Here is a 72,089-nt window from a genome sequence, read left to right as displayed (position 1 = left end):
TCTTGTTTGAAGTTTATAAATGTGAACTAATTAGCTTGTAGGTGCCTAAATTCTGCTCCTGTCTCACAATGCTTCCTTACTGATATTGAACAAGCTAACAAACCAGCCAAAGAGTGCTAATGACGAATGATCACCATCATTACAATTGATATTGACTTTTACAAATCAGCAGCCTCACTATCCCTGCTATGAAACTGACCTAAGAACTTTACCTCATAGCTATATGCATGTCTTTTAACCACAGTAACTCTTTCATTTTTCTTTTATTAATACATCTTAGATGTAGTTAATAAGGATTGGCTGTAAGCATGTATTTTGGTGAGATCTGAAATATTCATTGATCTGGTGGGCAATGTGTCCAGACTTTTGGGATTGGTAGAACTTTAGATATGGTGAGTAAGATTTGTAGTAATCCCGCACTGTCCTGGACTTGGCTTTGTGGATGGGAGCCAGTAGTTGCGATGTTTAAAGGAGACTGTATTTTGTCTTGTTGATAACCAGTGTGATAATACAGAGGCTGTTTTGTTACTGGAATTTAAGTACAAAGTAAACCAGCAGTTTGAGGGATTGTCTGCCCTATTGATTGCAGTTTTTCGTGAGTATTCATTGTCAGTGTGGCTGCTCCAGGCACCACAGTCACATATAGGAGTTCATAAACATGAGATTTTTCATGGGAAAATATTGGTTTATATCATTATTTTTCAGTGGAGCACCCTGAATGCTCCCTAAGGGCACAAATGAACAACCCAAGAACACACTAGGAGTGACCTCCCAGAAGACAGCACTCTTAGAAACTGTGAGAATGTTAAGGAAGTCAAAGAATGAGTTCATATGGATGTCTAAACTGCCAGAATTCTGCAGAGTATTTAACAAAACTCTGGGCTACCAAACCTACACAGTTGGTTCATAGTCAGGATTTATCAGTGATTCATACGGATACATTTTTCACAGTAGTTTTCTTGTTTTTATGCTTAAAGGCCTTGTAAGTTGTGAAAGCTGTTTGGTTTTTGTTTTTGTTTTTAAATCCCCATGATATAATATTGAGGGATAATAATGTGTTTTTGTTTTGTTTCATTTCAAATTGAAAACTTTTTCACCACTGAATGCAATAGATTAACTGAACACTGTCCATGATTTGTTTGCTGTTTTTTTTTCTGATTTTTTTCCCCACACTCTAGAACTTTACAAAACTTCTCCAATAGAAGAATAGAAGAAAAAAGGAAAGAAATGAAAATGAGAAAAAGGAGAAAAGGGTCAGGAAATGGGGAGAAACAAAAACTCAAAAAAGCAAAAACTGAATGTTGTGGTCTGTGAAACCCCAAAATGAATCAAAGTTTTCTATTAAAAGTGAAAAACATCATTTAATTTCATTCTGAAAATTTTCCATGAAAAATTGAAACATTTCACATTAAGTTTATTTGTTTAAAATTTCTCACAAATAAAATTGGGGAGTTTAACTAGCTCTGATCTTCTGTCACTTTTAAAACTTTCTTATATACATTTTATAATCCACCTGTCCCCAAATAACAGATTTTTTTATTTGTTTGTTTGTTTGTTTTCCTTTTTAATAGAATAAAAGAATATCAGGGTTGGACGGGACCTCAGGAGGTCATCTAGTCCAACCTCATGCTCAAAGCAGGACCAATTCTTAACTAAATCATCCCAGCCCGGGCTTTGTCAAGCCTGACCTTAAAAACCTCTAAGGAAGGAGATTCCACTACCTCCCTAGGGAACCCATTCCAGTGCTTCACCACCCTCCCAGTGAAGAAGTATTTCCTAATATCCAACCTAAACCTCCCCCACTGCAACTTGAGACCATTACTCCTTGTTCTGTCATCTGCTGCCACTGAGAACAGTCTAGATCCATCTTCTTTGGAACCCCTTTTCAGGTAGTTGAAAGCAGCTATCAAATCCCCCCTCATTCTTCTCTTCTGCAGACTAAACAATCCCAGTTCCCTCAGCCTCTCCTCATAAGTCATGTGCTTCAGCCCCCTAATCATTTTTGTTGCCCTCTGTTGGACTCTTTTCAATTTTTCCACATCCATCTTGTAGTGTGGGGCCCAAAACTGGACCCAGTGCCCCAGATGAGGCTTCACCATTGTTGAATAGAGGGGAATGATCACATCCCTCGATTTGCTGGCAATGGCCCTACTTATACAGCCCAAAATGCCATTATCCTTGTTGGCAACAAGGGCACACTATTGACTCATATCCAGGTTCTTATCCACTGTAACCCCTAGGTCCTTTTCTGCAGAACTGCTGCCTAGCTGCTCGGTCTCTAGTCTATAGCAGTGCATGGGATTTTTCCATCCTAAGTGCAAAACTCTGCACTTCTCGTTGTTGAACCTCATCAGATTTCTTTTGGCCTAATCCTCTAATTTGTCTAAGTCCCTCTGTATCCTATTCCTACCCTCCAGAATATCTACCACTTCTCCCAGTTTGGTTTTCTTCCCCCTTAAAGCTCCAAAAACAACTGCCAACTACTAGGAGAGTAATGCTATTAATTCTGTAAATTATGCAACTCCTCACTTGAAGCAACACCAGTTAAACATGAATTATGCACAAGCCCCTTTTTTTGGTCTCTCTCTTCTTTTCACTAACTGACCCCCAGCTGTCTACCCATCCCATGTACACATAGTACCCTAGTATATTTTGCATCAAGATATACTTTCTGATATATTGCTTAGTGAAGAGAGAGAAACAATAACGGGAAACTGGGAAATGGCAGAGGTGCTTAATGACTTCTTTGTTTCGGTCTTCACCAAGAAGTTTGATGGTGACAGGACACATAACATAGGGAATTCTAGTGGAAATGAGGTAGGTTTAGAAGTTAAAATAAAAAAAAGAACAAGTTAAAAATTACTTAGAAATGTTAGGTTTCAGAGTAGCAGCCGTGTTAGTCTGTATCCGCAAAAAAACAGGAGTACTTGTGGCATACAGAGAACATGATACAATTAACTCAGGCTTAAACAGAGACTGGGAATGGTTGGGTCATTACACTAATTGACTCTATTTCCCTATGTTAAGTTCTCCTCACACCTTCTATGGGTCATCTTAATTATCACTTCAAAAGTTTTTTTTTCTCCTGCTGATGATAGCTCATCTCAATTTATTAGACTCTTCCTATTGGTATGCATACTTCCACCTTTTCATGTTCTCTGTATGTATAAATATCTCCTGTCTGTGTGTTCCATTCTATGCATCAGAAGAAGTGAGCTGTAGCTCATGAAAGCTCATGCTGAAATAAATTTGTTAGTCTCTAAGGTGCCACAAGTACTCCTGTTCTTTTTTTAGAAAAGTTAGATGTCTGCAAGTCACCGGGACCTGATGAAATGCAAGAAGTAACTTCTAAAAATCCAAAATCTACAGTAAATATAAGAAACTTATTTTAAAAATCACTTCCCCAGATTATAAATTACATTCACACACAGCAAGTTAGTGTACTCACCTCAGAATTCTCTCTGCAGACACAAATAAGCCCGCCAAAATCCGTTGGACTGTAAAAGCAGGTGAGGGCAAAGAGCAAATGTTTAAACAAGCACTCAAGAAACATGAGAAGGGCCTGGAAGAAAATGAAAGAAAAATGCTGTGTGTGTGCGCACATGTGCGTGTTCGTCTATCTGTCTCCTACCCCATCCAGGTAGGAGTTTTATTTCCAGAATCCACCGGCCCCAAGATCTTTACATTGGCTTTCCAAAAAGAAGAACAAGTTAAAATTACTTTAAAAAGTTAGATGTCTACAAGTCACCAGGGCCTGATGAAATGCATCCTAGAATACTCAAAGAGCTGTTAGAGGAGGTATCTGAGCCTTTAGCTATCATCTTTAAAAAGTCTTGGAAGTCAGGAGAGATACCAGAAGACTGGAAAAGGGCAAATATAGTGCCCATCTATAAAAAAGGGAAATAAAAACAACCCAGGAAACTACAGACCAGTCAGTTTAGCTTCTGTGCCAAGGAAGATAATGGAGCAATTAATTAAGGAATTCATCTGCAATCATCTGGAAGATAATAAGGTGATAGGTAATAGCCAGCATGGATTTGTAAAGAACAAATCATGTCCAACCAATCTGATAGCTTTCTTTGATAGGATATCAAGCCTTGTGGATAAGGGAGAAGCGGTGGATGTGGTATACCTAGATTTTAGTAAAGCGTTTGATATGGTTTCACATGACCTTCTTATCAATAAACTAGGGAAATACAACCTAGATGGGGCTACTATAAGATGGGTGCATAATTGGCTTGAAAAACATCTTCAGATAGTAGCTATTAATGGTTCACAATCATGCTGGAAGGGCATAGCAAGTGGGGTTCCACAGGGGTCTCTATTTTGGCATAGAGAGTGTGATTATTAAGTTTCCCGATGATATGAAGCTGAAGGGGTTGCAAGTGCTTTGGAGGATAGGACTATAATTCAAAATGATCTGGACAAACTAGAGAAATCATCTGAGGTAAATAGGATGAAGTTTAATTAGGAAAAATGTAAAGTACTCCACTTGGGAAGGAACAATACAGAATGAGAAGTGATTGTATAGGAAGGAATAGTGCAGAAAGGGATCTAGGGGTTATAGTGGACCACAAGCTAAATATGAGTCAACAGTGTGACACTGTTGCAAAAAACAAACAAACATGATTCTGGGATGCATTAACAGGAGTGTTGTGAGCAAGACACAAGAGGTCATTCTACTGCTCTACTCTGCATTGATTAGGCCTGAATTGGAGGCACCACATTTCAAGAAAGATGTGGAAAAATTGGAGAAGGTCCAGAGAAGATCAACAAAAATGATAAAAGGCCTAGAAAACATGGGCTATGAGGGAAGACTGAAAGAATTGGGCTTGTTTAGTTTAGAAAAGAGAAGACTGAGGTGGGACATAACAGTTTTCAAGTATCTAAAAGGGTGTTTCAAGGAGAAGAGAGAGAAATTGTTCTCCTTGGCCTCTGATGATAGGACAAGAAGCAATGGACTTAAATTGCAGCAAGGGAGGTTTAGGTTGAACATTAGGAAAAACTTCCTAACTGTCAGGATGGTGAAACACTGGAATAAATTGCCAAGGGCGGTTGTAGAATCCCCATCACTGAGAGCAGGTTGGACAGACATCTATCAGGGATGATCTAGATGGTGCTTGGTCCTGCCGTGAGGGCAGGGGACTGGACTTGCTGATCTCTCAAGGTCTCTTCCAGTTCTTGTTTTTCTATGATTTCTATGATCTGATACGCAAACTATTGTGAAAAATAAATGTATGTTTGTATTCGAAAGCTCTAAAGACACGTCTAGTTCTCTCATCTCCACAGCTCTGTCAGAGCAAATTTCTGCCTTAAAGCTCTAATAAGAAAAGATGAGAGTTTTTGGTTACAACTTGCCTCTTTGGGTAAAATAAATAAATAAAATAAAATACACCCAAAATGAAGTGCTTGCCTCTCCTTAGCATTACAACACTGAACCCTACATTATGTGACAAGGAAATTACTGTCTATTGCTTTCTTCTACACACTCAGCAAGATCCAGTTAATACAGATCAATCTTAGTCCAATCTCTGTATTTGCATAAAACTCCTTCTGATCATATGCCACTGTTTTATGAATGCATTGCATTTTTCCCCCATCTTCAGTTATAAAATCATTCCTGTGATGCATCTAAACTTTAACTCCAGTCACTCCAATTACTCCAGAAACAAGAAGTAACTTTAAAAAATCCCAAATCTACAGTAAATATAAGAAACTTATTTTAGAAATCACTTCCCTGGATTATAAATTACATTCACACACAGCAAGTTAGTGTACTCACCTCAGAATTCTCTCTGCAGACACAAATAAGCCCGCCAAAATCCGTTGGACTGTAAAAGCAGGTGAGGGCAAAGAGCAAATGTATAAACAAGCACTCAGGAAACGTGGGAGGGGCCTGGAGGAGAATGAAAGAAAAATGCTGTGTGGGGGGAGGGTGGGTGTGGGTGTGTGGTTTGTATCCTACCCCATCCAGGTAGGCATTTTATTCCCAGAATCCACAGGCCCCAAGATCTCTACTTTGGTGTACGTGACTACAGGAAGTGCAGGGCAATGATGAATTGTCTCAGTGCACAATCTCCCCCATAAGGATAAAGTCTAATGAGCCCTTGAAGTGGCTACGCCTTGGCTTTCCAACCATGGAAATATCCCAGCATAGACGGGCACTTTCACAGAGCTCAGGGCAGATGTTGAAGTGGCAGTATCCCTCTGTATGAACAGTTCAGCCTGGAATCCACAATGCTAGTCTGCATCACTCAGGAGCCTGTGTTGTGTCTCCCTGTAACGGGGCTGGGCTTATCAATTAAGTTCCCAGGTAACACTTTGCCCTGTCCCTAGCATCCATTTCTGCTGGTTGGTCCATTCAAATAGCAGATACTAACTCAGACCTCCAGGCAAGTCACCTTTGAAGTCCACCCCTTTCCCAGCTGACGGATTCCAACAAAATATAGAAGTCTAACGCCCCCGCCCCCCAAATGCCTCCAGCCCACTCCAGGCCTCCATAAGCCTTGCACCCTTTGCTCAGGGCTTCCAGTGCCTTTATCCTCCCTATCTTTGGGGGGTCTCAGGGCCATGCCACCCTCTTGGGTGACTGGTAGAGGATCCTGCATCCTCCCTCTCCATCAAGTTCCAAACCAGGGCCCCACAAGCGGCAGTGAGATCAAGGAGAGCCCCAAGGCTGCCTCCTGATCCACTTCTTGCCACTTACTTTCCCAGTCCAGAGTGCAGTGGAAGTGTCACAAACAATCCAGCAGAAGATGGAAGGAAGGGTTCCCTAATCCTTAAAGACAAGCTAGTCACTCCTCTGGGGCCTGATGTAGCTGCTGTTTTCCTCTTCCTTCCTCTCAGCGCAGACTCCTATTATACACTTACTCAGGAGTTCTCAGGATAAGTTTGTCCTATCCTCTCCGCTGCCTTCTCCTAACCCCCCCACTCCCCACCACTCAGCTGTCTCTTTTTTCAAACTCCTCCTCCACTTACAACTGGTTCTGTTGGTGTGATGGAGCAGGGCCACCCAAGTCCAGAAGTGCTCCTTAATCCATCTGTCCTAGTGTGGGGTTTCTATACCTCCATCACACTCCTCTTCAGTAGCATGGAATGGGAGGAATGCGGGAATTTTGATCATTGTTCACTCTTACTGGAGTGTCTAGTTGAAATTTCATGAGTTTTCCAGACGCATAATGGTGGTACTCAAAATGTGTGTCTCCCAGCTCCACATCCTGCAGGCTGACACCCTGTAACATGCACCTCTGCAAATTCATATATTTCAAGGCCAGAAGACACTGTTGAGATCATCTAGTCTGACCTGCATAACAGGACAGAGAACTTCTCCCAGTCATTTCTGCATTAAGCTCATAACTTCTGGTTGAACTGTAGCATCTCTTTGAAAAAGACATGCAGTCCTATTTCACTGATAGCAAATTCACCACATCCCTAGGTAATTCTGTGGTAATTCACCACATCCCTAGGCCATCACTTAATCTGTCTACATCAGTAATACAAGTTTATATCTTATATTTCTAACTTCAGATATAAGAATGATACATGCATACAAATATGTGACACGAGACCTTTTGCATAAAGCACATTCCAACTATGTTATTTCATAAGCATATTTTCATAAATCGTATGGAGTGCAACATCACACCCTCCTCCTGAACTTACTGCCAAGTCTTGGACACTGTCCATGGTGGAGGCAGTACATGTAAAATTCCTCTTTGTCTCTGGTTATATGCCCTCCCAGTCAGGGCCGGTGCAAGGATGTTTCGCGCCCTAGGCGAAACTTCCACCTTGTGCCCCCCCCCGCGCCCCCGCCCTGAGGCCCCCCCATGGCAGCTCCCCCCCTCAGCCCTGAGTTGCCCTGAGGCACCCCGCCCGCCCCAGCTCACCCCTGCTCCGCGCATGAGCACCCGTCGCTGCTTCACTGCTGGAAGCCTGAGAGGCTGACAAGATTTCCCGACTGAAGGAGGCTGACAAGATCTGACCCTGGAAGTTGCACCCTTCATGTCCTGCTGGTGTTTTGAAAGCCACTTTCCCAGCTCCTGATCAGTGATGGACTATTTATTTCCTTCAGTGACAACTATTCAAATACCCCACCTGGTTACTGATAATGAGAATTCTGTGTCAGACACATTTTAAGAGGCAATTAATCATTACATAGGAACGGAGAAAATCACTAGCACCAAAAGAGATGGGTTTGAGTTCTGGAAAACACACCGTACAATGAGTGACTTCAGGAGCTCAATCTATTTCGCTTTATGAAAATAGGGTTAAGAAGTTACTTGACCATGATCCATAAGTATCTAAGTAATACAGGGAGATTTGTGATAGCAAAAGCCTTTTTAGTATTCAAAGGCAGAACAGTATCCAGCAGCTGGATGTTGAACATAGAAAATTCAAACTAGAAATAAGATGTGAATCTGTAACTGTGAAGGTGACTAATCACTGGAACTAGGGGCTGTGGTGGATTCTCCATCACTTGACATTTTTATGTCAGAATTTGGCATCTGTGTAAAAAGTGATGCACAAGATATTGGGCCTGGGTTACACAGGGTGTCAGACTCAATGGTCTGGCCTTAACAGCTATGGGCCTCTGTATTTTGTTTTATTGTTCTGAATAGGAGTTTTCATTTCAGAAAATGAAAGTCGAACCTTTTCTATTCTCAGACAGTGAGAGCTATTTTGCCCTGTTCTTCCCGACATGCAGAGGCTCATCTAACACAGCATAGCCAAGCAGACATTATTCAGAGATTCCAAGGTCAGAAGGGGCCAGTGTGGTCATCTAGACTGACCCACAGAATGACACAGTCCATAAAACTTCCCCCAAATCCATCTATCTAGCAATCAGCAGAGTATAGCCACTAGATTGGGTTCTGAAATGTGACTAAGCAGAGTAAAGTTCTATTCCTGAGCTGGGTGACTGTTGGAGAGTTTGTTCCTTCCTTATTCCCCAGCTTGCCCATCTGCAAAATGGGAATAATGATACTGACCTCCTTTATACAGCACTTTTAGATCTGTGGGTGGAAAAGTGCTGTGTACATATGTGTATCTGTCAGTCTAGGCTTTTATACTGCACTTCTTATTATAATCTTCCATTTCCCCCATCAGGCTATGCCTTAACTGAACCACATGCATCCTGCAAGGATCCTCTCTGTTCCTATGAACATCCAGGTCACCAACAAAGGGAAATATACCAGCCAGATTGATGTCTCAGACCGGCATGGAGAAGGCTACATTGAACTGGACATGACAGGTCAGTGAAACAGTTCTTGGTTTACACCAAGGTAATCATGAATCTTCTACTGTCTGGAAAAGGGAGACTAAGAGAGGCCAAATCCATCCTAGGGCCAATTCCAGTGAAGTCAATAGGATTGTAACAGAGGTGATTTGATCACTGGGTGTCCCAGTGATTAAAGCAATGGGATTATTTACTGAGTCAAATCCCCATGGGAAATGCAACTGGCAGGTCTGAGCCAGAAAACATGAATAAATGTGTCACTCCGTCCTGAGGGCCTGTTCTACAGCTGGGGCCTGAATCAAGTGAAATCTGGCAGGCGATTCCACCTCAAATGACTCTGTCTCTGAAAGAAACCCCACACAGAGCTGCCTGATGGGGGTTAGTTTGTCCCAGCCTGTTTGAGTGGGCCCCTGTCACGATGCGGTTCTGGCGGTACCAGGGCTGGCTCTAGGTTTTTTGCTGCCCCAAGCAAAAAAAAATTTGGCTGCCCCCCTTCCCAGCCCTGGGCTCCCCCCGTACCCTCCTGCTGCCCCAGTCCTGGGCTCTCCCCCCACCCACACACACACCCTGCCACCCCAGCGCTGGGCTTCCCCCTTTCCTCCCCACCAGTGCCTTCCCTCCACCCTGCTGCTGCCCTAGCCCTGGGCTCCCCACACCAGTGCCCCCCCCACACACCTCCTGCTGCCCCAGCCCTGGGTCACTGGTATCTCGCTCCCAGGGCGGGTCATTCAGCCGGAATTTTGGATGTGCACAAAACACAGACAGGATTGGTTCCCATATGGTTACAGAGCTGCAGTAAAGTGGAACAATTTTCAGCTTGTGTGATTGGAGATATCTGGATGCATATTATAAGACTGTCCTCCATAAATGAGGAAAGGTTGAGGTGCCTTTATTATTCTTTTGTTCCACTCTTTCTTTCTATGGGGAATTTACCAATGCAATATCACTGTCTTCCTTTCAAACAAACAAAAAGGCAATGGCTGTTGAAAATAGCAATTCCAGTCCTAATAAGCATTTCTTGCTCAATTTTATCCTACTTTTTCTACAGCAAGTTACAGTGGATCAGTATATTTGATTTGGGAGAAATGAAGTAAAAGCTGCCCAAACCGAACTTGAGCACTCCTGAATTTTGAGGTATTCAAATCTGGAAGGCAAGTGCAGGGGATGGGAGAGGGCTGTGGGCTCCATGGGGGAGCATGGCAGCAACTGTCTGGAGCTGCACGGAGCCAGACACGCTGATCTGAGTGGCACAGTAAGCGGTTTTGGGGTTGGAGAAGGGGTAGGAGGTTCCGGGGGGCAGTCAAGGGACAAGGAGCAGGGGGGGTTGGATGGGGCAGAGGTTCGGAGAGGCAGTCAGGGGACAGGCAGCAATTGGATAGGCATGGGAGTCCAGGAGGTTTATCAGGGGACAGGTAGGGGTGGGGTCCTGGGGGGAAGTTGGGTGGGGTCTCAGGAGGGGGCAGTTGGGGACAAGGAGAAGGGAAGCTTAGATAGGGGCTAGGGTCCCAAGGGGCAGTTAGGGGCAGGGGTCTCGGGAGGGGGTAATCGGGGGACAAGGACCAGTGGTGCTTAGATAGGGGGTGGGGGTCCTTGGGGGCAGTTGGAACAGGGGTCTGGGGAGAGGGCAATCAGCGGCCAGGGGCTGGGATTCAAAGGGCTCTGGGCTCCCCGTGGCTGCCGGCAGCGCAGAGCCCTCTGACTCCCGGCCGCGGCTGAGATTTAAAGGTCTGTGGGCTCCCCGCGGTTGGAGGCAGCCCAGAGCCCTCTGACTCCCGGCCGTGGCTGGGATTTAAAAGGCTCTGGGCTCCCCACGGTTGCAGGCAGCCCAGAGCCCTCTGATTCCCGGCCGCGGCTGAGATTTAAAGGGCTCTGTGCTCCCCACCGCAGCGGGCAGCGCAGAGCCCTGTGATTCCCGGCCGCGGATGGGATTTAAAGGACTCTGGGCTCCCCACGGCTGCCGGCAGGATTTGCACCAGCGTGCCGCGGGGGGAGCTTTGGTGGTCGCCAGTCCGCGGCTCTGGTGGACCTCCCGCAGGCATGCCTGTGGGAGGTCCACCGGGGCCGCCTGCCGCCCTCCCGCGGGATGCCGCCCTAAGCACGCGCTTGGCACGCTGGGGCCTGGAGCCGGCCCTGGCCGGTACCCAACTGAGAGGGCTAATTCAGGACCAATTGCTTAAACAGGGCAGTGCCCCCAATTTTTTTTTAAGTGTTCAGCAGCCGCTGCGCTGGGAGGGAGAGGAAGTCTGAGCCAGCCAAAGTTAAACAACCAGCAGGCAAAGTGACCCAAGATCAACCTTTGAAGACATATTACAGAAGTGCTGAAATGGTCAGCGGGGCCATTTCTTGTAGATTGTTATCAAAGCCATGTAAGCAGACTAAATCCTTTGAAATGCAAACCTATATTGTCAGAGAATTAGAAGTTAATACTAATTGTATTTGTTTGTGTTTCTCTATATCTCTTGGGAGTTTAACAATGTTATCTCATTAGTGTGTAGATGCTAAGCATTGGTTCCTGTCTGTAATATTTAATTACTATATTCTATTGATTCAGAGATTAAGAGGGAATATTAGCAATTAGGTGGAACTTGGGTGTAACAATATTATTGCCTTTATTTCTCCTTGAAGTTTATAGTAAACTATCTGTGCATCTTTGAATGGTAAATTGCCTTATGCTAATGGATGCAACTAATGACTTGTGTATACATAGGAAATAGAATATTGCTTCAAAAGCCACAATGTGTATTACTTATTTTTCCTCCAAGGGATATCTGCTGTTACCTGCTGTCAAGAGGCTATCCTAATTTGCGAGAGAGCTAAAAAAGAATGTCAGGACTTGATCCTTTTTTCATCTCAGATCTGCTTAAGCTTCACCAGGGGAATGTTAAGTCACAAGACTGGGGTCTCCAGGTACCCTGGACTGTCCCTGCAAATTCTTATGGAAGGATTCAAACAAACACTGCACATGAACTGCCCATTGGACTATAACCAGTGGAATTGATTTTGTTAATACTTTCTAGAAATTAGCAATTTAACCATCTCTGTTATGAAACTGACCTAAGAACTTTCTCCATATCTGTGTGTATAACAATCTTTTAACCACAATACTCTCTCTTCTGTTTTAAAGTAAATCTTAGTTTAGTTTATAAGTTTATAAGCGTGTATTTGGGTAAGATTGGAAATATTTATGGATCTGGTGGGTGATGTGTCTGATCTCTTGGAACTGGCAGAACTTTATATGTGGTGAACAAGATTTAAAGTAATTCTCATCATATTTGATTTGGCTTTCTAGGAGAAAGCCCAGGAAATCTGTGCCATTGTAGGCGTGTCATCATACCATCCCCTCCATAAACTTATCAAGCTCAATCTTCCAGATATAGTTATGGATGCACGTGTTAATAATTACAGCAATTCGAATAATGTGTTGTATGTTAAAGGACTGGCAAAGGAAACAGAAAAGGAAAGTAATATTGGAACATGCCACCTTATTCCATCAAGTATAATAAGCAACACTCTCAAAATATTTCCAAAAGTTTTGAAGGGAACAATTAAATACCAATAACCTAAATTAAAAAGAGCACCTAAAAATGCACATGCAAAGATAGCAAAAGAGCAAAGGTTATTTTTAATGGATTGTATTCTGCTCGAGGACATAGGTAAGAGGAAGTTAATGAGTACAAAAAATACACAAAACGTGATGGTATATGTACCTATGTTGGGAAAAACAGAAAGAAGGTGACATGAAGACATGAAATGAAAATAGTGTGGCTAGCTAAAAATATGTCCATAGAAGCCTGGGAATGTGTATTGTACGGGTTACGCTGACTGGAGGGAAGCTAATGAAAACATGATGTGAAAAGTTATAAGAAACCAAGTTAGAGAAATACCAGTTGGGAAACTGAAGGAACCAGGCCTGAGACTGAGAGGATCATTATGAAGTGCAGGTGATTTTCCTAGTACCACAGAACTTGGTAATTTGGGCTCATACCACTTGTCTGTTTACTGTCTGGCATAAATATATGTTCAGCAACTAAATATGTGGAGATATACCTATTTCATAGAGCTAGAAGGGACCTTGAAAGGTCATTGACTCCAGGCCCCTGCCCTCACTAGGAGGACCAAGTACTGTCCCTGACAGTTGTTTATTTTCCCCCTCAAAAACTGAACTCACAACCCTGGATTTAGTAGGCTAATGCTCAAACCACTGAGCTGTCCCTCTTCCCAAGAACAAGTGACAATAATTCTGTCTGAAAATGTATCAATAAAGGCAAAAATTGATTAAGCCTAAATTGGGTGTGCTTGTAACTCCGTTTCAACACCAGCCTCTGATGCTGTTGATTCGAACACACTTTCTGCTCATCAAGGTAATCATGTTATACCTAAAGGTTACTTCTGTTCAGAGTCTGATTCAAGCAAAAATGTTTTCAAGTTGCAATGAATGAATATTTGCATAATTAAGGGACATATTCCTTCTTCCCTTCCTGCTCTCCAACATCAATTCCCCATTGCTAGAAAGAAAAAAGCATTATTTATGAGGTTTGATACTTCCCTCACTGACACCCATGTAAATCAGGAATAACTCCACTGAAGTCAGTAGGGTAATACCGGCATAAAATGGACAAAAACAGGAGAAGACTCAGACTGATCTTTCTCTTTGGTTTTCGTTTGTACTTTTTACAGCCAGGAGAGGATTCATCTTCCACAGTTGTTGAAATATTCCCCAGAGCTGCAGAAGAGCTCTGTGTAAGCTCAAAAGCTCGTTTCTCTCACCAACAGAAGTCGGTCCAGTAAAAGATATTACCTCACCCACCTTGTCTCTCTAGTATCCGGCAACCTACATGGCTACAATTCCATTGCATACAACACTTAAACAATACACAGTGAATTTGTCTTAAAAATACAGGACAGATTCTGGAGACATTTATTGTGCCAACCCTCCAAGCATAGAGTGCGCGCATAATTTAGTATCTGGTTTACGTATAACAATCCCAGGTGGATGAATAAAGTCATTCAATTATCAGTGTTAAGCTCTTTCAAAACACTCCTTTGATTAGAAACAGCCACCCTTCTTCACACTGCCTAGTCTATACAGTTGAGAGAAAAGTCTTAAATTCTGTGGAATGGAAACACAACACACTTGAAAAGAAAAAATGCTATTACCTACCAATGGCAGTAATTCTTCATAATGCAAATTTAGACCTGGAAAGATCCATTTTTCATTTCCAAATTAAGACAGACAGATGGGATTGTTGCTTAATTTGATTTCATACCTAGACAACAGGATCCCGTGATACACCCATCACACCCTATGTACATCATGTGGCTTTGGGGAACATTTGAGCCTTTTGGGAGATCAGTTATAGCAGGCTAGAAAGTTTACTCTCATATTCTCATATGCATATAGTTATCTATTAACCAGAAACCAGCAAATCTGAAAATAATTTTCCATGAAGAAGATGCAGGTAGACTTGATGTATGAATCTGTAACATGCTAGGGTGGGTTAAAATTGGGATCTGCTTTTACACACAAACGTAAATCCAAATACTGATTATAAATTATAGTGATAAATAAAGAACAGTTAAGATGCTATTATTATATTGTTATTTTTAAGACTGTCATGGTGGTTCTTTATTTAATCCCTTGTTTGTTGGTTGGGTTGTTTGTTTGTTTTTGCCTTTCTCTGCAGGATGGATTATCTGCTGGCATCATTTGGGCACCTCGCCTCATCAATTCCCTGCCATTGTAGGAGCCTTAGGCACTGTTGGCCCCTCAATTTCTTCTTGTCTCGCCAGAGACACACAATAGTTTAGTCTCCTGAGGACTGAAATGCTTTAGTCTAAACAAAGTTATTGGGCTGAACACAGAAGTAACTGCGTGAAATGTGATGGCCTCTGTCACAGGAGACCAGGCTAGATGATCTAATGATTCCTTCTGGCATTAAGCTCTATGCAACTATGAAATCTACCAAAAGAGCCAGGGTCCCCTGTATTTAGTGTATTGTCTCTAAAATTACAGCCCACAAACTGTGTGTAAAGACGAGATTTTCTGAGGATTTTCAAGTAGATATATTAATTCAATTAAGTGGAACTTAATTAAACATGAACCTTTGGAGATTTGGTGTATTTATTTTTAGATGATAATGTTTATGGAGCCTTTCTCGGCAGAGAACCATAGTCCCCAAAGTGACAAAATGTAAAATGTTGGCTAGGCTACTAATGATTGCTATATCTTAACAATCTGATTATATCCAGCTAGATGAATAGCATGGGTCATTCTGAAGCTATGTCTTTGTTATGTCAGAAGGAACTCAACCAGTCGTTTTTGTTCTTCTCAAGTTAATATACATGCATGCAATTGGTTGCATACTTGCAGCCAGAGAAGAGTGACTGTGCTGGAGGGCCTGCAGGAAAAAAAATTTACATTCCTCATTGTGAAAAAAACCCTTTGAATTTTTTGGTTTCAAATCAGGAAGAGATATTCATCAGAGCAGGGAACTGAACAGAAGTCTCACACCATATCTAGCAGGCTGCAAAGGCCTCTGTGTGACTTTCTCTAATTCTCCTGTTGGCACTGTTCCGCTGTGTATAAATAACGAATTATTGATCAGGGCCAGAAAGAGGCTGATTGTATTGCCTAGTGGTTAGGGTACTCACCTGGGAGGTTGGGAGACCTGGGTTCAAATCCCTGCTTCAATGAACGTTTAATCATGAATACAATGTGGAAGAGCCGGAGGAAAATGCACCTCAGAATACTCAATCACCTGGTAGTTAGGACACTCACATAGGAGAGCTGAGCTCAAGTCCCAGGTAGAGCAAGGACTTGAACCTGGTTCTTCCATATCAGGTGAACCTGGGACATTTGCTACAATGGGGTTGGCCTACAGGGCCGGCTTTAGGAAGTGCAGGGCCCAATTCAAACAGTTTCAACGAGGCCCCGGCAGGGATGACTTAAAAAAAAAACAAAAAAACCCAAACACGTGGGGCTTGTACTCACTGAGCGGTGCTCTGAGTCTTTGGCGGCGGGTCCTTCACTTGCTCCAGGTCTTCGGCGGCACTGAAGAACCTGCCGCCGAAGACCCGGAGCACCACCGGGTGAGTAAAAATTAAAAAGGGACCTCTAGCCAGGGAAGGGATTCTCACTGGGCGTGGGGCCCTCTTAGGCGAGGGGCCTGATTTGGGGGAATTGGTGGAATAGGCCTAAAGCCGTCTCTGTTGGCCTATCTCTGGTTCTAAGCATAAATTCCACCCTTGACTGTCAAAACTGGCACTCACAGGGCAGTGGTGCTACCACTGCTGGAATACTGTACCCAGTTCCAGTGCCTGCAATTCAAGAAGGATGTTGATACATTGGAGAGGGTTCAGAGAAAAGCCACAAGAACGATGAAAGAAATAGAAAGCCTGCCTTATTGCGATACACTCAAGCTGCTCAATCTATTTAGTTTATCAAGAGAAGGTTAACAGGTGACTTGACTATAATCTATAATTACCTCCACAAAGAACAATGTTTTAATAATGAGCTTTTCACTCTCGCCATAACATGGAAGGCGTAACATGACCCAATAGCTGGAAGTTGAAACTATACAAATTCAGACTAGAGTGAAAGAGTAAATTTTTAACAGTGAAGAAAATTATCCATTGGAAGAATTTACCAAGGATCATGGTGGATCCTCCATCACTGATCATTATAAAATCAAGATTGACTGTTTTTCTAAAAGATCTGCTCTAGGAATTATTTTAGGGACATTCTATGGCCTGTACTATAGAAGAGGTCAGGCTGGCTCTCCAATGTGGAAATTTGGTGCCATAAGTCTTTGGTGCATTCCCTCCCCAGTCAGCCCTTAGCTCCTGGGGAGTCAGGAGATGCCTGGCTCCTGTCCCCACCTCCATGGGCCTGGTTGCCAGAGCAACACAATATGACAGGGTCTCCCTTAGATACAAGAGCTTTCTGTGGATAGCTGTATCTGATCGCACTGGGGAAAGCTGGGAAAAGATTGGATGGAGTAGAAAAGGGACCTGGGCCCTGCTCCTGCTGTGGGATAATCTCCCAAATGTGAGGCGATTCATAGAGATTTCACCACCTCCCTAGGTAACCCATTCCAGTGCTTCATCACCCTCCTAGTGAAAAAGTTTTTCCTAATATCCAACCTAAACCTCCCCCACTTCAACTTGAGACCATTGCTCCTTGTTCTGTCATCTGCTACCACTAGATCCATCCTTCTTTGAATCCCCTTTCAGGTAGTTGAAAGCAGCTATCAAATCCCCCCTCATTCTTCTCTTCTGCAGACTAAACAATCCCAGTTCCCTCAGCTTCTCTTCATAAGTCATGTGCTCCAACCCTTCTAATCATTTTTATTGCCCTCTGCTGCACACTGTCCAATTTTTCCACATCTTTCTTGCAGTATGGGGTCCAAAACTGGACACAGTACTCCAGATGAGGTCTCTCCAATGTTGAATAGAGGAGAATGATCACATCCCTCGATCTGCTGGCAATGCCCCTACTTATACAGCCCAAAATGCCGTTAGTCTTCTTGGCAACAAGGGCACACTGTTGACTCATATCCAGCTTCTCATTCATTGTAACCGCCAGATCCTTTTCTGCAGAACTGCTTCCTAGCCATTCAGTCCCTGGTCTGTAGCAGTGCATGGGATTCTTCCATCGTAAGTGCAGGATTCTGCACTTGTCCTTGTTGAACCTTATGAGATTTCTTTTGGCTCAATCCTCTAACTTGTCGAGGTCCCTATGTATCCTATCCCTACCCTCCAGCATATCTACCATTCCTCCCAGTCTAGTGTCATCTACACACTTGCTGAGGATGCAATCCACGCCGTCCTCCAGATCATTAATGAAGATATTGAACAAAACTGGCCCCAGGACCAACCCTTGGGGCACTCCGCTTGATACCGGCTGCCATCTAGACATGGAGACATTGATCACTACTCACTGAGCCCCACAATCTAGCCAGCTTTCTATCCACCTTACAGTCCATTCATCCAGCCTATACTTCTTTAACTTGCTGGCAAGAATACTGTGGGAGACCGTGTCATAAACAGATAGTTAAGGGTTAATGCCTCTTTTACCTGTAAAGGGTTAAGAAGTTCACCTAGCCTAGCTGACACCTGAGCAGAGGAACCAATGGGGGAACAAGATGTTTCAAAAGGAAGGAGGGAAGTTTCCTTTGTTTAGTCAGTTTTCAGTTTCAGCCGGAGTGAAAAAGATCAAGGAACCAGCCTCTTATCAGAGTAGTAAGTTTTAGAAAGGAATAAATAGGTTTATGTTTATTTCTTTGTAACCTGTCTTGTGCAATTAGAGGAAGAATCAAATTGGGTATTTGGGTATTTTTTTGGTGTAACTAAGGTTTTGCCCAGGGGAACATCCTCTGTGTTTGGAATCTGTTGCCTGTGAGAGTAGCTGGTATGCTAATCTCTCCCAGAGGGTTTTCTTTTACTTTTCTTTTCTTTAATTAAAAGCCTTCTTTTTAAAAACCTGAGTGATTTTTCCTTGTTTTAAGATCCAAGGGGATTGGATCTGGACTCACCAGGAATTGGTGGGGGGAAAGGAGAGGGGATGGTTACATTCTCTTTGTTTTAAGATCCAAGGGGTTTGAATCAGTATCCACCAGGGAATTGGTGGAGGAGTCTCTCAAGGGTACCCAGGGAAGGGAGTGCTTGGGGTTGGTGCTCCTTAGAGGTGGAGATGATGGGAGGGAGGTGGGGTGGGGAACTCCCTGACATCAGCAGGCCAGGGGCATAGCCAGCAGGAGGGTCCGGAGAGCAGAGGGCCAGGGACTCCAAGGCAGAGGGCAGGAGCAGTGCAGCAGCAGAGCAGCTGGGCAAGAGCCACTTAAACACAAATTGCCGGATGTCCGCGGCTCTGCTAATCAAAATCTGCGGGACTTGATTGACTCTTGTGTGGCCATGCAGGCATGCAGCTTAGCGGGAACACTGATTATAACTCTCTGAAAATGACTAATAAAAACATCCATTTTAGCACAAACAGAGGCTGAGAGGAGTTAATACAACACTGATCTTGATTTGTTTGTAGAAATCATCAGATATCTTTTGGAAAACATCCTCCCACTGTTTGAACAAAGGTTTGACATGATGAAGCAGAGGCAGAGCGGTGCTGGGATGGAGCATTCCACCCAGCAGAGACAGGCGCTGCGATTCTGTGACATCTTTTGTGAAAGTGATGAAGAATTTAGGGATGAGGAAGATCATAATTACCTCCAAGGCTGCAGCTGCTAACTCTGCCTTTCGGAGGAAAAAATCCACCCTGTGAATCTGGGAGCCAGCCCCATGTAGATGGGATTAAGTCGAGAAAAAAAGAGGATAATCTGGGAGCAAATGAGAGCAAATGCACAGAAAACCTTAGGAGTCTCTGAACAAATAATGGGGGAAAGTGAAGACATCCCTAGCCTGCTTTAAACTGGGCCAGAATTCCTAGTACATTCAGGCTGCTTCACACTGCACCTGTGTCCCAAAGCAGCCATAATTAACTAGCCAGGTAAGCTGAGTGCACAGCTGTTTTCATCACAGAATGGTGAAAAGCAGCCAAACAGTACTGGTGAATCTGGCCCGTGGTACTGCAGAAAAACATGGCATGATTGTGGGTTTTCCCTAGTTTTGGGAGGTGTTTTATGGGAGCCCTTTACATTATTGAGTTGTGTTTGGGATCTTTTAGAAGTTAATTTCTTTGTACCTTGCTTGTGAAAAGAAACAAGCCCACTACCTTAGACCCAATGAGTTTGTACAAGAGGCACTAAGGGCTGGTCTACACTGGAAATTTACATTGGCAAAGCTGTGTCTCTCAAGGGGTGTGAAAATCCACACCCTCGGGAGGCATGGCTATACTGTGCTAACCACCCTTAGTGTAGCCAGTGCTATGTCAATGGAAGAATTATTCCGTCAACCTAGCTACCGCCTCTTGGGGAGGTGCATTATCTACTATGCCACTGGGAGAACCCCTCCTGTCAGCAAGGTAGACTCTGTAGCACTACAGATGCACTGTTTCCCAATGTAGACATGCCCTGAAGATGTGAATTAAAAGTGGATTAGCTAAACTGCATTAAACCCCTGCGTGGACACTCTCGTTAAGGGTAGGTCAACATTTAAAACACCGACAGGTGGGAGCTATGTCAGTGGGAGAAGCTCTCCCATCGACGTAACACTGTTTATAAATGGGGTGTTAAGGTCATTATAACTACATGGCTCCAGGATATGGAATTTTCACACCTGAGCAACATAGCTGGACAGACATAGGTCTGTTGTGTAGACCAGACCTCAGAGTTAAATCAGTTTAGCTTAATTCACTTTGAGTGAATTCCCAGAATAATTCTATCTTGGTGGGAAGTGTCAGGAAGATTGGATAACTTTATCAGGGAGGTGGATGTGTAAAAATTGTGTCTATAGTGGAAATCTATCTTCAGTCTAAATTTTGTTCCAGTAACTGCAACTTTGTAATACAGCATGATATCATCCGAAAATATGGTTATTAGTGAGATATTCATGTTATCTCTCTTTTATTATAGAGGAAAATGCTGAAATTAGCAATGAGATTCTTGTTATTTTGCCGCCGAGGTGAAGCTGCCAATAAGGAAAGTGTTAGAGAGGATGGATGGTGTTTTCTTGTTTTTAACATCTGCATCAAATTCCCCAAAAACACTATGCTAGTCAAATATTGTATTGGAGAAAAGTCGCAAGCAAAAAACAAATAAGAAATGAAAACATTTTATTGCAAAACATGTAATGAAGACAGCATGACAATGTACATTTAAAAAAAAAAACAGATTTTTTTCATCAAAATACATTCATGAAAATCTTGATTTCAGTTACATCCATATAAAATCAGCATCAGAGTCATGTTATATTTATTCCTCTTTAATTGAACAAATTCTCATTGTTGTTTCTTTGTGTGAATTTTTAAAGAATGGATAAACCTTTCCTGAGAATGAACAATCATTAAATGTGAACAACACAGACATGTCAGTTACATTGAAAAAAGTCACCTGCCCCTCTTGGTAACTAAGGTAAACTCCAATTTTCTTGGGCTTTCTCTGCACTATGACCCGGGTCCATGGGTCTGTTTTTGCCCAATAATCTCTCCCACTCAGACCCAGAGCCCAGAATCCCTCTTTAGGAGACAAAGAAAGTTTTCCTTTTCTCTGTATTGACTTTCTGGCCACTCCCAGGTCCCAGTCATTGCTGCTCACAACCTCCACCTCCCAGTAGTGCTTTCCAGAGGAGAATCCTTCAGCGCCCAAGACACAGACGGTCGAATCGAATCTCCCTGGATTTGGTGGAACTTTTTGAGGTTGGGCTTCATGTGTAAAACTCTTCTCATCCCCAGAAATAGAGAGGTTGGGGTGGGCCGTGACTCCATGAAGAGTGATGTCATCTACAGGAAGAGAGTTTTCTTTTTGAGAACCACTCCTATAATGCCAGTATACACTGGAATAGGAGGGAAATATACACTATGAGCCTTTTCCTGCCGCCTCTCCTCATGCAAAGCTCCCATTAATTTCAATGGGAGTTTTGCCTGTGTACGGACTGCAGCACTTGATCAATGCTGCACACTTGCCAATTCAACGTTACATTGAACTCTGTTGGAAATGAGACTTGTGTGATATTTGCACAAAAATAAAAGTGATCCAGAATTGTTTATCACATTATTACTCAAATTGAGCCAGATTCTGAGCTCAGTTATACAGGTGTGAATCCAAAGTAACTTCACTTAAGCTAATGGCCAGCAAAGTGCACCTTCACCATTGTAACTGAGAGCTGAATCAGGCCACTATGTGTCCAGAATTATGGGATGTTTTGTGTGGGACAAATGGCAAAAAATGTTTCCTATGAGAGCTAACTATGATGAGAAAGTTAATCATAAAACACAGAATTGGATTATGAAGATCTGAAACACTGGTCATGTCAACAAACCCCTATTACTATCATTGTAAATAAATAGGATGCACATAAATAATAAAACATTATAATTATTAATTAAACTAAAGTTTTACGTAATAATTAGACCTGGAATCAGGTCCCCTAGGTTCTGTTCCCAGCTCTGCTGCTGTGTGACATTGGTCAGGTTACATAAGCTCTCTGATAGTTGGTTTACTCCTCAGTAAGCTCAATATGGTGCCAACCTAACCAGGGGTATGGCTACACTTGCAAATTTGCAGCGCTGCAGCAGGGTGTGAAAAAACACCCTCTGCAGCGCTGCAAATTGCGGCGCTACAAAGCGCCAGTGTAGTCAAAGCGTGGCTCCCAGCGCTGTCCGTTATTCCCCACAGGGAGCTGGAGTACGGACAGCGCTAATGTAGCCATAGCCCAGGTGTTTTATAACTGTTTGTAAAGAGCTCTGAGATGGTCAGCAGAAAACTGCTGTAACAAGCAAATTATTATCTGCACTATCTTCACTGTCAGCTCACCATCACTGTGTCCTTCCTCACCTCAGCATCATTTTAATTTTCTCCCTCTATAATTATTATAATCAGCAACAGAACAGTCAGTCTCCGTTATCATCAGAGCCAATGATCCCACCACTGTCTTCATCATGGTGCCCTCATAAACTTCATTGCCTCGCTCCTGACCATGCCTGTACCCTGCAGTCCCCTTTGTGGTCCCACCACCACTGCATTATGATTCTCATCGCAGTCCCCATTCCTGTCACCACATTATCTGTGCCTTCACAGTGGCTGAAATCTCAAAGTTCCTTCTTAGGCACTTTTGAAAACCCCATTCCAACTAAACACTGAGGCCCAGCTCCTCAAAGGTATTTAGGTGCCTAACTCCCGTTGGGATCATTACTGTGGAGGAGCTGGGCTGAAATGACTTGGGAGTGCAGATCTGTTAGAGGGTAGCTGGCCCTCTGAAGGGGTCAGGGGCCCAGCCTTCCGCTGACAGCTCCACAAGGGGACAGGAGGAAGCTCAAGTTCACCTCAGAGTAGTTACCTCACTCAGTAACTGGGGGAAGGGAATTACACAGGAAAGAATCGGGTATTGATAAAAGGTTAAGGGCCTCACTGAGAGGGGGAGCTCGTGGGGAGAAAGGCTGTAGCCAGAGAGAGGCAGAGGGATTGCAGAGAGAGGATCCCTCCAGCACACTGGGGAGAAGCTGCCTAAGAAGCTAACATGCCAAAGAGAGAGAAGCAGAGCAAGAGGCTGAGGAAGCCTCCAGAGCAGGAGCAGTAGGAGGCAGCTCAGGGAGCCGCAAGGGAGAGACAGGAACTGGTTCTGGCTGTTCCAAACAAAGACCCTGAGATGGAACCCAGTGGAGTGGATGGGCCCGGGTTCCCCTACCTACTCCAGCCAAGGAGTTTTTGAGAAGAAAGCTCCAAAACATGGAGATCTAGGGTTCTCTACCCCACTAGAGTCAAGGAACTTCCAATTCCCCATGATCCTGAAGGGGACTGAGACTATTAAGGACCCAGCGAAAGGGCAAGACAATGAACTTGACAAATACAGAAATGAGGGTGGAGGCATAAGGGGGATGGAGTCAGGTGGTGTATCTCTCCATCCTGCCGCAGTGGGGTGCTATCAGATATAGGCCCCATTTACAAGGCCCCATTGAATTGCAATGAGATTTGTGCTCTGAAATCACTTACATGTTTTGGAATATCACACCATCAGTCATCACTCAGGGAAATTTCTCACTGGGGCTGATTCTGAACTGACTTGTAATTCAGGAGTAACTGCATGCAAATCAGTGGAGTTACAATGGTGTGAAATTGATGTAAATAAAGTCAGAATCAGGCCTTGAAATTAGTTTAGGAGCTGGGAAGGACCTTAGGAGCTGTGTCTCTGATAAGAACAGGTGGTGTTTCTAGTTTGATTATAGTATCAAACCAGCTGATTTCTTTAGTAATGGAATAGATTTTAATGTATTGAGGTTCTCACGCTGCATCTATCACCGTAGTATCAGAACCTCTATCCATGTGCTGTGTATTCTCTTACCTGAATTGTTCCGAGCCCATCTCCATTCTGAAATGAAAGTAAGAAAACAACAGATATTGAATTAAGAGAGGAATTGACTGCATATTTCTTCCCTCCAGCAACAGGGAAGTTCCAGACTAAGGACAAGGGAGGATGCCAGAAGCATTAGGGGATGATTCCTTTTGCTAGAGTTAATATAGAAAAAAATGGAACTTGAATGGCCATTCTCTCTCTCTCTCTCTCTCTCTCACACACACACACAAGGGCTGTTCTGAGCTAAGATTAGAAACCAGGGCAGGGGTCATGATCTGTCTGAGATCTGCTCTGTCTTGAACCTCCAGTCAATGGGTCACCTCCCCATGTTACCTGCTCTCATTGGCTTTGATCTACCTCCCTCTTACATGTTCCCCTCTCACTCGAACAAAAAATGAACCTTCCCGTCTACACACACAGTGTTTCCAACCACCAGAGGCTGTATTCCCAGCATCCCAGCTCCTACTAGGCAGGACACAGAAGGACAATTCCCTTCAATGTGGGTCTACATTGCAGCTGGGAGGTGTAATACCCAGCATGAGTAGACATATATGTGCCAGCTCTGTTTGAGCTAGTGCACTAACAATGGCAGAGTGATCAGGCTGGCTAAGGTTAACCACATGAATACAATTCCACCTGACCCCTGGGTACATGTTCAGGCATCTAGTCTGAGCTGTTACTTGTCTCACTGCACTTACACAACTGTCTTTAGCATTCTAGCTCGAGCAGAGCTGGCATGTGTCTGTCTCCTTGCACTGGGAATTACATACACCAGCTTCTGTGTAGATGAACTCTAAATCAGTGGCACTACAGCTGTGGCTAATGATGTGTTTTGGACCCCATATGTGGCTGTCAAGGAGAGAGTGGATCTGAACCACCCTCAGGCTGAGACAGACAACAGGGATCAGGCCACATCTCCCGTGCTGCCGGGTATGTGTGAGCAGTGTGGGGAGCTGCAATGTGTCTGCCTGGAGCTGCTGTATTCCATGCTATGGATGAGGAAGAACATGGACTGTCAGGATCCCCTTCTCCATCAGGAGCAGCCAGGGAGATGGAGGAGACACAGGAGAAATGGCCCCTCTCTCCAAATATCCAAGTAATAGGAGTGGGGACACCAGCAAGGGTGTGCATAGGTCTTCACTCACCTAATTCCTTCTTCATTTCATCTGGAAAAAAACAACAAAAACAATTATTACAGCCTTTTAAACTCTTGTTCAGTGTTTCCCTTGGTACCATGCATCAAAGATTCCCAGTAAATGAATTAAATTGTTCAAAACCCATGATGACTTAAATTTAAAAAAAAGCTAGAGAGACTGATAGCCAGACAGCTGGAAGAATTTACTGTGCTGATGGTTTACGGTTTGGATGATTAATCTCACAGATATTTATGTGGAATGTGGAAAAGTGTGGAGTTCAAGGGGCTTTGAGATTCAGGTAAGGGACTGCAGCTCTGCAGAGCTGGCTGAGCCCTTCTTCCACAGAGGGAGAGAGGACTCTCGAGTGCTCTGCAGAGGATATGGGTGCCCCATTTTTTTTCATAGAATCATAGAATATCAGGGTTGGAAGGGACCCAGGAGGTCATCTAGTCCAATCCCCTGCTCAAAGCAGGACCAATCCCCAACTACATAATCCCAGCCAGGGCTTTGTCAAGCCTGACCTTAAAAACCTCTAAGGAAGGAGATTCCACCACCTCCCTAGTAACCCATTCCAGTGCTTCACCACCCTCCTAGTGAAATAGTTTTTCCTAATGACTGGAAAAAGGCTAATGTAGTGCCCATCTTTAAAAAAGGGAAGAAGGAAGATCCAGGGAACTACAGGCCAGTCAGTCTCACCTCAGTCCCTGGAAAAATCATGGAACAGGTCCTCAAGGAATCAATCCTGAACCACTTAAAGGAGGGAAAAGTGATCAGGAACGGTCAGCATGGATTCACCAAGGGCAAGTCATGCCTGACTAACCTAATTGCCTTCTATGATGAGATAACCGGCTCTGTGGATGAGGGGAAAGCAGTGGATGTGCTATTTCTGGACTTTAGCAAAGCTTTTGATACAGTCTCCCACAGTATTCTTGCCAGCAAGTTAAAGAAGTATGGGCTGGATGAATGGACGGTAAGGTGGATAGAAAACTGGCTAGATGGTCGGGCTCAACGGGTAGTGAGCAATGGTTCCATGTCTAGTTGGCAGCCGGTATCAAGTGGGGTGCCCCAAGGGTCGGTGCTGGGGCTGGTTTTATTCAATATCTTCATTAACGATCTGGAGGATGGTGTGGACTGCACCCTTAGCAAGTTTGCAGATGACACTAAACTTGGAGGAGTGGTTGATACGCTGGAGGGTAGGGATAGGATACAGAGGGACCTAGACAAATTAGAGGATTGGGCCAAAAGAAATATGATGAGGTTCAACAAGGACAAGTGCAGAGTCCTGCACTTAGGACGGCAGAATCCCATGCACTGCTACAGACTAGGGACCGAATGGCTGGGCAGCAGTTCTGCAGAAAAGGACCTAGGGGTTACGGTGGACGAAAAGCTGAATATGAGTCAACAGTGTGCCCTTGTTGCCAAGAAGGCTAATGGCATTTTGGGTTGTATAAGTAGGGGCATTTCCAGCAGATGGAGGGAAGTGATCATTCCCCTCTATTCAGCACTGGTGAGGCCTCATCTGGAGTATTGTGTCCAGTTTTGGGCCCCACACTACCGGAAGGATGTGGATAAATTGGAGAGGGTCCAGCGGAGGGCAACAAAAATGATTAGGGGGCTGGAACACATGACTTATGAGGAGAGGCTGAGGGAACTGGGATTGTTTAGCCTGCAGAAGAGAAGAATGAGGGGGGATTTGATAGCTGCTTTCAACTACCTGAAAGGGGGTTCCAAAGAGGATGGATCTAGACTGTTCTCAGTGGTAGAAGATGACAGAACAAGGAGTAATGGTCTCAAGTTGCAGAGGGGGAGGTTTAGGTTGGATATTAGGAAAAACTTTTTCACTAGTAGGGTGGTGAAGAACTGGAATGGGTTACCTAGGGAGGTGGTGGAATCTCCTTCCTTAGAGGTTTTTAAGGTCAGGCTTGACAAAGCCCTGGCTGGGGTGATTTAGTTGGGTTTGGTCCTGCTTTGAGCAGGGGGTTGGACTGGATGACCTCCTGAGGTCCCTTCCAACCCTGAGATTCTATGATTCTATGATTAATATCCAACCTAAACCTCTCCCTATCCCTGTGCTGAAGATATTCTCTGTTTTATCACCAGTACCAAGAGTGTTGATGGCATCCACGTTGGCCCCAATGCTGAAGAAGCTGAAGGGCCTGGAATAGCAGATGGTATCGATAGTCCTGCTGACTCCTGAGGTGGTGCTGAGGGTGGCATGACAAACAAAACAAGTCTATTGCTGCCACACCTGTGTCTGTAGGCACTGGATCCAGAGTCAACAGTATGGTACAGGAAAAATCCTGTCCCAGTACAACCCTGGTTACCATCTGGACATCTCAAGGCTGTCTTTGAGGAGGAAGATGATGAATCCTTCCTTTCCCCAATCTGTCTCATGGGTTCTCTTTCAAGGTGGTTCCCGACACATAGAGCCAACTTCCCTCTTTGAGGGAGAATCAGAATCCCAGGGTTTGTCCTCTGCCACTTCATGGGTGGAAGGCAGCTGAGGGTGGTTAGACCCACAGGCGGTGGAGAGTATTGATACCGACACAGGCCATATGGCTTGCTCCACCAACTGCTGCTTCAGATAAAGTTTACCTGGCATCTGTGTTCTCTTTTTAAAAGAGCAACAACTCTCTGAAATGTGACCCACTCCTGGGGGGAGCAAACAGCAAGTATGTGAGTCACTGATGTGGACAGAGACCTCACATGACGCAATGCTAGAGCCTGGAGAACCCTGCATAACCCTTGTTGCTGGGCAACACAAAACATTAAAAATGACTAACTATGAAAACTACACGAAATGTAATTAGATTGGAGGTTCTACCACGGACAACTATTAAAAACTATTTTCAAAGTGAAAAGCTTTGAAAGCTCTGCATCACACCAAACAGTGTGATGCAGAGCGAAAAAACAGAGAAAATGTGCATGGGGAACTCCAACTAAGACCCCTGGCATCAAGAAGGAACTGAGGGGGGTTGGAGCAGTGCCAGCCTTATATAGCCTCTAGAGAGACTAAAAGGAGGTGTTGAGCACATGCGCTGCCCTGACAGGTTCTGTTGCTAAAGGAAAAATCTCCAGCCCCAGTGCACTGACCACAAACACACCTGAGTGGAATAGACATCTGCAACCACCCCAAACAGAACTAATAGTTACAAAACTAAAGATTCTGTGAACAGGATTGTGTTTTATTCGGATTCTCTCTTTTGGTGAAGGAGAAAAGGTGCATTATCCTCACACATATCCAGCCCAGTCCCCGGCTCACTCTTTCTCTACATAAAGTTCCATGAATCTGATGAAGGAGCTTTGAACACCAAAAAAAGAGGCAACAGAAGAGCAGAATGTGTTAAGCCTTCCTTCCATGTAGGGGGATGGAGTCACATCTTCCCCTGCACACACACACACACTTTGGTTTCTGGCACAGCAGACCCTGTCAGACACTCTTAGGAGGGAAAGGGTCTGAAAATGTTGCACAAAAGAAATTGCACCAGTTTCCATGCTATAGCATTTGAGAGACCGCCTGCCAGTGGAAAATACTCTACAGCCCTGAATCTCAACTGCAAAATTTATCCATCTTCCTCTCACTGCAAAAGCAGAAAGATCCTGATCCCACAAGCACTGAAGCTTTGAGCAGGGGTTTCGACTAGATGACCTCCTGAGATCTTTTCCAATCCTGATCTTGTATGATTCATGACAAGCACCTTTTGACTTCAATGGGAGCAAGATTAAGTCCAGACTGTTTATTGAAAACACCACTCTGCAGCTCATCATCATCTTCATCATATATGAACCTGTGCATTTCCTTAGTTATTAAAGAGAAAATCAAACCAGCCAACCAAAACTAATAACCAAATAAAACAAGATGTCATAGCTGGAGAGAAAGACAAAGCAACTTCAATATGTTTACTATTAGAAATTACAATGTGTTCAGAACCCATGGAGATGAGCACAGAATAAATAACAGAGAAATCAGAGTAGGTGGAAAAATGTTCTGACCCAGTTTCATCTAATAGAAATGAACAAGTGTTGAACCAGATTTCATTCACAAGGCCTCGTAATGACAGTTCACTTAAAATTTGTATTGATTTCAATGGAAAGTTAGAGTTATGGAAACAGACATCACACACTGAGGTACAGATATAAAAAATGGCCCTATAAGAAAGAGGCTGAGAACATGGTTTAGTTAGAGCTGGGCAGAAACCAGAATTTCCATTTTATGGGACATTCCATTATTGTAAAATTAGCTTTTTCTTCTAAAAAGAACGAAAAGAAAGAATTTTGAAATTTCCTCCAAAATGTTCAGGTCAACTAAAACATTCTGTTTTGATAAAATTGAAACATTTTGTTCCCTTTTTGAAATGAAAAACATAAAAAAATCCATTTCAATGCAGTCAAAAAGGAAAGTTTTTAGCTCACTGAAATGCTTCGTTTTTATTTTCACCCAAACAATTTTCTTTTTTTGAAACACACATGTTCCAATGGAAAGTTTTTAACAGCTCTTGGTCTAGAATGAATACACTGGACTGGAAGCCAGAATATCTGGGTTGTATTTCCTCCTCTATCAAACATTCCTGTGTGACTATGAACACTTCTCTTGCAGGAGAATTTTCAAGAATCTCCTCTGGGTGTTCTGCGTAGGGCATGGGTTTCCAGTTGTGGGGAAGCTGTTTTGGACAGACTATTCTCCTCCCAAACTTGCTTCCTGCTTTTGATGTACTTAAGCTTTCTTTGTTTAGTTTTTAAACCTTCGGTTAGTTGCTCTTCAAAATATTAATTGTACTTTAACACTTAATTTGTCACAGAGTTTATGCTACTGTCTATGTTCCTGTCATAAATATGAAGGGAAGGGTAACAGCCTTTATGTATGCAGTAACATAAATCCCTCCTGACCAGAAGGACTAATGGGGAAAGAAGATCCTTTCAAAACTGGGGTGGGGGAAGGTTTTGTTTATGCTCTCTTTGTTGGTTCCCTCTCGGGACAGAGAGAGAGACCAAGCAGGTAAACCAGCTTCTGAAAAGGTATCTGAAATGATACATCTAAAGTTACAAAAAATGTAAGTAAAGGAAAGGAAATGTGTTAGATTATCTTTTGTTTTAGCTAGTAAATTTTCCCTATGCTAATAGGTCATTTTATTCCTTTTTTGTAAGTGAGAAACAGAGTCATAGGGGATCCTCTGTGTTTTAAATCTTTTTATTTACCCTGTAAAGTTATCTTCCATCCTGATTTTGCAGGTGTGATCCGTTTACTTTTTTTAATACAATTCTTCTTTTAAGTACATGATTGATTTTAAGTGTCCTAAAAAACAGGGACCTGTCTGTGTTAACATATTGATTGGTATATTATTCTCAAGACCCCACAGGAAAGGGGGTGAAGGTGCTTAGGGGGATATTTTCAAGGGGGGGGGGTGATAGGGCTCCAAGTGGTCGCTCCCTGAATGTTTGTTTAAATCACTTGGTGGTGGCAGCAATACAGTAAAAGGATAAGGAAAGGAATTTGTGCCTTGGGGAAGTTTTTTACTTAAGTTGGTAGAAATGAGCATTGGGGGTCTTTCATGTGGGTCCTCACATCTGTACCCTAGAGTTCAGAGTGAGGAGGGAACCCTGACAGTTCCTCAGTAGGATTTTACTTCTAATTTTTAAAAGATGCATTTTTGCCCCTAACTGCTTATTTTACTTGGAACTTGAATGGCCATTTTCTCTCTTTCTCTCTCTCTCTCTCTCTCTCTCTCTCTCTCTCACACACACATACACACACACACACAGGGGCTGTTCTGAGCTAAGATTAGAAACCATGGCAGGGGTCCTGATCTGTCTGAGATCTGCTCTGTCTTGAACCTCCAGTCAATTGGTCACCTCCCCATGTTATCTGCTCTCATTGGCTTTGATCTACCTCCCTCTTACATGTTCCCCTCTCACTCGAACAAAAAATGAACCTTCCCGTCTACACACACAGTGTTTCCAACCACCAGAGGCTGTATTCCCAGCATCCCAGCTCCTACTAGGCAGGACACAGAAGGACAATTCCCTTCAATGTGGGTCTACATTGCAGCTGGGAGGTGTAATACCCAGCATGAGTAGACATATATGTGCCAGCTCTGTTTGAGCTAGTGCACTAACAATGGCAGAGTGATCAGGCTGGCTAAGGTTAACCACATGAATACAATTCCACCTGACCCCTGGGTACATGTTCAGGCATCTAGTCTGAGCTGTTACTTGTCTCACTGCACTTACACAACTGTCTTTAGCATTCTAGCTCGAGCAGAGCTGGCATGTGTCTGTCTCCTTGCACTGGGAATTACATACACCAGCTTCTGTGTAGATGAACTCTAAATCAGTGACACTACAGCTGTGGCTACTGATGTATTTTGGACCCCATATGTAGCTATAAAGGAGAGAGTGGATCTGTCCCACCCCTCAGGCTGAGACAGACAACAGGGATCAGGCCACATCTCCCGTGCTGCCGGGTATGTGTGAGCAGTGTGGGGAGCTGCAATGTGTCTGCCTGGAGCTGCTGTATTCCATGCTATGGATGAGGAAGAACATGGACTGTCAGGATCCCCTTCTCCATCAGGAGCAGCCAGGGAGATGGAAGAGAGACAGGAGAAATGGCCCCTCTCTCCAAATATCCAACTAATAGGAGTGGGGACACCAGCAAGGGTGTACATAGGTCTTCACTCACCTAATTCCTTCTTCGTTTCATCTGGAAAAAATCAACAAAAACAATTATTACAGCCTTTTAAACTCTTGTTCAGTGTTTCCCTTGGTACCATGTATCAAAGATTCCCAGTAAAAGAATTAAATTGTTCAAAACCCATGATGACTTAAATTTAAAAAAAAGCTAGAGAGATTGATAGCCAGACAGCTGGAAGAATTTACTGTGCTGATGGTTTATGGTTTGGATGATTAATCTCACAGATATTTAAGTGGAATGTGGAAAAGTGTGGAGTTCAAGGGGCTTTGAGATTCAGGTAAGGGACTGCAGCTCTGCAGAGCTGGCTGAGCCCTTCTTCCACAGAGGGAGAGAGGAATCTCGAGTGCTCTGCAGAGGATATGGGTGCCCCATTTTTTTTCATAGAATCATAGAATATCAGGGTTGGAAGGGACCCAGGAGGTCATCTAGCCCAATCCCCTGCTCAAAGCAGGACCAATCCCCAACTAAATTATCCCAGCCAGGGCTTTGTCAAGCCTGACCTTAAAAACCTCTAAGGAAGGAGATTCCACCACCTCCCTAGGTAACCCATTCCAGTGCTTCACCACCCTCCTAGTGAAATAGTTTTTCCTAATATCCAACCTAAACCTCTCCCTATCCCTGAGCTGAAGATATTCTCTGTTTCATCACCAGTACCAAGGGTGTTGATGGCATCCATGTTGGCCCCAATGCTGAAGAAGTTGAAGGCCCTGGAATAGCAGATGGTACTGATAGTCCTGCTGACTCCTGAGGTGGTGCTGAGGTTGGCATGACAAACAAAACAAGTCTATTGCTGCCACACCTGTGTCTGTAGGCACTGGAACCAGAGTCAACAGTATGGTACAGGGAAAATCCTGTCCCAGTACAACCCTGGTTACCATCTGGACATCTCAAGGCTGTCTTTGAGGAGGAAGATGATGAATCCTTCCTTTCCCCAAGCTGTCTTATGGGTTCTCTTTCAAGGTGGTTCCCAAGACATAGAGCCAACTTCCCTCTTTGAGGGAGAATCAGAATCCCAGGGTTTGTCCTCTGCCACTTCATGGGTGGAAGGCAGCTGAGGGTGGTTAGACCCACAGGCGGTGGAGAGTATTGATACCCACACAGGCCTTATGGCTTTCTCCACCAACTGCTGCTTCAGATAAAGTTTACCTGGCATCTGTGTTCTCTTTTTAAAAGAGCAACAACTCTCTGAAATGTGATTCACTCCTGGGCGGAGCCAACAGCAAGTGTGTGAGTCACTGATGTGGACAGAAACCCCACATGAGAGGCAATGCTAGGGGAGCCTGGAGAACACTACATAACCCTGGTTGCTGGGCAACACAAAACATTAAAAATGACTAACTATAAAAACTACACTAAATCTAATTAGATTGTAGGTTCTACCATGGACAACTATTAAAAACTATTTTCAAAGTGAAAAGCTCAGCAAAACAGTGTGATGCAGAGCGAAAAAACAGAGAAAATGTGCATGAGGAACTCCAACTAAGACCCCTAGCATCAAGAAGGAACTGAGGGGGGTTGGGGCAGTGCCATCCTTATATAGCCTCTAAAGAGACTAAAAGGAGGTGTTGAGCACATGCACTGCCCTGACAGGTTCTGCTGCTAAAGGAAAAATCTCCACCCCAGTGCACTGACCACAAACACACCTGAGTGGAATAAACATCTGCAACCACCCCAAACAGAACTAATAGTTACAAAACTAAAGATTCTGTGAACAGGATTGTGTTTTATTCGGATTCTCTCTTTTGGTGAAGGAGAAAAGGTGCATTATCCTCACACATATCCAGCCCAGTCCCCGGCTCACTCTTTCTCTACATAAAGTTCCATGAATCTGATGAAGGAGCTTTGAACACCAAAAAAAGAGGCAACAGAAGAGCAGAGTGTGTTAAGCCTTCCTTCCATGTAGGGGGATGGAGTCACATCTTCCCCTGCACACACACACACTTTGGTTTCTGGCACAGCAGACCCTGTCAGACACTCTTAGGAGGGAAAGGGTCTGAAAATGTTGCACAAAAGAAATTGCACCAGTTTCCATGCTATAGCATTTGAGAGACCGCCTGCCAGTGGAAAATACTCTACAGCCCTGAATCTCAACTGCAAAATTTATCCATCTTCCTCTCACTGCAAAAGCAGAAAGATCCTGATCCCACAAGCACTGAAGCTTTGAGCAGGGGTTTCGACTAGATGACCTCCTGAGATCTTTTCCAATCCTGATCTTGTATGATTCATGACAAGCACCTTTTGACTTCAATGGGAGCAAGATTAAGTCCAGACTGTTTATTGAAAACACCACTCTGCAGCTCATCATCATCTTCATCATATATGAACCTGTGCATTTCCTTAGTTATTAAAGAGAAAATCAAACCAGCCAACCAAAACTAATAACCAAATAAAACAAGATGTCATAGCTGGAGAGAAAGACAAAGCAACTTCAATATGTTTACTATTAGAAATTACAATGTGTTCAGAACCCATGGAGATGAGCACAGAATAAATAACAGAGAAATCAGAGTAGGTGGAAAAATGTTCTGACCCAGTTTCATCTAATAGAAATGAACAAGTGTTGAACCAGATTTCATTCACAAGGCCTCGTAATGACAGTTCACTTAAAATTTGTATTGATTTCAATGGAAAGTTAGAGTTATGGAAACAGACATCACACACTGAGGTACAGATATAAAAAATGGCCCTATAAGAAAGAGGCTGAGAACATGGTTTAGTTAGAGCTGGGCAGAAACCAGAATTTCCATTTTATGGGACATTCCATTATTGTAAAATTAGCTTTTTCTTCTAAAAAGAACGAAAAGAAAGAATTTTGAAATTTCCTCCAAAATGTTCAGGTCAACTAAAACATTCTGTTTTGATAAAATTGAAACATTTTGTTCCCTTTTTGAAATGAAAAACATAAAAAAATCCATTTCAATGCAGTCAAAAAGGAAAGTTTTTAGCTCACTGAAATGCTTCGTTTTTATTTTCACCCAAACAATTTTCTTTTTTTGAAACACACATGTTCCAATGGAAAGTTTTTAACAGCTCTTGGTCTAGAATGAATACACTGGACTGGAAGCCAGAATATCTGGGTTGTATTTCCTCCTCTATCAAACATTCCTGTGTGACTATGAACACTTCTCTTGCAGGAGAATTTTCAAGAATCTCCTCTGGGTGTTCTGCGTAGGGCATGGGTTTCCAGTTGTGGGGAAGCTGTTTTGGACAGACTATTCTCCTCCCAAACTTGCTTCCTGCTTTTGATGTACTTAAGCTTTCTTTGTTTAGTTTTTAAACCTTCGGTTAGTTGCTCTTCAAAATATTAATTGTACTTTAACACTTAATTTGTCAGAGTTTATGCTACTGTCTATGTTCCTGTCATAAATATGAAGGGAAGGGTAACAGCCTTTATGTATGCAGTAACATAAATCCCTCCTGACCAGAAGGACCAATGGGGAAAGAAGATCCTTTCAAAACTGGGGTGGGGGAAGGTTTTGTTTATGCTCTCTTTGTTGGTTCCCTCTCGGGACAGAGAGAGAGACCAATCAGGTAAACCAGCTTCTGAAAAGGTATCTGAAATGATACATCTAAAGTTACAAAAAATGTAAGTAAAGGAAAGGAAATGTGTTAGATTATCTTTTGTTTTAGCTAGTAAATTTTCCCTATGCTAATAGGTCATTTTATTCCTGTTTTGTAAGTGAGAAACGGAGTCATAGGGGATCCTTTGTGTTTTAAATCTTTTTATTTACCCTGTAAAGTTATCTTCCATCCTGATTTTTCAGGTGTGATCCGTTTACTTCTTTTAATACAATTCTTCTTTTAAGTACATGATTGATTTTCAGTGTCCTAAAAACCAGGGATCTGTCTGTGTTAACATATTGATTGGTATATTATTCTCAAGACCCCACAGGAAAAGGGGTGAAGGTGCTTGGGGGGATATTTTCAAGGGGGGGGGTGGTGATAGGGCTCCAAGTGGTTGCTCCCTGAATGTTTGTTTAAATCACTTGGTGGTGGCAGCAATACAGTAAAAGGACAAGGAAAGGAATTTGTGCCTTGGGGAAGTTTTTTACTTAAGTTGGTAGAAATGAGCATTGGGGGTCTTTCATGTGGGTCCTCACATCTGTACCCCAGAGTTCAGAGTGTGGAGGGAACCCTGACAGTTCCTCAGTAGGATTTTACTTCTAATTTTTAATAGCTGCATTTTTGCCTCTAACTGCTTATTTTACTTTATTGTTTAGCCTTGGTGGCACTTTCTTGTTCATCTTAATATGATTTTATTTTCAAGTTTGGGGTATACATTTTACTTGAGCCTGTATTATGGTGTTTTTTAAAAGTTTCTAGAGCTTGCAGATATAACACTTTTGGGACTGTACCTTTTAATTTCTGTTTAACTAGTCCAATGATTGACTCATCTTTATCAGTCTTGGTTCTCTCAAGGTAGAACGCCACTGCATGTCTGATGTCCAGAGTATATAGTAATTAGTCCTGTTTGCTCCCATGAGGTTAAGGGTATAATGAGGGAAGAGGGGTCGGTTGGTTCAATTGGAAAGAGGAGTGTATAGTGGGTAAAAATTTAGATTGATACAAAATATTTATTCCTCATGTACTTAATTATACAGTATAATCAAGTCACCCCTTTTCTTTGTTTAGCAAACCAGATTGAGATCCTGGAGTCTATCACTATAAAATATGTTTTCTAATCGTTTAATCATTTCTCTTGTTCTTCTCTGAACTCTTTATTATTTATCAATTTCCTTTTTCAATTGGGAACACCAGAGATGGACACAGTTTTCCAATGGCAAAGCAAAAGTCAGAGCTAATATAACCTTCAGAGTCCTACTTAAGATCATCCCCATGCCCTCTGGCCCACTGCCTACCAAAACTATGCCTACTGAAGGGGTTTTGTGAGCTTCAAGGAAAAGGGTACAGCCCTGCTGAGAAAGAACTTGCACCTGTTCAGATCACAGAAACTGTCATGGGACAGGAATGGTGAGTGGGTTCTTGAATGATATCACCCTGGGGAACAGTAGGTGGGATTGTAGATAAAGGAGATAATAGCGCTTCCTGGAAATATCAGGCATGCAGAGGGACAGCAACCTCAGCACCCTGCTGCCAGGGATAAGGGCATCCAGGAAACTCTTCTGGCAGAAAGGAACAAGACCTCTGAGCATGAGACCTGGCATCTGTCAGACTCCTGGGCTTTGTGGTTATTCCGGCATGCTCTGCACTCCGCTGTGTGAGGGGAGAACCCCCCTCATTGATGTGGGATGAAATTAAAGGCCCTTGAAGTTTGCAACAGAAGTTTCCCATCCAAGGGGATGCTCTGGGATTTTAATATCAAGAGTTGCCCCCTCAGGGCACTGTATGAAACCCCATAGTGATGTTTAAGACTTAACGTGATAGTCTGGGTGCAATCTACAGCTGGCTGCAAAATATTTCCCTGATAAGATCACACTCTGTAAGATCACCTCAGAAATCAAAGCAAAATCATTCTTGCTGCCCTGCCATTGTTTGCAAAGTGAGATACAGGCTCACATATCTCCTATTTGACTTTTTCCAGAAAATTCGGATAAGGAACATTTCTTTCCTCTCAACAACCTCTATGGTGCCAACTTCAACGGAGCTCCAGGAATGGAGCACCCACAGAAAGAAAGAGTGGTTACTCAGCATGCGCTGGCAGGCCCTGCCAATTAGCTGCAACTGAGCTTCTCCCCCTCCACCTCAGTGCTTCCTGGCTGCAACTGATCATCTCTTCTGCAGAAGGCAGGAGGCACACAGGGGGAGAAGCATGGACAGAAAGAGGTGGAAGGCGGGCAGGGTGTTCTTGGGAGAGGGGGTGGAACGGGGCAGGAAGAAATGGAGTGGGAGCGGGAAGATGTAGAGAACTAAAGGGGTTTTGGGGGAAGGAGCATTGTAGGGATGGGGCCTGGGGCAGAGAGATGGTCAAGCAACATGGAGGAAAAGAAAAAGTTGGTACCTGTGCCTACACTGCCCCCACATGATTGGTTAAAAGAATCGAATTATAACAATGTCTCTTTCATTTTGAAATGAAAAATCAGAATGTTCCTTTTTAATGCAGAGGAAATAGAAACTTTAGACTCTATGGAGATCCTTTTGTGTCTTTCCTGTTCTTTTAACCACAACTAATTAGCAAAAGTGAATATAACACATTAGCTCCTCTCCTAGTATGGGTTCTGCTATGAAAGGAGAAGTAACACCAATTACACCATGAGCTGCATTCCATTTGCTGTTTTATGCAGAGTCATTTCAGTGTACTGTGTCTTTGCAAGAGTGTTATGGTTCTTGGAGAATAAAAACAAGTATTGGGTGAATGTATATAAATTTTAACAATGTATGAGCAGCACTGCTCAGAACAAGCAAGTGCTGATATATGTTATTGACAAAATAAGCCATGTAATCTGATCTATCAAAACCAGGAAAGTGGGGTGCAGTCTAATAATTGAATAATTTTTCTTTTCATTCTACAAGACTCCGACACAGCAGTTGAGCACACAAAAGAAAAAGGACACAGACTTACTTATTCTCTTTTCCAAGTCTCCTAAAAAAGAATATATATATATATATTTAAAGGTAACAATATCACCTTTTTCAATAATATGGCCAAGAACAAAAGTAACCAATAGTTAATAGAATCATAGAAGATTAGTGTTGGAAGAGACCTCAGAGGGTCATCTAGTCCAAACCCCTGACCAAAACAAGACCAGCACCAACTAATTATCCCAGCCAGGGATTTCTTGAGCCAGGTCTTAAATACGTTTAAGGATGGAGATTCCACAACCTCCCCAGATAACGCATTCCAGTGCTTCACCACCCTCGTAGTAAAAAATATCAAAAACTGCGTTTAGTGGAGCATAGTTATGAGGGAGCAAGTGACACAATGAACATCATACGGTTTAAGGCCTCTAGAAAATGCCCCAGAGAACTTTCCCCAAACAATTCATGTTTGCACTCCAGGAGATCCTTTACAAAGAACATACAATCTTAATTTCAAAATATTCTGGTGATGGAGGATCCATCAGAACCCCTGGTAAATAGTTACAGTGTTTAATCATGCTCAATCTTAAAAATTTATGCCAAATTTCTAGTCTGATTTTCCTAATTCCACATTACAGCCATTGCATTTTACTAGGCCATTCGCTGCTAAACTAAAGAGCCCATTATCAAATATTTGTTCTCTATGTTCATACATTTAGAGTGCAATCAAGTCACCCTTTCTCTTTGTTAAACTAAATAGATTGAGCTCGTTGAGTCTATCACTATAATACATGTTATCTAATTCTTTCACCATTTGGGTGCTCTTCTCTGAACCCTCTCCCGTATGACAACTACTTTCTTCAGTGGGGGACACCAGAACTGCACACACTATACCAGCAACAGAGCCAAATACAGCGCTAATATAACCCTTATAGTCCTAATTAAAATCAACCCCATGCCCTCTGGCCTGGGCCCAGTGAACACTTCCCTCTTGAAGGGCTTGTGTCAGCTCTAGTGATAGGGAAACAACTTGCTGAGATAGAAATTGCACAAGCATCTGGCTCCACCAATCAGCTCCAACCCCTCCACCCCAGCACCTCCTGCTTGCCACTAATCAGCTCTTCTGCAGAGGGCAGGAGGTGCTGGGGGAGGAGACAGGGAAGGAAGAGGCGGAATGACGCCAGGGAGTTTTTGGGACAATGCATGGACCAGGGCAGGAAGAGGCGGAGTGGGAGCAGGAAGAGGTGGGGCAGAGCTGGGGTCTTGGGGAGAAGGGGATAGTGGGGATGGGACCTGGGGCATAGCGGTGGCCAAGCACCATTGAGGAAATGAAAAAGTTGCGCCTGTGTCACGTGACTGGGTAACTGCATCGAACCTTAACAATGTCTCCTTCATTTTGAAGTGAAAAATCAGAACACTCCATTTTAACATGTAAGAAATAGAAACTTTTGGCTCTAGGGAAACCCTTTTGTGTCTTTCCTGTTCTTTTCTTCATTCAAAAAGTATTTTTCCCCCTGAAATAGACACATTCCCATGGACAGTTCTTGCCAACACCTTGCTCTCATAGTGAATATACGGGACTAGAAGACAGAATATCTAGGTTTTATTTCCTGCTCTCGAAAACATTCCTGTGTGACGATCAGCAATTCCTTTGCAGGGGGACTCTCAAAGAGCCTACACTGGGTGCCCTGAACAGGATGGGGGTTCAAGGTTTGGGGAAAGCTCTTTGGAAAGACGATTCTCCCTCCATCGCTAAGGCACAGGGTGGAGTGTCCACATGGCCTCAGTTATTACAAAGTCAGGCACAGCACTAGCAACTCGGTTCTGCCACACTCCCCATGCAGAGCTTTTCATTCAGTGGATATGTTCAGTTCCTCTAGGGTGCCAATGTATTATTTTTCTCAAATGTCCAACTGCCCTGGAACCCCTACCCTTCTGAATTTCTTTGCAAAGTGCTGGTGAGGTCTCAGCTTGATGAAATATCACAATTACAGAGTAATCTACACAGACCCTCCGCTTCCCAGATGCATGGGACATGCAATGAGTGCGTCCCTTCTGCAGTTGAAGTTGTTGGAACCTATACAGGGCAGACAAACTTTGGTCAGTGGACTGTCAGAATTGAGGAACGTAGGCAAACTCACCCATTTGCTTCTGGAATTCCTCTGCAAAAGAAAAATGGGGAGGAGAAGAAAACAGTTCAGGGTATGTCCATTGACTTAGCATAAATATTGTCTATGTGTAGTGAGCTAGCTATTGAATCCGTGGGCTAGCCCCATTCCTATCTTGTTATGAAGTAGATAAAGAAGATTATATTCTTGCTTTAATCAACTTAAGAAAAAGCTTCATGGCCACAACTAATTAGCAAAAGGTGAAGATAACATATTAGCTCCTCTGCTAATATGGGTTCTGCTATGAAAGGACCAGTAACCCTCTCCAGTTTGACAACTTCTTTCTTTAGTGGAGGACACCAGAACTGCACACACTATTCCTGCAACAGAGCCAAATACAGAGCTAAGATAACCTCTATAGTCCTAATTAAGATAAAAACCGTGCCCTCTGGCCTGGGACCCAGTGAACACTTCCCTACTGAAGGGCTTGTGTCATCTCCAGTGAAAGGGAAACAGCTTGCTGAGACAGAAATTGCACCAGCGGCTGGCACCACCAATCAGCTCCAACCCCTCCAGCCCAGCACCTCCAGCCCTCCACTGAGCAGCTCTTCTTCAGAGGGCAGGTAGTACTCAGGGGGAGGAACATGGACAGGAAGAAGCAGAACGAGGGTGGGGTGTTCTTGGGAGAGAGTGTTTAACGTGTCAGGAAGAGGTGGAGTTGGAGCGGGAGGACAGGAGGAGGGAGGTTTGGAGGGAGGGGTATAGTAGGCAGGGGGCCTGGGACAGAGAGGTGGTCAAGCACCATCGAGGAAATGAAAAGGTTGGCACCTGTGCCTACACTGCCTCCACAGGATTGGGGAACTGAAACGAACCTTAAAAAAGTCGCCTTCATTTTGAAGTGAAAAATCAAAACGTTCCATTTTAGTAAGTAGGAAATAGAAAGTTTACATTCTATGAAAACTCTTTTGTGTCTTTCTTGCTCTTTTTTTCATCCAAAAAGTTGTTGTGTCCCCCCACCCCCTAGCCCCGAAATAGACAATTCCCAAGTTTCTGCCAACACATTGCTCTCATGGTGAATACACGGGACCGGAAGACACAATATCTAGGTACTATTTCCTGCTCAAGCAAACATTCAGTGTGACGATCAGCACTTCCTTTGGAGGGGGATTGCCAAAGAGTCTACACTAGGTGTTCTGCACAGGATGTGAGTTCCAAGTTTCGGGAAGCTCTTTGAGGAGGACATTTCTCCCTCCACCCCTGAGGCACAGGGTGGAGTGTGTGCATGGTCTCAGCTACTACAAGGTCAGGCACAGCACTAGCAACTCAATCCTGCCACACTCCCCATCCAGAGCTTTTTCATTTAATGGATATGATCATATCCTGTAGTGCATGGATATTTTTTCTCACATGCCTGATTGCCCTTGAACCTCTACCCTCTGACTTTCATTGCAAAGTGCTAGTGAGGTCTCAGCTTGATGACATACAACGATTCCAGAGAAAGCTACACAGATCCTCCACTTCTCAGGATCATTGGGCATGCCATGATAACATCTCTTCTGCAGTTGAAATTGTTGGAATCAATAGAGAGCACACAAACTTTGGTCAGTGGACTGTCAATAGTGAGGAAAGTAGGCAAACTGACCGATTTTTTCCTTGGGTTCCTCTGCAAAAGAACAATGGAGAGGAGAAGAAAACAGTTCAGTGTATGTCCAATGACTTATGAATTGAAGAGGGTGAATCAGATCCTTTCTTTGTTGATTAGCATAAATATTGGCCATGGGTAGTGAACTAGCTGTTCAATCCGTGAGTTAGCCCCATTGCTATCCCACTACGTAGTAGATATAATCTTCTCTATTCTTGCTTTAATCAATTAAAAAAAAAGCTTCATGGCCACACCTAATTGGCAAAAGGTGAATATGAGACACTATGCTCCTCTGCTAATATGGGTTCTGCTACGAATGTACGATGTAACACTATTTACATCATGAGCTGCATTCCATTTGCTGTTTTATGCAGAGTCCTTTCAATGTGTACATTGCTTTTCATACTATGTCTCTGCAAGAGTGTTATGTTTCTTGGAAAATACAAGCCAGGAGAGGGTAAGTCTATTTAAATTTCAACAATGTATGAGGAGGACTGCTGAGAATAAGCAAGTGCTCATAGATGGTGTGGACAAAATTAGCCAAGTAATCTGCTCTATCAAAAACAGAAAAGCGGGGTGAAGTCTAATAACTCAATCATTTTTCTTTTCATTCCACAAGATTCCGACAGAGCAGTAGCGCACACAAAAGAAAAAGGACACAGACTTACTTATTCTCTTGTCTCCCAAGTCTCCTGAAAAGGGGAAATATATATATATATAAATAGAACAATATCACCTTTTGTAATAATAAGGTCAAGAACAAAGGTAACTAAGAGTTCATAGAATCATGGAAGATTAGCAACTCAATCCCGCCACTCTCCCCATCCAGAGCTCTTTCATTCAGTGGCTATGATCAGTTCCTGTAGTGTGTGGATGTTTTTCTTCACATGCCTAACTGTCCCTGAAACTCTACCCCTCTGACTTTCTTTGCAAAGGGCTAGTGAGGTCTCAGCTCGATGACATTCCACAATTACAGAGTAATCTACAAAGACCCTCCACTTCCCGGATGCATGGGACATGCAATGAGAGCGTCCCTTCTGCAGGTGAAGTTGTTGGAACCTATACAGGGCAGACAACCTTTGGTCAGTGGACTATGAAAACTGAAGCAAGTAGGCAAACTTACCCATTTGCTTCTGGAGTTCCTCTGCAAAAGAAAAATGGGGAGGAGAAGAAAACAGTTCAGTGTATGTCCATAGACTTATGAATTGAAGAGGGTGAATGAGATCCTTTCTTTGTTGATTAGCATAAATAGTGGCCATGGGTAGTGAAGTAGCTCTTCAATCCGTGGGCTAACCCCATTCCTATGTCGCTACATAGTAGATAGAAGACAGTATATTCTTGCTTTAATCAATTTCAGAAGAAGCTTCATGGCCACAACTAATTAGCCATAGGTGAATATGAAACACTATGCTCCTCTGCTAATATGGGTTCTGCTACGAATGTACGATGTAATATCATTTACAAAACGAACTGCATCCATTTGCTGTTTCAATGCAAAGTCCTTTCAATGTGTACATTGTTTTTCATACTGTGTCTCTGAAACCAGCACCAACTAAATTATCCCAGCCAGGGCTTTCTCAAGCCGGGCCTTAAATACCTCCAGGGACGGAGATTCCACAGCCTCCCCAGGTAACCCATTCCAGTGCTTCACCACCCACCTAGTCAAAAATATCAAGAGCTGTGTTCATTGGAGAATAGCTGTGAGGGAGCAAGTGACACAATGAACATCATACTGTCTAAGGCCTCTAGAACATTGGCCAGAGAACTTCTCCCAAACAATTCATGTTTGCATGACAGGAGATCATTTACAAAGAACATGCAACCTTGATTTCAAACATTTCCAGCGATGGAGGATCCACCAGAACCCATGGTAAATTGTTACAGTGTTTAATCATGCTCACTCTTAAAAATTTATGCCTAATTTCTAGTCTGACTTTCCTAATTCCACATTCCAGCAATTGGATTTTACTAGGCCGTTCTCTGCTCGACTAAAGAGCCCATTGTCAAATATTTGTTCTCTATATTCATACATTTAGAATGCAATCAAGTCACCCTTTCTCTTTGTTAAACTAAATAGATTGAGCTCGTTGAGTCTATCACTATAACACATGTTGTTATCTAATTCTTTAACCATTCGGGTGCTCTACTCTGAACCCTCTCCCGTATGACAAATTATTTCTTCAGTGGGGGACACCAGAACTGCACACACTATTGCAGCAACAGAGCCAAATACAGCAAAGAGTCCTGTGGCACCTTATAGACTAAGAGACGTTTGGGAGGATGAGCTTTTTGGGTGAATACCCACTTCGTCGGATGCAAAACGAAGAGCCAAGTACAGAGCTAATATAACCCCTTCTCTACTGAAGGGCTTGTGTCAGCTCTAGTGATAGGGACACAGCTTGCTGAGACAGAAATTGCACAAGCGTCTGGCCCCACCAATCAGCTCCAACCCCTCCACCCCAGCGCCTCCTGCCTGCCACTGATCAGCTCTTCTGCAGAGGGCAGGAGGTGCTGGGGGGGAAGAGCCAGGGAAGGAAGAGGCGGAATGATGGTGGGGTGTTTAGGGACAATGAGTGGACCAGGGCAGGAAGAGGCGGAGTGGGAGCAGGAAGAGGTGGGCTAGGGCTGGGGTCTTGGGGAAAAGGGGATAGTGGGGATGGGACCTGGGGCAGAGCGGTGGTCAAGCACCATCGAGGAAATGAAAAAGTTTGCGCCGCTGCCTACACTGCCCACATGAGACTGAGTAACTGCATCGAACCTTAACAATGTCTCCTTCATTTTGAAGTGAAAAATCAGAACACTCCATTTTAACATGTAAGAAATAGAAATTTTGGCTCTAGGGAAACCCTTTTGTGTCTTTCCTGTACTTTTTTCCATCCAAAAAGTTTTTTCATCCCCTGAAATAGACACATTCCCATGGAAAGTTCCCGCCAAAGCCTTGCTCTCATAGTGAATATACGGGACTAGAAGACAGAATATCTAGGTTTTATTTCCTGCTCTAGTAAACATTCCTGTGTGACGATCAGCACTTCCTTTGCAGGGGAACACTCAAAGAGCCTACACTGGGTGCCCTGTATAGGATGTGGGTTCCAAGTTTGGGGAAATCTCTTTGGAAAGACGATTCTCCATCCATCGCTAAGGCACAGGGTGGAATGTCCACATGGCCTCAGTTATTACAAGGTCAGGCACAGCACTAGCAACTCGGTCCTGCCACACTCCCCAGCCAGAGCTTTTCATTCAGTGGATATGTTCAGTTCCTCTAGCGTGCCGATGATTTTTTTTTCTCAAATGTCCAACTGCCCTAGAACCCCTACCTTTCTGATTTTCTTTGCAAAGTGCTGGTGAGGTCTCAGCTTGATGAAATATCACAATTACAGAGTAATCTACACAAACCCTCTGCTTCCCAGACGCATGGGATATGCAATGAGTGCGTCCCTTCTGCAGCTGAAGTTGTTGGAACCTATATAGGGCAGACAAACTTTGGTCAGTGGACTGTAAGAATTGAGGAACGTAGGCAAACTCACCCATTTGCTTCTGGAGTTCCTCTGCAAAAGAAAAATGGGGAGGAGAAGAAAATAGTTCAGGGTATTTCCATTGACTTAGCATAAATATTGGCTATGTGTAGTGAGCTAGCTATTGAATCCGTGGGCCAGCCCCATTCCTATCTCGTTATGTAGTAGATAAAAAGATTATATTCTTGCTTTAATCAATTTAAGAAAAAGCTTCATGGCCACAACTAATTAGCAAAAGGTGAAGATAACATATTATCTCCTCTGCTAATATGGGTTCTGCTATGAAAGGACCAGTAACCCTCTCTAGTTTGACAACTTCTTTCTTCAGTGGGGGACACCAGAACTGCACACACTATTCCAGCAACAGAGCTGAATACAGAGCTAATATAGTCCTAATTAAGATCAAAACCACGCCCTCTGGCCCGGGACCCAGTGAACACTTTCCTACTGAAGGGCTTGTGTCATCTCCAGTGAAAGGGAAACAGCTTGCTGAGACAGAAATTGCACCAGCGGCTGGCACCACCAATCAGCTCCAACCCCTCCAGCCCTGCACCTACAGACCTCCACTGAACAGCTCCTCTTCAGAGGGCAGGTAGTACTAAGGGGGAGGAACATGGACAGGAAGAAGCAGAACGAGGGTGGGGTGTTCTTTGGGAGAGGGGGTGGAACAGGGCAGGAAGAGGTGGAGTTGGAACGGGAGGACACGGGGAGGGAGTCTTGCGGGGAGGGGTATAGTAGGCAGGGGTCCTGGGGCAGAGACGTGGTCAAGCACCATCGAGGAAATGAAAAGGTTGGCACCTGTGCCTACACTGCCTCCACAGGATTGGGGAACTGAAACGAACCTTAAAAATGTCGCCTTCATTTTGAAGTGAAAAATCAAAACGTTCCATTTTAGTAAGTAGGAAATAGAAAGTTTACATTCTATGGAAACCCTTGTGTGTCTTTCTTGCTCTTTTTTTCATCCAAAAAGTTGTTGTGTCCCCCCCCCCTCCCCGAAATAGACACATTCCCATAGAAAGTTTCTGCCAACACGATGCTCTCATAGTAATTATATGGAACTGGAAGACAGAATATCTAGGTTCTATTTCCTGCTCAAGCAAACATTCAGTGTGACGATCAGCACTTACTTTGGAGAGGGATTGTCAAAGAGTCTACACTGGGTGTTCTCCACAATATGTGGGTTCCAAGTTTTGGGGAAGCTCTTTGGGGAGGACATTTCTTCCTTCACCTCTAAGGCACAGGGTGGAGTGTGTTCATGGTCTCAGCTACTACAAGGTCAGGCACAGCTCTAGCAACTCAATCCTGCCACGCTCTCCATCCAGAGCTTTTTCATTTAATGGATATGATCATATCCTGTAGTGCATGGATGTTTTTTCTCACATGCCTGACTGCCCTTGAACCTCTACCCCTCTCACTTTCTTTGCAAAGTACTAGTGAGATCTCACTTTGATGACATACAACGATTCCAGAGAAAGCTACACAGACCCTCAAATTCTCAGGATCATTGGGAATGCAATGATAACATCTCTTCTGCAGTTGAAATTGTTGGAATCAATAGAGAGCACACAAACTTTGGTCAGTGGACTGTCAACAGTGAGGAAAGTAGGCAAACTCACCCATTTTCTCCTTGGCTTCCTCTGCAAAAGAACAATGGAGAGGAGAAGAAAACAGTTCAGTGTATGTCCAATGACTTATGAATTGAAGAGGGTGAATCAGATCCTTTCTTTTTTGATTAACATAAAATTGGCCATGGGTAGTGAACTAGCTGTTCAATCCGTGAGCTAACCCCATTCCTATCCCACTACGTAGTAGATATAATCTTCTTTATTCTTGTTTTATTCAATTAAAAAAAAAGCTTCATGGCCACAAGTAATTCGCTAAAGGTGACTATGAGACACTACGCTCCTCTGCTAATATGGGTTCTGCTACGCAATGTACGATGTAACACCATTTACATCATGAGCTGCATTCCATTTGCTGTTTTATGCAGAGTCCTTTCAATGTGTACATTGTCTTTCATACTATGTCTCTGCAAGAATGATATGTTTCTTGGAAAATACAAGCCATGAGAGGGTAAATCTATTTAAATTTCAACAATGTATGAGGAGGACTGCTGAGAATCAGCAAGTGCTCATAGATGGTGTGACAAAATTAGCCAAGTAATCTGCTCTATCAAAAACAGAAGAGCGGGTTGAAGTCTAATAACTCAATCATTTTTCTTTTCGTTCTACAAGATTCTGACAGAGCAGTAGCGCACACAAAAGAAAAAGGACACAGACTTACTTATTCTCTTGTCTCCCAAGTCTCCTAAAAAGAGGGAAAATATATATATATATATATATAAATAGAACAATATCACCTTTTGTAATAATAAGGCCAAGAACAAAGGTAACTAAGAGTTCATAGAATCATGGAAGATTAGCAACTCAGTCCCGCCACTCTCCCCATCCAGAGCTTTTTCATTCAGTGGATATGATCAGTTCCTGTAGTGTGTGGATGTTTTTTCTCACATGCCTAACTGTCCTTGAAACTCTACCCCTCCAACTTTCTTTGCAAAGTGCTAGTGAGGTCTCAGCTTGATGACATACCACAATTACAGACTAATCTACAAAGACCCTCCACTTCCCGGATGCATGGGACATGCAATGAGAGCGTCCCTTCTGCAGGTGAAGTTGTTGGAACCTATACAGGGCAGACAAACTTTGGTCAGTGGACTGTAAGAATTGAGGAAAGTAGGCAAACTCACCCATTTGCTTCTGGAGTTCCTCTGCAAAAGAAAAATGGGGAGGAGAAGAAAACAGTTCAGTGTATGTCCATAGACGTATTAATTGAAGAGGGTGAATGAGATCCTTTCTTTGTTGATTAGCATAAATAGTGGCCATGGGTAGTGAAGTAGCTCTTCAATCCGTAGGCTAGCCCCATTCCTATCCCACTACGTAGTAGATAGAAGACAGTATATTCTTGCTTTAATTAATTTCAGAAGAAGATTCATGGCCACAACTAATTAGCCAAAGGTGAATATGAGACACTACGCTCCTCTGCTAATATGGGTTCGGCCATGAAAGGAGCAGTAACATCATTTACATCACGAGCTGCATTCCATTTGCTGTTTCAATGCAAAGTCCTTTCAATGTGTACATTGTTTTTCATACTGTGTCTCTGAAACCAGCACCAACTAAATTATCCCAGCCAGGGCTTTCTCAGGCCGGGCCTTAAATACCTCTAGGGATGGAGATTCCACAACCTCCCCAGGTAACCCATTCCAGTGCTTCACCACCCTCCTAGTCAAAAATATCAAGAGCTGTGTTCATTGGAGAATAGCTGTGAGGGAGCAAGTGACACAATGAACATCATACTGTCTAAGGCCTCTAGAACATGGGCCAGAGAACTTCCCCCAAACAATTCATGTTTGCATGACAGGAATCCTTTACAAAGAACATACAACCTTGATTTCAAACGTTTCCAGCGATGGAGGATCCACCAGAACCCATGGTAAATTGTTATAGTATTTAATCCTGCTCACTCTTAAATAATTATGCCTAATTTCTAGTCTGACTTTCCTAATTCCACATTCCAGCCATTGGTTTTTATTAGGTCTTTCTCTGCTAGACTAAAGAACCCATTATCAAATATTTGTTCTCTATGTTCATACATGCAATCAAGTCACCCTTTCTCTTTGTTAAACTAAATAGATTGAATTCGTTGAGTCTATCACTATAACACATGTTGTTATCTAATTCTTTAACCAGTCGGGTGCTCTACTCTGAACCCTCTCCCGTGTGACAGCTTCTTTCTTCACTGGGGGACACCAGAACTGAACACACTATTGCAGCAACAGAGCCAAATGCAGCGCTAATATAACCCCTATAGTGCTAATTCAAATCAACCCCATGCCCTCTAGCCTGGGCCCAGCAAACACTTCCCTACTGAAGGGCTTGTGTCAGCTCTAGTGATAGGGAAACAGCTTGCTGAGACAGAAATTGCACAAGCGTCTGGCCCCACCAATCAGCTCCAACCCCTCCACCCCAGCGCCTCCTGCCTGCCACTGATCAGCTCTTCTGCAGAGGGCAGGAGGTGCTGCGGGGGAAGAGCCAGGGAAGGAAGAGGCGGAATGACGGTGGGGTGTTTAGGGACAATGAGTGGACCAGGGCAGGAAGAGGCAGAGTGGGAGCAGGAAGAGGTGGGGCAGGGCTGGGGTCTTGGGGAAAAGGGGATAGTGGGGATGGGACCTGGGGCAGAGCGGTGGCCAAGCACCATCGAGGAAATGAAAAAGTTGGCACCTGTGTCACTGCCCGCACGAGACTGGGTAACTGCATCGAACCTTAACAATGTCTCCTTCATTTTGAAGTGAAAAATCAGAACACTCCATTTTAATATGTAAGAAATAGAAACTTTTGGCTCTAGGGAAACCCTTTTGTATCTTTCATGTTCTTTTTTTCATCCAAAAAGTATTTTTCCCCCTGAAATAGACACATTCCCATGGAAACTTCTTGCCATCACCTTGCTCTCATAGTGAATATACGGGACTAGAAGACAGAATATCTAGGTTTTATTTCCTGCTCTCAAAAACATTCCTGTGTGACGATCAGCACTTCCTTTGCAGGGGGACTCTCAAAGAGCCTACACTGGGTGCCCTGAACAGGATGGGGGTTCCAAGTTTGGGGAAAGCTATTTGGAAAGACGATTCTCCCTCCATCGCTAAGGCACAGGGTGGAGTGTCGATGGCACAGCACTAGCAACTCGGTCCTGCCACACTCCCCATGCAGAGCTTTTCATTCAGTGGATATGTTCAGTTCCTCTAGCGTGCCGATGTATTTTTTTTCTCAAATGTCCAACTGCCCTGGAACCCCTACCCTTCTGACTTTCTTTGCAAAGTGCTGGTGAGGTCTCAGCTTGATGAAATAGCACAATTACACAGACCCTCTGCTTCCCAGACGCATGGGATATGCAATGAGTGCGTCCCTTTTGCAGTTGAAGTTGTTGGAACCTATACAGGGCAGACAAACTTTGGTCAGTGGACTGTAAGAATTGAGGAAAGTAGGCAAACTCACCCATTTGCTTCTGGAGATCATCTTTAAAAGAAAATGGGGAGGAGAAGAAAACAGTTCAGGGTATGTCCATTGACTTCACATAAATATTGGCTATGTGAAGTGAGCTAGCTATTGAATCCGTGAATCCATTCCTATCTCGTTATGTAGTAGATAAAGAAGATTATATTATTGCTTTAATTAACTTATGAAAAAGCTTCATGGCCACAACTAATTAGCAAAAGGTGAAGATAACATATTACCCATATAAATAGGAAGAAAACCAAGAAAGAAGAAGTGGGACCGCTTAAAACTTTAAACGGAGTGGAGATTAGGGATAATCTTGGAATGGCACAATATCTGAACGAGTATTTTGCCTCAGTCTTTAATGAGGCTAATGAAGAGCTAAGGAATAGTGATAGAGGGACCGATGGGAATGAAAATATGCGGGTAGACATTACGGTATCTGAGGTAGAAGCCAAACTTGAACAGCTTAACGGAAGTAAATCGGGTGGCCCGGATAATCTTCCTCCTAGAATATTAAGGGAATTGGCGAGTGATATTGCTAGCCCGTTAGCGATAATTTTTAATAAATCTCTAAATTCGGGGATTGTACCGTTTGACTGGAGATTAGCGAATGTAGTTCCTATATTCAAGAAGGGGAAAAAAAGTGACCCGGGTAACTACAGGCCTGTTAGTTTAACATCTGTAGTATGCAAAGTCATGGAAAAAATCTTAAAAGAGAGAGTGGTTTCGGAGCATGAGGCCGATGGCAACTGGGATAGATTACAGCATGGATTTACGAAAGGTAGATCGTGCCAAACCAACCTGATCTCCTTCTTTGAGAAAGTAACAGTTTTTTTAGACAAGGGAAATGCGGTGGATCTAATATATCTGGATTTCAGTAAGGCGTTTGATACGGTACCGCATGAAGAATTACTGGTTAAATTGGAAAAGATGGGGATCGAAATGAAAATCCAGAGGTGGATAAGGAGCTGGTTAAAGGGGAGACTGCAGAGGGTCATATTGAAGGGGGAACTGTCAGGCTGGAGGGGGGTTACCAGTGGAGTTCCTCAAGGTTCGGTTTTGGGTCTGATTTTATTCAATCTATTTATTGCTGACCTGGGAACCAAGAGTAGGAGTGGGCTGATAAAGTTTGCGGATGACACCAAGTTGGGAGGTATTGCCAATTTGGAAAAGGATCGGGATATCCTCCAGGGAGATTTGGATGACCTTGTGAACTGGAGTATTAGTAACAGGATGAAATTCAATAGTGAGAAGTGTAAGGTTATGCATTTAGGGATGACTAACAAAAATTTTAGTTATAAGCTGGGGACGCACCAGTTGGAAGTAACGGAGGAGGAGAAGGACCTAGGAGTCCTGGTTGATCGTAGGATGACTATGAGTAGGCAATGTGATGTGGCCGTTAAAAAAGCTAATGCGGTCTTGGGATGCATTAGGCGAGGTATCTCTAGTAGGGATAAGGAGGTGCTAGTCCCGTTATATAAGGCGTTGGTAAGACCTCATTTGGAGTATTGTGTGCAGTTTTGGTCTCCCATGTTTAAGAAGGATGAAATCAAACTGAACGGGTACAAAGAAGGGCCACTAGAATGATCCGAGGAATGGAAGGCCTGTCGCATTTAAAGGAGACTTGAGGAGCTCGGTTTGTTTTCCTTAACCAAAAGAAGGATAAGAGGAGATATGATTGCACTCTTTAAATATATCAGAGGGATAAATACCAGGGAAGGAGAGGAATTATTTCAGCTCAGTGCTAATGTGGACACGAGGACAAACGGATATAAATTGTCAGTCAGGAAATTCAGGCTTGAAATTAGACGAAGGTTTCTAACCATCAGGGGAGTGCAATACTGGAACAGCCTACCGAGGGAAACAGTGGGGGCGAAGGACCTCCATGACTTTAAGATTAAGCTAGATAAGTTTATGGAGGAGATGGTATGATAGGATAACGGGCTTAGTCAATAGGTCAATTAAGTGTCACACTGAAGTAAATAGTACAATGGGTCAATGATGTGATATAACCTTTTCAAGAGGGTATGGCTGGAGAGTCTTGCCCGCATGCTCGGGGTTCAGCTGACCGCCATATTTGGGGTCGGGAAGGAATTTTCCTCCAGGGAAGATTGGCAGTGGCCCTGGAGGTTTTTCGCCTTCCTCCGAAGCATGGGGCAGGGGCGCTTGCTAAAGGAGTGGGTGGAGCGGCTTATGTGGCCTGCATCTTGCAGGAGGTCAGACTAGATGATCATAATGGTCCCTTCTGATCTTGAATTCTATGATTCTATGATCTCCTCTGCTAATATGGGTTTTGCTATGAAAGGACCATAACCCTCTCCAGTTTGACAACTTCTTTCTTCAGTGTGGGACACCAGAACTGCACACACTATTCGAGGAACAGAGCCAAATACAGAGCTAAGATAACCTCTATAGTCCTAATTAAGATCAAAACCGTGCCCTCTGGCCCAGGACCCGGTGAACACTTTCCTACTGAAGGGCTTGTGTTATCTCCAGTGAAAGGGAAACAGCTTGCTGAGACAGAAATTGCACCAGCGGCTGGCCCCACCAATCAGCTACAGCCCCTCCAGCCCAGCACCTCCAGCCCTCCACTGAGCAGCTCTTCTTCAGAGGGCAGGTAGTACTCAGGGGGAGGAACATGGACAGGAAGAAGCAGAACGAGGGTGGAGTGTTCTTTGGGATAGGGGGTGGAACGGGACAGGAAAAGGTGGCATTGGAGCAGGAGGACACGGGGAGGGAGTCTTGGAGAGGGGGTATAGGAGGCAGGGGGCAGAGAGGTGGTCAAGCACCATCGAGGAAATGAAAAAGTTGACACCTGTGCCTACACTGCCCCCATGTCACTGGGTAACTGCATTGAACCTTAACAATGTCTCCTTCATTTTGAAGTGAAAAATCAGAACACTCCATTTTAACATGTAAGAAATAGAAACTTTTGTCTCTAGGGAAACCCTTTTGTGTCCTTACTGTTCTTTTTTTCATCCAAAAAGTTGTTGTGTCCCCTCCCTCCCCGAAATAGACACATTCCCATAGAAAGTTTCTGCCAGCACATTGCTCTCATAGTCATTACACGGGACTGGAAGACAGAATGTCTAGGTTCTATTTCCTGCTCAAGCAAACATTCAGTGTGACGATCAGCACTTCATTTGGAGGGGGATTGTCAAAGAGCCTACACTGGGTGTTCTGTTCAGGATGTGGGTTCCAAGTTTCAGGGAAGCTCTTTGGGGAGGACATTTCTCCCTCCAATCCTGAGGCACAGGGTGGAGTGTGTGCATGGTCTCAGCTACTACAAAGTCAGACACAGCACTAGCAACTCAATACTGCCACACTCCCCATCCAGAGCTTTTTCATTTAATGGATATGATCATATCCTGTAGTGCATGGATGTTTTTTCTCACATGCCTGACAGCCCTTGAACCTCTAACCCTCTGACTTTCTTTGCAAAGTGCTAGTGAGGTCTCAGCTTGATGACATACAATGATTCCAGAAAAAGCTTCACAGACCCTCCACTTCTCAGGATCATTGGGCATGCAATGATAACATCTCTTCTGCAGTTGATATTCTTGGAATCAATAGAGAGCACACAAAGTTTGGTGAGTGGACTGTCAAAAGTGAGGAAAGTAGGCAAACTCACCCATTTTCTCCATGGCTTCCTCTGCAAAAGAACAATGGCGAGGAGAAGAAAACAGTTCAGTGTATGTCCAATGACTTATGAATTAAAGAGGGTGAATCAGATCCTTTCTTTTTTGATTAACATAAAATTGGCCATGGGTAGTGAACTAGCTGTTCAATCCGTGAGCTAGCCCCATTCCTATCCCACTACATAGTAGATATAATCTTCTCTATTCTTGTTTTATTCAATTAAAAAAAAAAAGCTTCATGGCCACACCTAATTGGCTAAAGGTGAATATGAGATACTACGCTCCTCTGCTAATATGGGTTCTGCTACGAATGTACGATGTAACACCATTTACATCATGAACTGCATTCCATTTGCTGTTTTATGCAGAGTCCTTTCAATGTGTACCTTGCCTTTCATACTATGTCATAGATGGTGTGGACAAAATTAGCCAAGTAATCTGCTCTATCAAAAACAGAAAAGCGGGGTGAAGTCTAATAACTCAATCATTTTTCTTTTCATTCTACAAGATTCCTACAGAGCAGTAGCACACACAATAGAAAAAGGACACAGACTTATTTATTCTCTTGCTTCCCAAATCTCCTAAAAAGAGGAATATATATATATATATATATATACTTTTCCTCTTTATATATATATATATATATATATATATATATATATATATATATATAAATAGAACAATATCACCTTTTGTAATAATAAGGTCAAGAACAAAGGTAACTAAGAGTTCATAGAATCATGGAAGATTAGCAACTCAGTTCCGCCACTCTCCCCATCAAGAGCTTTTTCATTCAGTGGATATGATCAGTTCCCGTAGTGCATGGATATTTTTTCTCACATGCCTAACTGTCCTTGAAACTCTACCCTTCCAACTTTCTTTGCAAAGTGCTAGTGAGGTCTCAGCTCAATGACATACCACAATTACAGAGTAATCTACAAAGACCCTCCACTTCCTGGATGCACGGGACATGCAATGAGAGCATCCCTTCTGCAGGTGAAGTTGTTGGAACCTATACAGGGCAGACAACCTTTGGTCAGTGGACTATAAGAATTGAAGCAAGTAGGCAAACTCACCCATATGCTTCTGGAGTTCCTCTGCAAAAGAAAAATGGGGAGGAGAAGAAAACAGTTCAGTGTATGTCCATAGACGTATGAATTGAAGAGGGTGAATGAGATCCTTTCTTTGTTGATTAGCATAAATAGTGGCCATGGGTAGTGAAGTAGCTCTTCAATCCGTGGGCTAACCCCATTCCTATGTCGCTACATAGTAGATAGAAGACAGTATATTCTTGCTTTAATCAATTTCAGAAGAAGCTTCATGGCCACAACTAATTAGTCAAAGGTGAATATGAGACACTACGCTACTCTGCTAATATGGGTTCGGCTATGAAAGGATGAGTAACACCATTTACATCACGTGCTTCATTCCATTTGCTGTTTCAATGCAAAGTCCTTTCAATGTGTACATTGTTTTTCATACTGTCTCTGAAACCAGCACCAACTAAATTATCCCAGCCAGGGCTTTCTCAAGCCGGGCCTAAAATACCTCTAGGGACGGAGATTCCACAGCCTCCCCAGGTAACCCATTCCAGTGCTTCACCACCCTCCTAGTCAAAAATATCAAGAGCTGTGTTCATTGGAGAATAGCTGTGAGGGAGCAAGTGACACAATGAACATCATACTGACTAAGGCCTCTAGAACATGGGCCAGAGAACTTCCCCCAAACAATTCATGTTTGCATGACAGGAGATACTTTACAAAGAACATACAACCTTGATTTCAAACATTTCCAGCGATGGAGGATCCACCAGAACCCTTGGTAAATTGTTACAGTGTTTAATCATGCTCACTCTTAAAAATTTATGCCTAATTTCTAGTCTGACTTTCCTAATTCCACATTCCAGCCATTGGATTTTACTAGGCCGTTCTCTGCTAGACTAAAGAGCCCATTGTCAAATATTTGTTCTCTATATTCATACATTTAGAATGCAATCAAGTCACCCTTTCTCTTTGTTAAACTAAATAGATTGAGCTCGTTGAGTCTATCACTATAACACATGTTGTTATCTAATTCTTTAACCAGTCGGGTGCTCTACTCTGAACCCTCTCCCGTGTGACAGCTTCTTTCTTCACTGGGGGACACCAGAACTGAACACACTATTGCAGCAACAGAGCCAAATGCAGCGCTAATATAACCCCTATAGTCCTAATTCAAATCAACCCCATGCCCTCTAGCCTGGGCCCAGCAAACACTTCCCTACTGAAGGGCTTGTGTCAGCTCTAGTGATAGGGACACAGCTTGCTGAGACAGAAATTGCACAAGCGTCTGGCCCCACCAATCAGCTCCAAACCCTCCACCCCAGCGCCTCCTGCCTGCCACTGATCAGCTCTTCTGCAGAGGGCAGGAGGTGCTGGGGGGGGAAGAGCCAGGGAAGGAAGAGGCGGAATGACGGTGGGGTGTTTAGGGACAATGAGTGGACCAGGGCAGGAAGAGGCGGAGTGGGAGCAGGAAGAGGTGGGGCAGGGCTGGGGTCTTGGGGAAAAGGGGATAGTGGGGATGGGACCTGGGGCAGAGCGGTGGCCAAGCACCATCGAGGAAATGAAAAAGTTGGCACCTGTGTCACTGCCCGCACGAGACTGGGTAACTGCATCGAACCTTAACAATGTCTCCTTCATTTTGAAGTGAAAAATCAGAACACTCCATTTTAATATGTAAGAAATAGAAACTTTTGGCTCTAGGGAAACCCTTTTGTATCTTTCATGTTCTTTTTTTCATCCAAAAAGTATTTTTCCCCCTGAAATAGACACATTCCCATGGAAACTTCTTGCCATCACCTTGCTCTCATAGTGAATATACGGGACTAGAAGACAGAATATCTAGGTTTTATTTCCTGCTCTCAAAAACATTCCTGTGTGACGATCAGCACTTCCTTTGCAGGGGGACTCTCAAAGAGCCTACACTGGGTGCCCTGAACAGGATGGGGGTTCCAAGTTTGGGGAAAGCTATTTGGAAAGACGATTCTCCCTCCATCGCTAAGGCACAGGGTGGAGTGTCGATGGCACAGCACTAGCAACTCGGTCCTGCCACACTCCCCATGCAGAGCTTTTCATTCAGTGGATATGTTCAGTTCCTCTAGCGTGCCGATGTATTTTTTTTCTCAAATGTCCAACTGCCCTGGAACCCCTACCCTTCTGACTTTCTTTGCAAAGTGCTGGTGAGGTCTCAGCTTGATGAAATAGCACAATTACAGAGTAATCTACACAGACCCTCTGCTTCCCAGACGCATGGGATATGCAATGAGTGCGTCCCTTTTGCAGTTGAAGTTGTTGGAACCTATACAGGGCAGACAAACTTTGGTCAGTGGACTGTAAGAATTGAGGAAAGTAGGCAAACTCACCCATTTGCTTCTGGAGATCATCTTTAAAAGAAAAATGGGGAGGAGAAGAAAACAGTTCAGGGTATGTCCATTGACTTCACATAAATATTGGCTATGTGAAGTGAGCTAGCTATTGAATCCGTGAATCCATTCCTATCTCGTTATGTAGTAGATAAAGAAGATTATATTATTGCTTTAATTAACTTATGAAAAAGCTTCATGGCCACAACTAATTAGCAAAAGGTGAAGATAACATATTACCCATATAAATAGGAAGAAAACCAAGAAAGAAGAAGTGGGACCGCTTAAAACTTTAAACGGAGTGGAGATTAGGGATAATCTTGGAATGGCACAATATCTGAACGAGTATTTTGCCTCAGTCTTTAATGAGGCTAATGAAGAGCTAAGGAATAGTGATAGAGGGACCGATGGGAATGAAAATATGCGGGTAGACATTACGGTATCTGAGGTAGAAGCCAAACTTGAACAGCTTAACGGAAGTAAATCGGGTGGCCCGGATAATCTTCCTCCTAGAATATTAAGGGAATTGGCGAGTGATATTGCTAGCCCGTTAGCGATAATTTTTAATAAATCTCTAAATTCGGGGATTGTACCGTTTGACTGGAGATTAGCGAATGTAGTTCCTATATTCAAGAAGGGGAAAAAAGTGACCTGGTAACTACAGGCCTGTTAGTTTAACATCTGTAGTATGCAAAGTCATGGAAAAAATCTTAAAAGAGAGAGTGGTTTCGGAGCATGAGGCCGATGGCAACTGGGATAGATTACAGCATGGATTTACGAAAGGTAGATCGTGCCAAACCAACCTGATCTCCTTCTTTGAGAAAGTAACAGTTTTTAGACAAGGGAAATGCGGTGGATCTAATATATCTGGATTTCAGTAAGGCGTTTGATACGGTACCGCATGAAGAATTACTGGTTAAATTGGAAAAGATGGGGATCGAAATGAAAATCCAGAGGTGGATAAGGAGCTGGTTAAAGGGGAGACTGCAGAGGGTCATATTGAAGGGGGAACTGTCAGGCTGGAGGGGGGTTACCAGTGGAGTTCCTCAAGGTTCGGTTTTGGGTCTGATTTTATTCAATCTATTTATTGCTGACCTGGGAACCAAGAGTAGGAGTGGGCTGATAAAGTTTGCGGATGACACCAAGTTGGGAGGTATTGCCAATTTGGAAAAGGATCGGGATATCCTCCAGGGAGATTTGGATGACCTTGTGAACTGGAGTATTAGTAACAGGATGAAATTCAATAGTGAGAAGTGTAAGGTTATGCATTTAGGGATGACTAACAAAAATTTTAGTTATAAGCTGGGGACGCACCAGTTGGAAGTAACGGAGGAGGAGAAGGACCTAGGAGTCCTGGTTGATCGTAGGATGACTATGAGTAGGCAATGTGATGTGGCCGTTAAAAAAGCTAATGCGGTCTTGGGATGCATTAGGCGAGGTATCTCTAGTAGGGATAAGGAGGTGCTAGTCCCGTTATATAAGGCGTTGGTAAGACCTCATTTGGAGTATTGTGTGCAGTTTTGGTCTCCCATGTTTAAGAAGGATGAAATCAAACTGGAACGGGTACAAAGAAGGGCCACTAGAATGATCCGAGGAATGGAAGGCCTGTCGTACGAAAGGAGACTTGAGGAGCTCGGTTTGTTTTCCTTAACCAAAAGAAGGATAAGAGGAGATATGATTGCACTCTTTAAATATATCAGAGGGATAAATACCAGGGAAGGAGAGGAATTATTTCAGCTCAGTGCTAATGTGGACACGAGGACAAACGGATATAAATTGTCAGTCAGGAAATTCAGGCTTGAAATTAGACGAAGGTTTCTAACCATCAGGGGAGTGCAATACTGGAACAGCCTACCGAGGGAAACAGTGGGGGCGAAGGACCTCCATGACTTTAAGATTAAGCTAGATAAGTTTATGGAGGAGATGGTATGATAGGATAACGGGCTTAGTCAATAGGTCAATTAAGTGTCACACTGAAGTAAATAGTACAATGGGTCAATGATGTGATATAACCTTTTTCAAGAGGGTATGGCTGGAGAGTCTTGCCCGCATGCTCGGGGTTCAGCTGACCGCCATATTTGGGGTCGGGAAGGAATTTTCCTCCAGGGAAGATTGGCAGTGGCCCTGGAGGTTTTTCGCCTTCCTCCGAAGCATGGGGCAGGGGCGCTTGCTAAAGGAGTGGGTGGAGCGGCTTATGTGGCCTGCATCTTGCAGGAGGTCAGACTAGATGATCATAATGGTCCCTTCTGATCTTGAATTCTATGATTCTATGATCTCCTCTGCTAATATGGGTTTTGCTATGAAAGGACCATAACCCTCTCCAGTTTGACAACTTCTTTCTTCAGTGTGGGACACCAGAACTGCACACACTATTCGAGGAACAGAGCCAAATACAGAGCTAAGATAACCTCTATAGTCCTAATTAAGATCAAAACCGTGCCCTCTGGCCCAGGACCCGGTGAACACTTTCCTACTGAAGGGCTTGTGTTATCTCCAGTGAAAGGGAAACAGCTTGCTGAGACAGAAATTGCACCAGCGGCTGGCCCCACCAATCAGCTACAGCCCCTCCAGCCCAGCACCTCCAGCCCTCCACTGAGCAGCTCTTCTTCAGAGGGCAGGTAGTACTCAGGGGGAGGAACATGGACAGGAAGAAGCAGAACGAGGGTGGAGTGTTCTTTGGGATAGGGGGTGGAACGGGACAGGAAAAGGTGGCATTGGAGCAGGAGGACACGGGGAGGGAGTCTTGGAGAGAGGGGGTATAGTAGGCAGGGGGCAGAGAGGTGGTCAAGCACCATCGAGGAAATGAAAAAGTTGACACCTGTGCCTACACTGCCCCCATGTCACTGGGTAACTGCATTGAACCTTAACAATGTCTCCTTCATTTTGAAGTGAAAAATCAGAACACTCCATTTTAACATGTAAGAAATAGAAACTTTTGTCTCTAGGGAAACCCTTTTGTGTCCTTACTGTTCTTTTTTTCATCCAAAAAGTTGTTGTGTCCCCTCCCTCCCCGAAATAGACACATTCCCATAGAAAGTTTCTGCCAGCACATTGCTCTCATAGTCATTACACGGGACTGGAAGACAGAATGTCTAGGTTCTATTTCCTGCTCAAGCAAACATTCAGTGTGACGATCAGCACTTCATTTGGAGGGGGATTGTCAAAGAGCCTACACTGGGTGTTCTGTTCAGGATGTGGGTTCCAAGTTTCAGGGAAGCTCTTTGGGGAGGACATTTCTCCCTCCAATCCTGAGGCACAGGGTGGAGTGTGTGCATGGTCTCAGCTACTACAAAGTCAGACACAGCACTAGCAACTCAATACTGCCACACTCCCCATCCAGAGCTTTTTCATTTAATGGATATGATCATATCCTGTAGTGCATGGATGTTTTTTCTCACATGCCTGACAGCCCTTGAACCTCTAACCCTCTGACTTTCTTTGCAAAGTGCTAGTGAGGTCTCAGCTTGATGACATACAATGATTCCAGAAAAAGCTTCACAGACCCTCCACTTCTCAGGATCATTGGGCATGCAATGATAACATCTCTTCTGCAGTTGATATTCTTGGAATCAATAGAGAGCACACAAAGTTTGGTGAGTGGACTGTCAAAAGTGAGGAAAGTAGGCAAACTCACCCATTTTCTCCATGGCTTCCTCTGCAAAAGAACAATGGCGAGGAGAAGAAAACAGTTCAGTGTATGTCCAATGACTTATGAATTAAAGAGGGTGAATCAGATCCTTTCTTTTTTGATTAACATAAAATTGGCCATGGGTAGTGAACTAGCTGTTCAATCCGTGAGCTAGCCCCATTCCTATCCCACTACATAGTAGATATAATCTTCTCTATTCTTGTTTTATTCAATTAAAAAAAAAAAGCTTCATGGCCACACCTAATTGGCTAAAGGTGAATATGAGATACTACGCTCCTCTGCTAATATGGGTTCTGCTACGAATGTACGATGTAACACCATTTACATCATGAACTGCATTCCATTTGCTGTTTTATGCAGAGTCCTTTCAATGTGTACCTTGCCTTTCATACTATGTCATAGATGGTGTGGACAAAATTAGCCAAGTAATCTGCTCTATCAAAAACAGAAAAGCGGGGTGAAGTCTAATAACTCAATCATTTTTCTTTTCATTCTACAAGATTCCTACAGAGCAGTAGCACACACAATAGAAAAAGGACACAGACTTATTTATTCTCTTGCTTCCCAAATCTCCTAAAAAGAGGAATATATATATATATATATATATATTTTTACTCTTTATATATATATATATATATATATATATATATATATATATATAGAACAATATCACCTTTTGTAATAATAAGGTCAAGAACAAAGGTAACTAAGAGTTCATAGAATCATGGAAGATTAGCAACTCAGTTCCGCCACTCTCCCCATCAAGAGCTTTTTCATTCAGTGGATATGATCAGTTCCCGTAGTGCATGGATATTTTTTCTCACATGCCTAACTGTCCTTGAAACTCTACCCTTCCGACATTCTTTGCAAAGTGCTAGTGAGGTCTCAGCTCAATGACATACCACAATTACAGAGTAATCTACAAAGACCCTCCACTTCCTGGATGCATGGGACATGCAATGAGAGCATCCCTTCTGCAGGTGAAGTTGTTGGAACCTATACAGGGCAGACAACCTTTGGTCAGTGGACTATAAGAATTGAAGCAAGTAGGCAAACTCACCCATATGCTTCTGGAGTTCCTCTGCAAAAGAAAAATGGGGAGGAGAAGAAAACAGTTCAGTGTATGTCCATAGACGTATGAATTGAAGAGGGTGAATGAGATCCTTTCTTTGTTGATTAGCATAAATAGTGGCCATGGGTAGTGAAGTAGCTCTTCAATCCGTGGGCTAACCCCATTCCTATGTCGCTACATAGTAGATAGAAGACAGTATATTCTTGCTTTAATCAATTTCAGAAGAAGCTTCATGGCCACAACTAATTAGTCAAAGGTGAATATGAGACACTACGCTACTCTGCTAATATGGGTTCGGCTATGAAAGGATGAGTAACACCATTTACATCACGTGCTTCATTCCATTTGCTGTTTCAATGCAAAGTCCTTTCAATGTGTACATTGTTTTTCATACTGTCTCTGAAACCAGCACCAACTAAATTATCCCAGCCAGGGCTTTCTCAAGCCGGGCCTAAAATACCTCTAGGGACGGAGATTCCACAGCCTCCCCAGGTAACCCATTCCAGTGCTTCACCACCCTCCTAGTCAAAAATATCAAGAGCTGTGTTCATTGGAGAATAGCTGTGAGGGAGCAAGTGACACAATGAACATCATACTGACTAAGGCCTCTAGAACATGGGCCAGAGAACTTCCCCCAAACAATTCATGTTTGCATGACAGGAGATACTTTACAAAGAACATACAACCTTGATTTCAAACATTTCCAGCGATGGAGGATCCACAGAACCCTTGGTAAATTGTTACAGTGTTTAATCATGCTCACTCTTAAAAATTTATGCCTAATTTCTAGTCTGACTTTCCTAATTCCACATTCCAGCCATTGGATTTTACTAGGCCGTTCTCTGCTAGACTAAAGAGCCCATTGTCAAATATTTGTTCTCTATATTCATACATTTAGAATGCAATCAAGTCACCCTTTCTCTTTGTTAAACTAAATAGATTGAGCTCGTTGAGTCTATCACTATAACACATGTTGTTATCTAATTCTTTAACCAGTCGGGTGCTCTACTCTGAACCCTCTCCCGTGTGACAGCTTCTTTCTTCACTGGGGGACACCAGAACTGAACACACTATTGCAGCAACAGACCCAAATGCAGCGCTAATATAACCCCTATAGTCCTAATTCAAATCAACCCCATGCCCTCTAGCCTGGGCCCAGCAAACACTTCCCTACTGAAGGGCTTGTGTCAGCTCTAGTGATAGGGACACAGCTTGCTGAGACAGAAATTGCACAAGCGTCTGGCCCCACCAATCAGCTCCAACCCCTCCACCCCAGCGCCTCCTGCCTGCCACTGATCAGCTCTTCTGCAGAGGGCAGGAGGTGCTGGGGGGGAAGAGCCAGGGAAGGAAGAGGCGGAATGACGGTGGGGTGTTTAGGGACAATGAGTGGACCAGGGCAGGAAGAGGCGGAGTGGGAGCAGGAAGAGGTGGGGCAGGGCTGGGGTCTTGGGGAAAAGGGGATAGTGGGGATGGGACCTGGGGCAGAGCGGTGGCCAAGCACCATCGAGGAAATGAAAAAGTTGGCACCTGTGTCACTGCCCGCACGAGACTGGGTAACTACATCGAACCTTAACAATGTCTCCTTCATTTTGAAGTGAAAAATCAGAACACTCCATTTTAATATGTAAGAAATAGAAACTTTTGGCTCTAGGGAACCCCTTTTGTGTCTTTCCAGTTCTTTTTTTCATCCAAAAAGTTTTTTTCTCCCCTGAAATAGGCACATTCCCATGGAAAGTTTTTGCCATCACCTTGCTCTCATAGTGAATATACGGGACTAGAAGACAGAATATCTAGGTTCTATTTACTGCTCTCGAAAACATTCCTGTGTGACAATCAGCAATTCCTTTGCAGGGGGACTCTCAAAGTGTCTACACTGGGTGCCCTGAACAGGATGTGGGTTCCATGTTTGGGGAAAGCTCTTTGGAAAGATGATTCTCCCTCCATCGCTAAGGCACAGGGTGGACTGTCCTCATGGCCTCAGTTATTACAAGGTCAGGCACAGCACTAGCAACTGGGTCCTGCCACACTCCCCAGCCAGAGCATTCCATTCAGTGGATATGTTCAGTTCCTCTAGCGTGCCGATGTATTTTTTTCTCAAATGTCCAACTGCCCTGGAACCCCTACCCTTCTAACTTTCTTTACGAAGTGCTGGTGAGGTCTCAGCTCGATGACATACAACGATTCCAGAGAAATCTACACAGACCCTCCACTTCCCAGATGCATTGGGCATGCAATGATAACATCTCTTCTGCAGTTGAAATTGTTGGAATCATTAGAGAGAACACAAATTTTGGTCAGTGGACTGTCAACAGTGAGGAAGTAGGCAAGCTCACCCATTTTCTCCTTGGGTTCCTCTGCAAAAGAACAATCGAGAGGAGAATAAAACAGTTCAGTGGATGTCCACTCACTTATGAATTGAAGATCCTTTCTTTGTTGATTAGCATAAATATTGGCCATGGGTAGTGAACTAGCTGTTCAATCCGTGAGTTAGCCCTATTGCTATACCACTACGTAGTAGATATAATCTTCTCTATTCTTGCTTTAATCAATTAAAAAAAAAGCTTCATGGTCACACCTAATTGGCAAAAGGTGAATATGAGACACTACGCTGCTCTGCTAATATAGGCTGTGCTACGAATGTACGATGTAACACCATTTACATCATGAGCTGCATTCCATTTGCTGTTTTATGCAGAGTCCTTTCGATGTGTACATTGCCTTTCATACAATGTCTCTGCAAAAGTGTTATGTTTCTTGGAAAATACAAGCCAGGAAGGGTAAGTGTATTTAAATTTCAATAATGTATGAGGAGGACTGCTGAGAATCAGCAAGTGCTCATAGATGGTGTGGACAAAATTAGCCAAGTAATCTGCTCTATCAAAAACAGAAAAGCGGGGTGAAGTCTAATAACTCAATAATTTTACTTTTCATTCTACAAGATTCTGACAGAGCAGTAGCGCACACAAAAGAAAAAGGACTCAGACTTACTTATTGTCTTGTCTCCCAAGTCTCCTAAAAAGGGAAAATATATATATATATATATATATATATGTATATATATATATATATATAAATAGAACAATATCACCTTTTGTAATAATAAGGCCAAGAACAAAGGTAACTAAGAGTTCATAGAATCATGCAAGATTAGCAACTCAGTCCTGCCACTCTCCCCATCCAGAGCTTTTTCATTCAGTGGATATGATCAGTTCCTGTAGAGCATGGATGTTTTTTTCTCACATGCCTAACTGTCCTTGAAACTCTACCCCTCCGACTTTCTTTGCAAAGTGCTAGTGAGGTCTCAGCTCGATGACATACCACAATTGCAGAGTAATCTACAAAGACCCTCCACTTCCCGGATGCATGGGACATGCAATGAGAGCGTCCCTTCTGCAGGTGAACTTGTTGGAACCTATACAGGGCAGACAACCTTTGGTCAGTGGACTATAAGAATTGAAGCAAGTAAGCAAACTCACCCATTTGCATCTGGAGTTCCTCTGCAAAAGAAAAATGGGGAGGAGAAGAAAACAGTTCAGTGTATGTCCATAGACTTATGAATTGAAGAGGGTGAATGAGATACTTTCTTTGTTGATTAGCATAAATAGTGGCCATGGGTAGTGAAGTAGCTCTTCAATCCGTGGGCTAGCCCCATTCCTATCCCGCTACGTAGTAGATAGAAGACAGTATATTCTTGCTTTAATCAATTTCAGAAGAAGCTTCATGGCCACAATTAATTAGCCAAAGGTGAATATGAGACACTACGCTCCTCTGCTAATATGGGCTCGGCTATGAAAGGAACAGTAACACCATTTACATCACGAGCTGCATTCCATTTGCTGTTTCAATGCAAAGTCCTTTCAATGTGTACATTGTCTTTCATACTGGGTCTCTGCAAGAGTGTTATGGTTCTTGGAGAATACAAATCAGGAGTGGGTGAGTCTATTTAAGTTTCAACAATATACGAGCAGCACTGCTGAGATCCAACAAGGGCTCATAGATGTTACTGACAAAATTAGACAAGTAATCTGTTCTATCAAAAGGAGCAGTAGAGCCCACGGAAGAAAAAGGACACAGACTTACTTATTTTATTTGCCAATTCTCCTAAAAAAGAAAAACAATATATTTAAAGATAACAATAGCATCTTTTGTAAGAATATGACCAAGAACAATGGTAACTAATAGTTCATAAAAATTATAGAAGATTTGGGTTGGAAGAGACCTCAGAGGGTCATCTAGTCCAACCCCCTGCTCAAAACCGGACCAGCACCAACTAAATTATCCCAGACAGTGCTTTCTTGAGCCAGGCCTTAAATACCTCTCAGGATGGAGATTCCACCACCTCCCTAGGTAACCCATTCCAGTGCTTCACCACCCTCCTAGTCAAAAATATCAAGAGCTGTGTTCATTGGAGAATAGCTGTGAGGGAGCAAGTGACACAATGAACATCATACTGTCTAAGGCCTCTAGATCATGGGCTAGAGAACTTCCCCCAAACAATTCATGTTTGCATGACAGGAGATCCTTTACAAAGAACGTACAAACTTGATTTCAAACATTTCCAGTGATGGAGGATCCACCAGAACCCATGGTAAATTGTGACAGTGTTTAATCATGCTCACTCTTAAAAAATTATGCCTAATTTCTAGTCTGACTTTCCTAATTCCAATCTCCAACCATTGGATTTTACTAGGCCATTCTCTGCTAGACTAAAGAGCCCATTATCAAATATTTGTTCTCTATGTTCATACATTTAGAGTGCAATCAAGTCACCCTTTTTCTTTGTTAAATTAAATAGATTGAGCTCGTTGAGTCTATCACTATAACACATGTTATCTAATTATTTAACCATTCGGTTCTCTTCTCTGAACCCTCTCCCATATGACAACTTCTTTCTTCAGTGGGGGACACCAGAACTGCACACAATATTCCAGCAACAGAGCCAAATACAGCAAAGAATCCTGTGGCACCTTATAGATTAACAGACGTTTGGGAGCATGAGCTTTCATGGATGAATACCCACTTCATCGGATGCAAGACGAAGAGCCAAATACAGAGCTAATATAACCCTTACAGTCCTAATTAAAATCAATCCCATGCCCTCTGGCCTGGGCCCAGAGAACACTTCCCCACTGAAGGGCTTATGTCAGCTCTAGTGATAAGGAAACAGCTTGCTGAGACAGAAATTAGACTAGTGGCTGGCACCACCAATCAGCTCCAACTCCTCCTTCCAGCACTTCCAGCCCTCCACTGTTCAGCTGTTCTTCAGAGGGAAGGTAGTACTCAGTGGGAGGAGCATGGACAAGCAGAAGCAGAGCGAGGGTGGGGTTTTCTTGGGAGAGGGGGTGGAACAGGGCAGGAAGAGGTGGAGTTGGAGGGGGAGGATATGGGGAAGGAGTCTTGGGGGGAGGGGAATAGTAGGCATGGGGCCTGGGCACCTTGTTGGCACCTTTGCCTACACTGCCCCCACATGATTGGGTCACTGAAACAAACTTTAACAATGTCTCCTTCATTTTGAAGTGAAAAATCAAAACGTTCAATTTTAATATGTAGGAAATAGAAACTTTACACTCTATGGAGATCCTTTTGTGTCATTCTTGCTCTATTTTTCAGCCAAAAATTCCCCCCCCCATCCAAAATAGACACATTCCCATGGAAATTTTCTACCAACACGTTACTCTCATAGTGAATACACACGACTGGAAGACAGAATGTCTAGGTTCTATTTCCTGTTCTAGCAAACATTCAGTGTGACGATCAGCACTTCCTTTGGAAGGGGATTGTCAAAGAGCCTACACTGGGTTTTCTGCACAGGATGTGGATTCCAAGTCTCGGGGAAGCTCTTTGGGGAAGACATTTCTCCCTCCACCCCTGAGGCACAGGGTGGAATGTTTACATGGCCTCAGCTACTACAAGCTCAGGCACAGCACGAGCAACTCCATCCTGCCTCACTCCCCATCCAGAGCTTTTCATTCAGTGGATATGTTCAGTTCCTCCAGCATGCCGATGTTTTTTCTCAAATGTCCAACAGTCTAGGAACCCCTACCGCTCTGATGTTCTTTGCAAAGTGCTAGTGAGGTCTCAGCTCGATGACATACCACTATTACAGAGTAATCTACAAAGACCCTCCACTTCCCGGATGCATGGGACATGCAATGAGAGCGTCCCTTCTGCAGGTGAAGTTGTTGGAACCTATACAGGGCAGACAACCTTTGGTCAGTGGACTATAAGAATTGAAGCAAGTAAGCAAACTCACCCATTTGCATCTGGAGTTCCTCTGCAAAAGAAAAATGGGGAGGAGAAGAAAACAGTTCAGTGTTTGTCCATAGACTTATGAATTGAAGAGGGTGAATGAGATACTTTCTTTGTTGATTAGCATAAATAGTGGCCATGGGTAGTGAAGTAGCTCTTCAATCCGTGGGCTAGCCCCATTCCTATCCCGCTACGTAGTAGATAGAAGACAGTATATTCTTGCTTTAATCAATTTCAGAAGAAGCTTCATGGCCACAATTAATTAGCCAAAGGTGAATATGAGACACTACGCTCCTCTGCTAATATGGGCTCGGCTATGAAAGGAACAGTAACACCATTTACATCACGAGCTGCATTCCATTTGCTGTTTCAATGCAAAGTCCTTTCAATGTGTACATTGTCTTTCATACTGGGTCTCTGCAAGAGTGTTATGGTTCTTGGAGAATACAAATCAGGAGTGGGTGAGTCTATTTAAGTTTCAACAATATACGAGCAGCACTGCTGAGATCCAACAAGGGCTCATAGATGTTACTGACAAAATTAGACAAGTAATCTGTTCTATCAAAAGGAGCAGTAGAGCCCACGGAAGAAAAAGGACACAGACTTACTTATTTTATTTGCCAATTCTCCTAAAAAAGAAAAACAATATATTTAAAGATAACAATAGCATCTTTTGTAAGAATATGACCAAGAACAATGGTAACTAATAGTTCATAAAAATTATAGAAGATTTGGGTTGGAAGAGACCTCAGAGGGTCATCTAGTCCAACCCCCTGCTCAAAACCGGACCAGCACCAACTAAATTATCCCAGACACTGCTTTCTTGAGCCAGGCCTTAAATACCTCTCAGGATGGAGATTCCACCACCTCCCCAGGTAACCCATTCCAGTGCTTCACCACCCTCCTAGTCAAAAATATCAAGAGCTGTGTTCATTGGAGAATAGCTGTGAGGGAGCAAGTGACACAATGAACATCATACTGTCTAAGGCCTCTAGATCATGGGCTAGAGAACTTCCCCCAAACAATTCATGTTTGCATGACAGGAGATCCTTTACAAAGAACGTACAAACTTGATTTCAAACATTTCCAGTGATGGAGGATCCACCAGAACCCATGGTAAATTGTGACAGTGTTTAATCATGCTCACTCTTAAAAAATTATGCCTAATTTCTAGTCTGACTTTCCTAATTCCAATCTCCAACCATTGGATTTTACTAGGCCATTCTCTGCTAGACTAAAGAGCCCATTATCAAATATTTGTTCTCTATGTTCATACATTTAGAGTGCAATCAAGTCACCCTTTTTCTTTGTTAAATTAAATAGATTGAGCTCGTTGAGTCTATCACTATAACACATGTTATCTAATTATTTAACCATTCGGGTTCTCTTCTCTGAACCCTCTCCCATATGACAACTTCTTTCTTCAGTGGGGGACACCAGAACTGCACACAATATTCCAGCAACAGAGCCAAATACAGCAAAGAATCCTGTGGCACCTTATAGATTAACAGACGTTTGGGAGCATGAGCTTTCATGGATGAATACCCACTTCATCGGATGCAAGACGAAGAGCCAAATACAGAGCTAATATAACCCTTACAGTCCTAATTAAAATCAATCCCATGCCCTCTGGCCTGGGCCCAGAGAACACTTCCCCACTGAAGGGCTTATGTCAGCTCTAGTGATAAGGAAACAGCTTGCTGAGACAGAAATTAGACTAGTGGCTGGCACCACCAATCAGCTCCAACTCCTCCTTCCAGCACTTCCAGCCCTCCACTGTTCAGCTGTTCTTCAGAGGGAAGGTAGTACTCAGTGGGAGGAGCATGGACAAGCAGAAGCAGAGCGAGGGTGGGGTTTTCTTGGGAGAGGGGGTGGAACAGGGCAGGAAGAGGTGGAGTTGGAGGGGGAGGATATGGGGAAGGAGTCTTGGGGGGAGGGGTATAGTAGGCACGGGGCCTGGGCACCTTGTTGGCACCTTTGCCTACACTGCCCCCACATGATTGGGTCACTGAAACAAACTTTAACAATGTCTCCTTCATTTTGAAGTGAAAAATCAAAACGTTCAATTTTAATATGAAGGAAATAGAAACTTTACACTCTATGGAGATCCTTTTGTGTCATTCTTGCTCTATTTTTCAGCCAAAAATTCCCCCCCCCCATCCAAAATAGACACATTCCCATGGAAATTTTCTTCCAACACGTTACTCTCATAGTGAATACACACGACTGGAAGACAGAATGTCTAGGTTCTATTTCCTGTTCTAGGAAACATTCAGTGTGACGATCAGCACTTCCTTTGGAAGGGGATTGTCAAAGAGCCTACACTGGGTTTTCTGCACAGGATGTGGATTCCAAGTCTCGGGGAAGCTCTTTGGGGAAGACATTTCTCCCTCCACCCCTGAGGCACAGGGTGGAATGTTTACATGGCCTCAGCTACTACAAGGTCAGGCACAGCACGAGCAACTCCATCCTGCCTCACTCCCCATCCAGAGCTTTTCATTCAGTGGATATGTTCAGTTCCTCCAGCATGCCGATGTTTTTTCTCAAATGTCCAACAGTCCAGGAACCCCTACCACTCTGACGTTCTTTGCAAAGTGCTAGTGAGGTCTCAGATCGATGACATACCACAATTATAGATGCATGGGATATTCAATTATAGCGACCCTTCTGCAGTTGAAGTTTTTGGAACGTATACAGGGCAGACAAACTTTGGTCAGTGGACTGTAAGAATTGAGGAAAGTAGGCAAACTCACCCACTTGCTCCTGGAGACCATCTTTAAAAGAAAAATGGGGAGGAGAATAAAACAGTTCAGGGTATGTCCATTGACTTAGCATAAGTATTGGCTATATGTAGTGAGCTAGCTATTCAATCCATAGGCTAGCCCCATTCCTATCTTGTTATTTAGTAGATAAAAAAGATTATAATCTTGCTTTAATCAATTTAAGAAAAAGCATCATGGCCACAAGTAATTAGCAAAAGGTGAGTATAACATATTAGCTCCTCTGCTAATGTGGGTTCTGCTATGAAAAGACCAGTAACACCAATTACACCATGAGCGGCTTTCCATTTGCTGTTTTATGCAGAGTCCTTTCAGTGTTTACATTGCCTTTGGTACTGTATTTTTGCAAGAGTATTATGGTTCTTGGAGAATAAAAACAAGTGGTGGGTGAGTCTATTTAAATTTTAACGTCTGAGCAGCACTGCTCATAACCAGCAAGTGCTCATATATATTATTGACAAAAGAAGCCATGTTGCGATCTAATAACT

General features: G+C 43.4%; 1 protein-coding gene and 1 long non-coding RNA gene across 2 annotated transcripts; both read right to left on the bottom strand.

Moving 5' to 3' along the window:
- Window positions 1-21,089: 21,089 nt before the first annotated feature.
- Window positions 21,090-32,696, bottom strand: LOC120393052 (butyrophilin subfamily 1 member A1-like). Its single transcript, XM_039517682.1, has 5 exons — window positions 32,675-32,696; window positions 32,009-32,029; window positions 25,342-25,362; window positions 24,185-24,211; window positions 21,090-21,626 (listed from the first exon to the last, which is right to left on the bottom strand). Exons 1-5 carry the CDS (start codon window positions 32,694-32,696, stop codon window positions 21,100-21,102), a joined length of 618 nt encoding a protein of 205 aa, XP_039373616.1. The 3' UTR covers window positions 21,090-21,099.
- Window positions 32,697-57,850: 25,154 nt separating this feature from the next.
- Window positions 57,851-65,580, bottom strand: LOC120393046. Its single transcript, XR_005591886.1, has 5 exons — window positions 65,561-65,580; window positions 64,906-64,926; window positions 62,561-62,581; window positions 61,486-61,506; window positions 57,851-57,872 (listed from the first exon to the last, which is right to left on the bottom strand). It is a non-coding gene; the product is annotated as an uncharacterized LOC120393046 (long non-coding RNA).
- Between the last annotated feature and the right edge of the window lie 6,509 nt (window positions 65,581-72,089).

This window comes from Mauremys reevesii, unplaced genomic scaffold (genome assembly GCF_016161935.1).
Source record: "Mauremys reevesii isolate NIE-2019 unplaced genomic scaffold, ASM1616193v1 Contig14, whole genome shotgun sequence".
Classification (NCBI taxonomy): domain Eukaryota; kingdom Metazoa; phylum Chordata; order Testudines; family Geoemydidae; genus Mauremys; species Mauremys reevesii.
Note: the sequence above shows the minus strand (reverse complement) of the source record. Positions and strands in the feature narration are given on the sequence as shown.

Excerpts from the sequence above, each read along its gene's own strand:
- LOC120393052 (XM_039517682.1), bottom strand. The coding sequence starts at position 32,696 with ATGGATGCCATCAACACCCTTG. Across the intron at positions 24,212-25,341 it reads TGAAATGAAGAAGGAATTAG|AATGGAGATGGGCTCGGAAC; the intron begins GTGAGTGAAGAC and ends CTTTCATTTCAG. Across the intron at positions 21,627-24,184 it reads ATGGGCTCGGAACAATTCAG|ATGACATCACTCTTCATGGA; the intron begins GTAAGAGAATAC and ends CTCTTCCTGTAG.